General features: G+C 40.5%; 3 long non-coding RNA genes across 4 annotated transcripts; 2 read left to right on the top strand and 1 right to left on the bottom strand.

The window, feature by feature from the left end:
- Positions 1-1,831: 1,831 nt before the first annotated feature.
- Positions 1,832-14,317, top strand: LOC135974244 (uncharacterized). 2 transcript variants are annotated; one of them, XR_010591468.1, is made up of 4 exons: positions 1,832-1,948; positions 11,533-11,643; positions 11,772-11,856; positions 12,977-14,317. It is a non-coding gene; the product is annotated as an uncharacterized LOC135974244 (long non-coding RNA). The 2 variants fall into 2 exon arrangements; XR_010591469.1 differs by having other exon boundaries at positions 11,772-11,851.
- Positions 14,318-32,875: 18,558 nt separating this feature from the next.
- Positions 32,876-45,832, bottom strand: LOC135974245 (uncharacterized). The gene is made up of 3 exons (XR_010591470.1): positions 45,576-45,832; positions 35,552-35,770; positions 32,876-34,280 (listed from the first exon to the last, which is right to left on the bottom strand). It is a non-coding gene; the product is annotated as an uncharacterized LOC135974245 (long non-coding RNA).
- A 2,324-nt stretch (positions 45,833-48,156) lies between these two features.
- On the top strand, positions 48,157-52,314 carry LOC135974328 (uncharacterized). The gene is made up of 2 exons (XR_010591563.1): positions 48,157-48,362; positions 49,796-52,314. It is a non-coding gene; the product is annotated as an uncharacterized LOC135974328 (long non-coding RNA).
- Positions 52,315-72,089: the final 19,775 nt, after the last annotated feature.

Here is a 72,089-nt window from a genome sequence, read left to right on the forward strand (position 1 = left end):
TCCAGATCATTTATGAATATGTTGAACATCACAGGTCCCAGTACAGATGCTTGGGGGATAGCACTATTTGCCTCTCTCCATTGTGAGAGCTGATCATTTATTCCTACTGTTTGTTTCCTATCTTTTAACCAGTAACTGATCCATGAGAGAACCTTCACTCTTATCCCATGACTACTTAGTTAGCTTAAAAGCCTGTGGTGAAGGACCTTGTCAATGTCCTTCTGAAAGTCCAGGTACACTATATCAGCTGCATCACCCTTGTCCACATACCTGTTGACTCCTGCAAAGAATTCCAGTAGATTGCTGAGGCATGATTTTCCTTTACAAAAGCTGTGTTGTGTGTACCCCAACATACTTGTGTTCATCTACGTGTCTGACAATTTTGTTTTTTTACCATGGTTTCAACCAATTTTCCTGGTACTGGTTAGGCTTACTGGCCTGTAATTGCCTATTACCTCTGGAGTCTTTTTTTTAAAAAAATAGGTATATTACATTATCTACCCTCCAGTCATCTAGTACAGAGGGTGATTTAAGCAATAGGTTACATACCAGAGTTAGTAGTTCTGCAATTTCATGGGTTAGATCCTTCAACTATCCAGTCCTGGTGACTTATGATAGTTTAATTCATTAACTTCCCTGTCCATATACACATGATCTCATTTTTTATTTCCTCTAGACTTCCATCCACTTATAATTTCATTTACATACACCCTTTACACATCATGGCCCCATCATCTGGTGTATTAGGGCAGCTTTGCTGACACAAAGCTGTCCATAGCCAGGTTAACCAACCACAGAAGTTTCTCTCTGAGTAGGTCAAAGCTGAGGATCTGGGTCCACATGTGAATGTGGCCCAGTGAGTCTAGCTGAGCATAAGGGGGCTTAAAGGAGCATATAATTTAGTGTAACTCATACACTGAGGGGCCAGAGGAGACGATTGCAGCAAGAAAAGCAACTAGCAGCATGATGTGAGAGATATAAATTAAAACAGACCGTAACTTCTTTAAACCCGGTTTAAACCTGTTTAAAACACTGTTCTCAGTGGTAGCAGATGACAGAACAAGGAGCAATAGTCTCAAGCTGCAGTGGGGAAGGTCTAGGTTGGATATTAGGAAACACTATTTCACTAGGAGGGTGGTGCAGCACTGGAATGTGTTACCTAGGGAGGTGGTGGAATCTCCATCCTTAAAGGTTTTTAAGTCCCAGCTTGACAAAGCCCTGGGTGGGATGATTTAGTTGGGGTTGGTCCTGCTTTGAGCAAGGGGTTGGACTAAATGACCTCCTGAGGTCTCTTCCAACCATAATCTTCTATGAAGTGATTGAGATTCTGCCACAAATGTGGCAGAGGAAAATTGCATGGATTATAATGTTTTTGAGGGCTGTGCTCAGTGATACTAAAGTGACACAGCAGATACTGCAAATGATTACATTATTATGAAATCCACCTAGTCCTGGTTAGTGAGACATTGGTTTGCAGAATACAGATAAGGTACTCTGATATTAAAACACTGACTAGGGGATTCCCATTTCTCATTGAGCTAATTGGTGTACATTAAGCCACATGTTCTTTTCAAAAGTAAAGTTCTCTTTTCATCTAAAAACTTCTGGGCTCAGTCCTGTAGGCACCCCCAAATGTTACTGATTCCAGGAGGTTCTTGCTATTTCTCACTGCTTTACATACCTCTCAGGGTTGGGCCCTATGTTTGTAAAAGGTCATTGAGAAACTTACTGAGTACTGATTGCCCATTTGCCTATGTAACAATGAACATCTCAAATCAATTTAGAACTAAGAAAATAAATACCTTTCCTATATGCTGTCTCATCCCATGACACTCTATCAGTGCAGGCACACAGAGGAGGAGGAGGAGGAGGAGAAGAACAAAAAAATCTCCACAAATCAGACTTTATTAGCCCAGTGAGGAAATGCTGTGGTGAAAAGGTAAAGCTGGTGAGTAACTATATTGATTAATTGAAGTAAGAAAGGTCAGATAAATCTTTATCTTGCTTGAAAGACTTCAGTTGTACACAGTAGTGTTACAGAGGACTTAAAGCAGAATATGAGCATTCAGCACTTTACATGGCAAATATCTAGATTTAGATGCTGCTGCAAAAATAGCAAGCAACTTTCAGCATATAGTGAGAAACCGCTCCAATTGCAGATTAGCTCATATTAGCCTCAATTATCTACATCCAACGCAGATTTAGTGTACCCCAGTTTTTATTGTTGAAAAACTATTTAATCAGGATCAAAGAATCAAGAAATTGAGGCTATAGGACAAGTCATTTATAATAAAGGGACCATCCTACAGCATTTTTAAGTTTCTTGTGTGACTAAGATTTTTTGTGTGTGTCCCTCCCTTTGGGTCTTTGTCACAGAGTGATTCCAAGTTTTGGAAGGGGATGCAGGGATATAACACTTATTCATAACCCTGGGAGTCCTAGAGATATCAGGCCTTAAAACATTATGTATGGGAAAGCTGTTTTCCACCATTTTTATTTATTTATGAAATGTGTAAGAGATGCCTGTCTGAGCACTCTAGACCCTTCTGACAAATATTTACAAGTACAATATAAATAACAAGTAACAGCAACCTCACTTCCCCAGTCATCTCCCCTACCAATATTTGCTTCCTCAGGATCACTCCTTAACAGATGTGCCTCACAGCATGTCTGAAACATAAACAGATTCGGTCTAGTTCAGAACAGTTAAAGGAGAACATTCTAAAGAGATGGAGTCTTTCACAGAGACCACCTGGCTGACAGCTCCTCCTCTCCTTTGCTGAGTGGTACCTAGTTCAAAGGTCTCTGCTGATTTCAAATGTGGTAGTATGTCATGGGGAGACTGGTGGTCTTTCATGTAAGAACTAGGTGCTGAGCCATTTTTAAGTGGTCACAGTTAGATACTCAGGATGGTAGGTGCTCAGTACTGCGGCCCAATCTCCATCACCACTCAAGGAAGACTTTATTTGGCCAGCCCTGCTGAGAGATGGAGTGGGATTTGTACTTCCAGGAAGAATGGGGGGAGTGTCCAGCTGCAGGGGTAGTCAGATGAGCTGCATCTGGCTACAGGAGGCTGATGTCACCACCTGCTCATATGGTCTGTCCTGCAGCTGAATTCAACTGTGCTGTGCTCTCAGGTGCCACTCACACTCCACACAGCAGTAGCCAGGGCTTACAGCTGAGCCTTCTGAGTGCTGTCGGTAGTGTGTCAGTCTCATAATCTGAGGTCCTGTGCTCAATCCTCAGGGAAGGAAGCTTTTGCCTCCTGATGTGGTAGTTACCACTTCTAGCTCTTCCTCACCTCACCTGTGGTTTCTGGAGTCCAGGATTCCCCTGTTCCAGTTGGCATCTGAGGGAAATACACATACATGCAGGTCGACAAACCATTGTGTGAGCTTCTCCCGGATAGCCTAGGGGTGAGGATTTGGTGTTTTCACTGGTGTGGCCTGGGTTCAATTTTCAATCAGGGAAGCAGCTTACCTTTGCCAGCTGTCATCTATGAAGGTTGGGTTTGCCATGCTACAGCATTTTAAACCCACTTTCTTCTACCTCCCTTTCTCTTGTTTCTCTTCCGCGTTCCCCTGCCACATCGGCCCTTTCAAACTCCAACCTCCAGGGCCCGCTCTCGAGGGGTCTTTCACCTCTCTTCTGCCTCACCCATGCCCTACCATGCCACACGTTTCTTCATGAAGCTCTTCTGTACATTGTGCAAAGAGGGCATGTTTCTGCTCCTCCCTGCTTCTCGAGAGGTCAGGATTGTAGGCACTCAGCGATGGGGACAGAGATTCTTTGCCACAAAGAGAAAGTTTCTTTTGGCTGCCCCTCCTGAGGGATGGGGTAGGGTCTGTACTTCTAGCAAGAGCAGGAGGTGTGGCCACCTGCAGGGGTAGTCAGGTGAGCTTTGTCTGCCTACAGGAGACTGATGGCTCCTTTTGTCCTGCAGCTGAACTTAACTGTTCTGTTCTCTCAGCCACCAGGAACACTCCAGCTGGCAGTTGCTAAGCACTGTGGCTGAGCTTCTTAGTGCAGTTGGTAGTGTATCGGTCTCATGATCTGAAGGACCTGAATTTGATCCATAGAGAAAGCAGTCTGTGTCTTTTGCTATGGGCATTATCCTATATTGCTGTCCCTCACTCATGGTTGCTGGAATATAGTGTTTCCCCTACTCTACTTGGCATCCCAGGGGCATACACATATTAGCAGCTTGCCAAGCAACTGCCCAGGTATCTCCCTTATTGTCCAGTGGTCAGGATTTAGTGTTTTCACCCCCATGGCCTTTGCTCGATTCATGGTCATGCTATCTTCTTACCTTTGCTGGCCTTCATCTACGGGGGCTGGTTTTATCATGCCTTCTGTGTTTTAAAATTTAGATTGTGCTACTTTCTGCAGTTCAAGGCTCTCTCTTATTTCTCTTTGGCATTGCCCTCTCACATCTGTCCTTCCAAACGCCATCCTCCAGGGCCTGCTCTCAAAGTGGTAACAGCTTCCAGAAAGTCCCAGTACACTATTTCCACTGCATCACCCTTGTCCGCATTTTTGTTTACCACCGCAAAGAATTCTAATAGATTGGTGAAGCACAATTTCCACTTACAAAAGCTGTGTTGACTCTTCCCACTCTTCAAATCGTGTTCATCTATTTGTCTGATAATTCTCTTCTTTACGATAGTTTCAACCAAATTGCCTGATACTGAAGTTAGGCTTTCCAGCCTGTAATTGCCAGGATTGCCTCTAGAGCTTTTTTTAAAAACAAAAAACTGGCATCACATTAGCTAGCCTCCAGTCATAAGGAACAAAAGCTGATTTAAATGATAGGTTACATACTGCAGTTAAATATGAAATTGCAGAAATACTGAGTTTCTTCCGAACCTTTGGGTGAATACAATCTGGTCCTGGTGCTTTATTACTATTTAATTTTTCAATTTGTTCCAAAACCTCCTCTATTGACCCAAACATCCATTCCAAGACACAAAATGGGACAGTTCCTCAGCTTTGTCACCTAAAAAGAATGGCTCAGGGTGTGGGCATATCCCTCACATATTCTTCAGTGATGACCAATGCAAAGAATTAATTTAGCTTCTCTGAAATGGCCTTGTCTTCCTGGAGTGCTCCTTTAGTACCTCAATTGTCCAGTGGCCCCACTGATTGTTTGGCAGGCTTTCTGCTTCTGATGTACTAAAAACAATTTTTTTTGCCGTTAGTTTTGTAGTCTTTTACTAGCTGTTCTTCAAATTCTTTTTTTGGCTTGCCTAATTATACTTTTACACTTGACTTGGCAGAGTTTATACATCTGTTTAATTTTCTCAGTAGGATTTGACTTCCAATTTTTAAAGGATGCCTTTTTGACTCTAACCACCTCTTCTACTCTGTTGTTTAGCCATGGTAGTATTTTTTGGTCCTTTTACTACTCTTTTTAATTTGGGGGGTATACATTTAATCTGAGCCTCTATTTATGATGTTTTTTTAAAGTTTTCATGCAACTTGAAGGCATTTCACTCTTGTGACTATTCTTTTTAATTTTCTATTTAACTAGTTTCCTCATTTTTGTGTAGTTCTCCTTTGTGAAGTTAAATTCTACTGTGGTTGGGTTCTTTGGTATTCCCCCACCCCGCAAGGATGTTAAATTTAATTATATTATGGTTGTTATTACTGGGTGGTTCATCTATATTCATGTCTTTGACTAGATCCTGTGCTCCACTGAGGACTAAATCAAGAATTGCTTTCCCCCTTGTGGATTTCAGGACTAGCTGCTAGAAGAAGCAGTCATTAATGGTGTTTAGAAAGTTTCTCTCTGCATCTAGTACAGAGGTGACATGCACCCAGTCAATATGGTAATAATTCAAATCCCCCATCATTATTGAGTTTTCTATTTTTATAGCCTCTCTAATCTCCCTGAGCATTTCACAAACACCATCCTGGTCAGGTGTTTACTATATTCTTGTTATTCAAGCATACTTCTATCCATAGAGATTCTGTGGCACAGTCTGATTCATTTAAGATTTTTATTATATTTGACTATACTTTCTTTCATATATAGTGCTACTCCTCCACCAGCATAACAGACTCTATCATTCCTATATATTTTGTATCCTGGTATTACTGTGCCCCATTGACTATCATAGTTCCGCCAAGTTTCTGGTCAAAGTTTCGGTGTCAAAATGAACCCTAACCCTAAAAAATAAAATAAATATACAAAACATGCTCCCCTTTTGTGGCTTGGAATGGATGCTTGTGCAATTTTGTTTCTTTCATCAATAATGTCAGACCGAATGAGTGCTTTATCTGGCATAAGTAAACAGCTTGATTTATTTTTTTCAAAACATTAACAGATCTGAGTTAATCTGAAATTCATTCCTGCACATATCACTTACAGTATTTATCTGAGTTTTGGGTGTCTACTTGTTTGTTTGCAGAACTCTGGATAAATTATTACAGATATTCTTATTCAGAAAGTGAGTTAATCAATCCCATCCTTCATCTTTGGTTGTGCAAAAGGTATATATTTTTGTCATGGTTGAACTAGATCTAAGTCTCTTGCTCTGTCTTTTAAAAGACCTTCATGTATAGCTGCTTTAGCATCCCAGAAATCAAACTGACAATCTGTCTCAGGAAGCTGATGCAGACACCATTCTAAAGAGATACCGAGTGACATTTTCAAGTCTAAAGTGTGAGGCTACCCTCAATCTTCTTCATCTGGCACTGATTTCTGGACTTCACCATTTGAGAGGATAGGGCCTGGGGTAACAAAATCAAGGGCCTAAGAGATAATTGAGGCTGACAGGGTATTTGGGCATTCTAGAGACTTATATGTGACAGGAAGCCAAACAATGTATCCTGTGGGAGTCTGGACACTCAAAACATAGTTCTTATATTTTCCACATTGTAAGTCTCAGACAGATTTTGGCACTGACTTCCCATTTCCTTCCTGTCACTGGTGATAAATTTTGTGGCATTCAAATAAGGATTTCCTTTTTATCATGCATAATGGCTCATCGTTAGGAGACACTCGCTATGATAAACAATTGCTATGGTCTAAACTGAATCATTATTTAAAGAAGGTTGCTACAAAACAGTCAAGGATCTGTGCTAAAAATAGCTTCTTTTTGTCTGACGTGACTGATATCTTTAAACTATTATCCATAATCAATATATTTAATTGCTGCAACTGTTGTTAAAATAGTGTCCTCACTGTGCACTATTCATTATTTCCCCATGTTTTTGCCCCTCACAAGTCAAGAATGAATTACAGAGTAACGAAATCTGACCCTAAAATTAAGAACACATCTAGACATCACTGGTTAATTTTTAAAAATGTGCACCTAAGTTATATGCCCTAAAAGGATATTTATGCAAGCAATTGCAAGAAATTGAATGAACTGTTAGTTGCCTGTGTGATTGTGAAACTTTGTGTGTATATATTGCTGGGGAACTGGAAGTACTAAAATTCCATGAGATTGAGCCTTCTCAAGTTTATGTATTTCTGTCCAGACATGTCACAAGGTTCTGTTTTCATAAAATTTCCAGGCCCATTTTGCAGACTCAGGAGGTCTGGATCAGCTGAATGCATCCTGGATGCATATCTAATAGAATTCAAACACTAAGGTGCTCTTACACTGCCAGAATGGTATAAAAATCAATAGGAGACAGGGAACTAAATACCTTTTGAGGATTTGAGCTTTAGTGTACATGAGAATCAGGCCTTCAGTCCTTTCAGATTGGCCTGTACCCTCTCCTACCCTTTTCACAATGCTTCCTGAATCTTCTCCAGCATAGTGCTACGCTGCACTGGCCCCTGACTCTTCGTATCTTAAGATACCATTTCAGTAATGTAATTTTTTTGTGGTGATCTAACAGATTACATTAGAGATGGGTGTGAGATAACATTTGGAACTTGGTCTGAAATCCTCAAAGTTCAAGGGGGGGAGGGAAGGGGAAGTGTCAAAGGTCTCATGCTCATCCCCTTGTGGTGAAGATAGGTGCATTACTTACCTCAGACATCATTTCCTGGGCAACAGCAGTACTGTAGTCTGGTCTGAGCTATAGCCCTCTGGCTGTACCTCTTAACAAGTCCATCCCCTTCCAGTGAGGGTACAAAACAGTCCAAACAAAACCAAAACCAAAAATCATTTCAAGTCCCACAAGGGACCAGGACCTCTCCCTCATGCGAAAGAGGGGAAGCAATCTTTCAGGTTACCCAGAGAGTCTCAGCTCATACCCTCTGTGTGGCTAAAGGCCAAGAGAGTCCTGGGGATTTTGACAAAAGAAACAAACCAGCCCATCTTCTTTCCTCAGAGGGCCCAGGCTGGCAGTATGCTCAGGCTATTCCTCAGCAAGTAAACAAGTACCATAGTCTGGGAGCTCTAGCTCTATTTGCCTTACCTGAGCTGAGTCCCACACCCAGGGCTGACAAGACACACAGGTGTGGCAGATTGGGACTGACTGTGACCACAGGAATTCTTTAAACTTTTCTTGACTGGTCAGTGAAGGTGTTATCTACTTAACCACAATTAGGATTGATCAAATCTGGGATTTTGGTTTGGCCCATAACAGAGAGGGCTGTGTGTTTATGTTCAGACTATATATGGTTGCTTTTTGAATTTTAGTTTGGTTCCATCTCTATTTTTCATATCCCCTAAATTTGAAGTGCACAATTTTCTCAAATGAAGCATCTTTGTTGCCTCTCTTTGGGCTATGTAGTGGCTGTAAAGCCACATGCCTGTGGTAGAGAGTTACAGACGTGCACATTACTCCAAACATCAGCATTTTGCTTAAAGCACAGTGAGCAAGAGTGACCCTCCTACATGCTGCAGGATTAGGGTGACCAGATAGCAACTGTGAAAAAACAGGACAGGGAGTGGGGATGGGGGGCAGAAATAGGCGCCTATATAAGAAAAAAAGTCCTAAAAAACAGGACTGTCCCTATAAAAACGGGACATCTGGTCACCTTATGCAGGATGCACTCCCTTCAATGGTGGCCTTGCTTTGCTATGTGGAAGAAGGGCGAAATTATCCGTGTTGTCAGCACTTGCAATTTTATTGCAAGTCTCAAGATATTTGGTGGGTTTTTTAAATCTAGCTCCTGGAGTCATGTGACTATGAGAATATCAGCTTTTATTACCAAATACTTAATAATTTTATTTATTTATTTATCTCTTGCCCTCATGTTTGTGGAGAAAAGCTTGAGCCATTACCCCTTAAAAGCTAAAAAACCAGAAGTCAAATAAGAAGAACCTGACATTTTTAAAATTTACGATTTTTAAACCAATCATGATTGGATGCTTGGGTTTGGCAATATTGGGTCTGTCTCCATCCTCTGTCCTCCTGGACTCTTTGCATTTAGGAAGCACAAGTATTGATACTGTTCATGGTGCAAAGGCTGTTAAGTTGTCTTGCATCCCATCCCCTTCTTTCCACATCCACACCAGTCTAGTCACAATCTGTCTCTCTTGCTGACTCCCATTTTTAAACTCTGAACAAACAGCATAATCTCGATCAGGAAATCTAAAATTGGATGGGAACACTCATTGAAACTATCTAATAACATTAGAAAAGTTTTGATGAATCAGATTTCAGACAACACTGCACAATTTTCAGACGATCAGTGGATAACACAGAATTTTTAGTCTAATTATATTGAGTCATATCGTATGTATCCATAAACTGTGCTGTTATATCTTTCTGTATTTAAAAAACTGGAAATATGAAATGTAAACCTGGGGAGCCCCTTCATGAGAAACGATTAAACTCACTGTGATAAATGATTACCCTTAAATGTTCTAGGACTGTACATATTTTTCAAGAAAGTGTGAACATTTATATTACAGGCCATTTGTTTTTTCTATAATAGTGTGTCCTTGTGATGTGACAACGTGCACTTTTCCTTCACTTCTGGCTAGAAGACAGTTATGCTGAGTAGAGCGGCATGAAATGTTTGACACCAAATCACACAAAACATGTCTGGTTTTAGGGTTTGTTACAAACTCACCACTCACACCTTGGTCATCAAAATGTTTGTATATATTTTGAATAACCGAAGCTCATTTTTAAAGTCCTAATTTTGCATTGAAATCAGCCAAAATTAATGGCTTTGACAAGGATCTAGGGAAAAGTTGGTGATTTACACTGTTACCTCTGAAATTTGGTTATTTCATTAAAATCATTAATGCAAAACCTGAGGGTGCAAAACCAAAGAAAGTGTTCTCATGGGTTACTGCAAAGCAAAGCTGATAAATGTCACACAGTTCTAAGATATTGGCTATTGACACAAAGGAGATGCAATGCCATATAAGGTTTATCTGATGGTAAAACTTAGCTTTCATCTACATCTTGAAGACAAAGATTGCTTAAGAGCCTCCCTGCATGATGGTGTGGTGGTAGAAGAATCTTTTCTGATAATCTGGGGAGCCCCCAAAAGTAAGGATTGTACTCAGGAATGTGGTACTGAAAAGCTTGTATAGATGAATTCGGTACGAGGCAGATGCTCAAGTGTACTTCAGTCATATTAACTCAGCTTATCCATAATGCATATTAAGGGTCTTAAAATAGTAGACTAAACTTCAAGCAACCTGTGTAACACTCTTGGACAAAATTGTTTTTAAATGCTATTTTAATCTAGGCAGTAAAAACCTATAGTCTAATTCTTATGGCATTTTCAACTGATTTGTTGATACAATATCCTAAAGCTGTCAGAGTCCATATGGCTGTGGTATTGTACGTACCAGGAATTCCCAGCATTCTGTAGTCATGTTATGTTGCAAATGATTTATTCATTTAAATACAACAGTGATGGCAAACTATGCTGATATTATATCCTTCTAAGGCACTAAACCAAGCTAAAATACAGTGTGTGTTGCATTTATAGTTCATGAGATGTTAATAATACATACTATTTATGGAAAATATATTATGATCAGGCCACAAGAAAATTAGGTAACATTTTCCCCTACTGTGATTTATGGTTTAGTCCTATGACATATAAAGAAAACATAAGAATGCATGAAATATTCTGCAGCTGCCAGGTAGTTTTTATTTTCCAAAACATTCTTATTGCTTGTTGTGCTATGAACACTTGGCTCCTCTACAGTCGTTTTGCTGTTTAGTATTAAAATAATGTGATCCAATTTTTCTTCTTGCCACCATTTTCCAAAAGCCCTAATTATGCTTCACGGGATATTGTAAACAGAATTTGTTGTTTTTTCTCATTTGTCAAAGTGACAGCTGCTTAAAATTCATCAGCGTCCTTGCGTTGCTATAAGGCTTAAGAAATAGGATAGTAAGTAGTCACGCTTTACTTTCTATGCTATTGTGGAAGATACATTTACTGAACACTTGGTTTTGTTTCTAAATCAATTTAAGGTATCAGTTTGCTTTGAATTTTTACTTTTATCTGTAGATAAAAATGTGATAATTTTTCATATGTTCCCTTGTTGATAATGTCTTTGTTGCTTTGATTTTTATGTTGACATTTTCAGGAACAGTTTTAATTTCAGTCTAATTTATTTTGTGAAATGACCTTTCACTGTTTTATGTTTAAAGCACCACATTTTACCTCTCCCCGACTGCAGAATGAGGTTGTGGGGAATGAAATGGAACAGTGAGCCAATCAAAAGGCAGAATACTGAAAATGTCAAAGTACAGTGCAACATGGTAAATCAGTCAAGCTTAATTAATACATACTTTATTCCTATGATTAAATCATTGATTTAAAAAAAAGAACTACATTAACCCATTCTCTGACCAATAATATTAACTAGAGAGGTTTTTTTTTATTGCAGTGTCCTCATTTTATGGTTCTTGAATTCCATGGCTCAAAAATCATCGGATCTGGCCCTGTCATGCTTGGTGCAACACTGGGGTAAGGTGAGACAAAAGTGGCTTTTAATCATCCTTTCTGCTCTCCTGATCCTGGCACTATTGGGGACTGATCCAGTCCCTTGTGTAAGGATACGTCTATACTTACCCGCTGGTTCGGCGGCAAGCAATCGATCTTCTGGGATCGATTTATTGCTTCTTGTCTAGACGCGATAAATCGATCCCAGAAGTGCTTGCCGTCAACGCCGGTAATCCTGCTCCACGAGAGGAGTAGGCGGAGTTGACGGGGGAGCCTGCCTGCCGCGTGTGGACCTGCGGTCAGTACCTTTAAGTTTGAACTAAGATACTTTGACTTCAGCTACGTTATTCACGTAGCTGAAGTTGCATATCTTAGTTCGAACTGGGGGCTTAGTGTTGACCAGCCCTAAGTTAGAACAACCTTTAAACTGCTCTGATTTACAAACATCTGCCTGAGGAGGGGGAAATCTTCATGGTCTTGGTCCAGTAGCTTTATTGCTGTTTAGTGCTGGTGGAACAAGGTTGAAGATCTGGGCCCATAGTTTAGGGTTTGCCTGTACCATTTCTACATTACAATTCTGACATTTAATAGTACAGATATGACAATTAATGTTCACGAGTTACTGTACATAGAATCATAGAAGATTAGGGTTGGAAGAGACCTCAGGAGGTCATGACCAGCCTGGCTACTGGGGTAATCCTGACTCAGCACACACAGGATTTTCAGGTCATCCAGTCAGGGCTGGATTTAGGGGCAGGCGACCCAGGCGACTGCCTGCAGTACTGGTCTTAGGGGGCTCCTGTCTTGGGGCGGGGGGGCACTGGGTTTGGGGTGCTGTTTTTGTTGGTAGCGACAAAAAGGAAAATAGAATGTTTGAAGTAAAACGTTTCAGATATTCCATATGTGGATTCATTTTTCACTAAACCTCTTAGAATTTTCTGGACCTTTGTAGAATCTCATGGAACCTTTCAGACTTTGAGAACTACATTTTCCTTGAACCTCTTGGAATGTTGTCAGCCATGCCTTTGCAGGTATATAAAGGGGTGGCTGCCATTCCCTCCACCTGGTTGTGACAGATGCAGCAGCATCTTCTTTAGATTCAGTGTCTCTCTTTTGGAGCATTGCAAAGGATATATGTCCTGTTTTCAGCATCAACTGTCAGGCGGAAGATACTCACAGACAGTGTTACAAATCTGACCCTGAAGCTGCTAAGTGACACTCTCTGGAAGAGCTGCATTGACAGCTTAAGGCCAGTTAGGTACCAAGTGACTGAAGTTTATGACACCCTGATGGAATTGGCATTGTTGAATAAAACCGAGGCCGGAATCCAGCACGAGGTGTAAAGCCTGGCAAACCAGATCACCAACTTCAAATTTCTCAATTGTCTCAATTGTAGTTTGGCATGATATCCTGTTCCAAATAAACTTTGCAAGCAAGGCATTATAAACTCAGTCAATGAACACTGCGAACACTACTACTTTGATGAGAAGCTGCCTTGATTTTGTTGTGGCCTAGAGAGACAATGGATTTGAGGATGCCATCACTGCTGCCAGAGAAATGGCGGAAAACTTAGGAGTTGAGCCTGTCATATTAATTGGAAGAAGAGACATTTTGGTTACAAGGGCAGAGATGAGGTGGTGGGACGCTCGGAAGAAAAATTTAAGAGGAAGTTTTTTTGCTTGCTCGTTGACACTGCTCGAGTGTCCATCGAAAAAAGGTTTGGACTCATGAAGCACTATGAAAAGACCTGTTTTTTTTTTTTGTATGACCTTAGTAAGTTGTCAGCAGACAAGAAAACACCCTTCAACAATTGTACAGACCTTCACTGTATGCTGACACATGGGGAATGTTCGGACGTCAATGACAAAAACCTCTATGTTGAATTGGACAACATCCATCGCATTTTGCAACATGGGAAGCACTCTCCACACCAAGTTCTCCTATTCATAGATGATGCAGAGCTGAAGGACACTTTTCTTAATGTATGGATAGCTTTGAGGATTCTGCTCACGCTGCCAATTGCAGTTGCAAGTGGGGAGTGCAGCTTTTCGAAGCTCAGGCTCATTAAAACATATCTTTGATCGTCAATGACCGATGAGAGACTGACATTGCTTGAAAATGCCATTGGCCAGTCTTTGGATCTCTCTGATGCTGTGTTTCAGTTTGTGAGGGCAAAGGCAAGAAAAGTGACCTTTTGAACTAAAGGACTAGTTTAACATTCCAAGGCTGTCACCTACTGTAACACTATTTACTACTGGTCCACCCATGGTAGGTGCACAGTTCAATTTCCCGATGTTAGTACTTTTCAGTTATTCTTAAAATTAAAAAGTTTCTATAAACTTAGAGGAAACAATTTTTTATTTGCTTATATATGGCATGAATAGATACAAATTTACAGATCCTAGTGTGCAAGTTTATTGTCTTTTATGACGGTTAAATCATGCATGCAAATCATGCAAGTCATGAAATGGGCTACAAATGCAATAAAAATAAAGTATTCAAAAGTTTAACAAAATGGAGTGGGGTGGGAGGGGGGCAAAGACGCTCCTCCCCTGGGGCGCCATTTGGTTTAGGAGCGCCATTTGGTTTAGGACCGGCCCTGCATTCAGTTTAAACAAAGTTCCTGCAATATATCTTTCAAAAACTATGGTTGGAGACTATCTTCCCCTACTAATGGCAGGAGGCACTTTGTACAGTGCCCATGTTTCTTATAATTCGCTAATTTGAGATCAAAGGGCGAGTGTAAGAATAGGATTCTTGTTTGATGCCATTTGCTTCAGTGTGTGCATATGATGGGGGACAGAGAAAGGAAGAGGTCAATGCCTGAAGCTTTATTACTAGAAATCTTTCCTGCCCAGTTAAGTGCATTTGTGGATAGTTTTGGTCTGACTGCCAGCTTTCATTTCACTATTCTGGAAGGAAATTAAAGTTATTCCTTTTTTTCCTCCTATCTTGTTTACTCTGAAAACAAAATGGGCCATTCCTCCACATTTTTTTCCTTTTCCTCTACAGTCAGTGATACAAGACACAGATTTACTGGGGAAAAACACAGCTGCAAAGTCAGAAACCCCCTGCATTCTGGTTCTGTACAAAGACCATAAAGCTGTTGTAGTTAGTTACCTGAGTGTTCCAGACACTGGGGAATCCCTGGATGGTCTAAAGTTAACATAGCTGGCTCTGTACTACACCTTTCCAGCTCCTTTGGAGTAGGGAGTGTGCTGGAGGTATGGCTGCAGTCTAGCCAGAGTGCTGCTGTACTCTGATTCTCCAGACATTACTGCTAGTACAGATTACATAAACTCCATGGATTGCAGGGAGCACAGTTTGGTCAGACCCAAAGATGGGGCTCTGATCTGGTAGTGTTCGACATCCACTTTGCACAAATGTAAATGACAATACAAAGTACCAGGCAGTGGAGATTTAGGCCTTGTGGAAAGCTAATGGGAAATGACTAGAGCCGAGTAGTTAGAGACAGGCAGTGAAAAAGCTTTTCTAAGGGCAGAAGAATTTGCAGCATGGCAGAATAAATTCCTAATGGAAGAAAGCTATTTTCAGCACTGAAGTTAGATACTGTAGGGGAGGCAGCAGATGTTTGAACAGAACTGATGTGCCTGAATAAGAAAACTTTCCTTAGGGCAATGCATTTTTTTTTTAAACTTAAAACATTGCTATTCAAGGCTAAACTGAAGACATAAGATAATAAAAATGTATAACCAGCAAGCCTGAGATTGTCTAATAGGGCTACAGTGGCTTGAATGCCAGAAATATTTATTCACACTACCTAAACTATGCTAAACATTTTCCTTCAGGACATTATTTGACACAACTCTTGGCTAATTCCTTTCCTAAGAAGCAAATTAAATCAGCCTTGTTATTTAATCACTCCCAAAATATCTTGACCCTCAGGGTTCAGTATTGATTAAGGAAACTGATAGCTATTTTTAAACTAGAGATCTACTATCAACTACTCTTACAAGAGGATTATATTAGCTGTTAATGAGAATTAAAGTGTTACTATAGTATTATAACAGGGCTTTTAGTGCTTAAATATCATTGTGATAGTAGGCATTAAAGAAAAGCCTGAGACAGATGATAGCTATTTAACTGCTTTAACTAAGGCATGTTTTTACTAGGGCTGTCAAGTGATTAAAAAAAATTAATCGCTATTAATCGCACTGTTAATAATAGAATGCCATATATTTAAATATTTTTGGATGTTTTCCAATATATTGATTTCAATTACAACACAGAATACGAAGTGTACAGTGCTCAGCTTATATTTATTTTTTGATTACAAGTATTTGCACTGTAAAAAAACAAAAATAGTATTTTTCAATTCACCTAATACAAGTACTGTAGTGCAATCTCTTTATCATGAAAGTTGAACTTACAAATGTAGAATTATGTACAAGTCCACGTAGTCCTACTTTTTGTTCAGCCAATTGCTCAGACAAACAAGGAGATAATGCTGTCTGCTTCTTGTTTACAGTGTTACCTGAAAGTGAGAACAGATGTTCTCATGGCAGTGTTGTAGCCAGTGGTCACAAGATATTTACGTGCCAGATGTGCTAAACATTCATATGTCCCTTCATGCTTCCACCACCATTCCAGGGGACATGCGTCCGTGCTGCCGACAGGTTCTACTCGATAACAATCCAAAGCAGTGCAGACTGATCATGTTCGTTTTCATTATCTGAGTCAGATGCCACCAGCAGAAGGTTGATTTTCTTTTTTGCTGGTTAGGGTTCTGTAATTTCTGCATCCTAGTGTTGCTCTTTTAAGACTTCTGAAAGCGTGCTCCACACCTCATCCACTTCAGATTCTTAAACCTTGGGTCGAGTGCTGTAGCTAACTTTAGAAATCTCACATTGGTACCTTCTTTGTGTTTTGTCAAATCTGCAGTGAAAGTGTTCTTAAATTGAACAACATGTGCTGGGTCATCACCCGAAACTGCTATAACATGAAATATATGGTAGAATGCAGGTAAAACAGAGCAGGGGACATACAATTCTCCCCCAAGGAGTTCAGTCACATTATTTTTTAACGAGCGTCATCAACATGGAAGCATGTCTTCTGGAATGGTGGCCAAAGCATGAAGAAGCATACAAATGTTTAGCATATCTGGCACGTAAATACTTTGCAATGCCATGTACAAAAGTGCCATGCAAATTCCTGTTCTCACTTTCTGATGACATTGTAAATAAGAAGCAGGCAGCATTATCTCCTGTAAATGTAAACAAACTTGTTTGTCTTAGTGATTGGCTGAACAAGAAGTAGGCCTGAGTGGATTTGTAGGCTCTGAAGTTTTACATTGTTTTGTTTTTGAGTGCGGTTATGTAACAAAAACCCCCCTCTATGTTTGTAAGTTGTACTTTGATGACAAAGAGATTTCACTACAGTACTTGTATGAGGTGAATTGAAAAATACTATTTCTTTTATAATTTTTACAATGCAAATATTTATAATAAAAATATATACTTATTTCAATTACAGAGAATACAAAATATGAAAATATAGAAGAACATCCAAAATATTTTATTGTTTAACAGTGTGATTAAAACTGCGATTAATCACGATTAATTTTTGTAATCGCGATTAATTTTTTTGAGTTAATTGTGTGAGTTAACTGTGATTAATCAACAGCCCTAGTGTTTACATGACTTTATTTTCTAGACTCACTTAATGTTTTTAAGTAGTAAGTGTACAGTCTAACCTCAGAGAGCCCATTAAGTATATCACCCTCATAGAAAACCTATCGGGGTATAAAGTTACCACCTTTTGTTTGCAATGGTCAGTGTGAGGGGCTAGGAAACAGAAGATATTATGTCTGCGCATCTGGAAAAGCCCAGACTGAGACCCTGTCACAGTATAAAATAGGTTGTAGAAGCTCGGCAATGAAGGCAATCAATTGCCAATAGCCCATTTTTGCAAGAGCAAGAAGCAGTTTATTCAACTTCCCAAACCTGGATCTGTTCCCTTAGGCTTGGTCTACACTAAACCCCCAAATCGAACTAAGGTACGCAACTTCAGCTACATGAATAACGTAGCTGAAGTCGACGTACCTTAGTTCGAACTTACCGCCGTCCAGACCCGGCAGGCAGGCTCCCCCGTCGACTCTGCGTACTCCTCTCGGCGAGCAGGATTACCGGAGTCGACGGGGAGCACTTCTGAGTTCGATTTATCGCGTCCAGACTAGACGCGATAAATCGAACCCAGAAGTTCGACTGCCTGCCGCCGAACCAGCGCGGTAAGTATAGACAAGCCCTTAGATATGGCTGTTTTCCTCCTAATCTGAATATGGTAGTAATAAAATTAGAATTAAATGGAAGTGGCTACAACATTTAGTATATTTGAAAGTGAATCTCTTTCAAATTTCAGGCTAGCTTGTTATTAACATGCTGTTGCCAAGCTATCCAGCAAAATCATAGAACCATTGATTGTAGGGCTGGAAGGGACCTTGAGAGTTCATCTAGTTCAGTCTCCTGTGCTGAGGCAGGACCAAATATACCTGACAGGTCCTTATTATATCCTGTTCTTAAAAATCTACAATGATGGGGATTCCACAGCCTCTCTTGGAAGCTTGTTTCAGTTCTTAATTAATCTTAGAGTTAGGTTAGATATTAGGAAAAACTTTCTAAGTTTCCCTTGCCACAGATTAAGCCAATTACTAGACACCTCATCTACAGTGGACATTGAGAACAATCAATCACTGTCCTCTTTATAAGCACCCCTTAGCATATTTAAAGATTCTTATCAAGTCCCCCCTCAGTCTATTTATCAAGTCTAAATGTGCACAGTATTTTCCCCAAAACTTTCCTCCTAGGTTATGCTGTCTAAACTCTTTAGCATTTTTGTTGCTTTCCTCTGGACTCTCTGCAATTTGTTCACATCTTTCTTAAAGCATGGCACCCAGAACTGGACATTATGTCCTCCAGCTGATGCCTCACCGATGCTGAGTAGAGTGGGACAGTTACATCCTGTTTCTTACATACAACACTCTTGTTAATACATCCCAAAATGATATCACATTGTTGGCTCATATTCAATTTGTGATCCATTATAACCCCAGATCCTTCTTCTGTAGTTATACCACCTAGCCAGTTATTTTCCATTTTGTACTTGTGCATTTGATTTTTTTCCCCCTAAGTGTAGTACTTGCACCTCTCTTTACTGATTTCATCTTGTCGATTACAGACCAATTCTCCAATTGGTCAAGATTGTTTTGAATTCTAATCTTGTCCTCCAAAGTACTTGCAATCCCTCCTTGTTTGGTGTCATCCACCAATTTTAAAGGCACACTGCACTCCATTTTCCAAGTCATAAATGAAAATATTCACTAGTTCTAAACCCAGGACAGAACCTTGCAGGACCCCACTAGAACAGCAAAATATTGATAATTGCACTTCCCTTTTAAATTAAGACTGTAATTGCATGAAGAGTTATTTTGTAATTCTGTTTAAAGCTGATCAGCATTACACAGAAGTGCTAATTATTTGCTACGGTGTTCTATAAAGTGTTACATTTTATATGATTTTAACTTTATTTTAGCCTCTGCTGTTTATATAACATTTTGCTTACGATAAGTGACTAGTGTGAGTAATGGAGAGACCCACAGGAATAAGGGAACAATGTATTTTGAAACAAACAAGTGTGAAAGACCTTGAAATATCCAGTAAAGGCATCATTCATTACGTTTTCCATACTTAAAACTATGTCTTTTCAGGCTATCTGGCTTTTAAGGGAAACAAAGCAACAGAACCCAATAAACAAAATCTCCATGAGACAAGAACCAAAACATTTCTGTCCCTATGTAAGATCCTCCATCTTGAAACAACCTCACAGCACTGTCTGTTAGGCAGATAGGGATCTTTATAGGTGCACTACATAGAAAACAGAAGCATACTATACCTCACCACTGATAGTCAAATCAACACTATCAATACTCAGGTGATAACAGTTGGGTGAGGGCAGGGTTTTGCCATTTCTTAACCCCACATGAAAGAAACAGGAGAAGAACCTGTGAGGTTTTCCTTGCTGAGTTTTCCCCAGAACATTCTATTGAAGGGTGATATGATGGGTTTGGTCACAGAGATCCCCTTGGGACTGTCACCTGCTGTGCTGAAATTACCTCTGAGCCTGTTTTCCCTGATAGCTTGGGACTCCAGAACCCTGCCATGTTGAGCCAGACACGCTAGTCTGCTGCAATACAGACCCAGGTCTGAACCACGCCCCCAAAGCTGCAGGCTTTAACCAAAAACTGCTCAGCAGGTCATCTCTCTCCAGCACCCAGACACCCAGCTCCCACTGGGATCCAAACTCCAAATAAATCCATTTTACTATGTATAAAGCTTATACAGGGTAAACTCATAAATGGTCCACCATCTATAACACTGATAGAGAGAGATGCACAACTGTTTGCTCCCCCAAGTAGTAATCACTTACTCTGGGTTAATTAATAAACCAAAGTGATTTTATTAAGTATAAAAAGTAGGATTTAAATGGTTTTAAGTAATAATAGAACAAAGTAAGTTACCAAGCAAAATAAAACAAAATATGGAAGTCTAAGCCTAATACATTAAGAAACTGAAAACAGGTAAATCTCATGCTCTGAGATGTTCCAATAAGCTTCTTTCACAGACTAGACTCCTTCCTACTCTGGGCCCAATCCTTTCCCCTGGTACAGATCTTGTTACTTCCAGCTCAGGTGGTAACTTGGGGATTTCTCATGATTGGCATCCCCCTTTGTTCTGTTCCACCCTCTTTTATAGCTTTAGCACAAGGTGGGAATCTTTTGTCTCTATGGAGCCCCACCCCTCCTCCTAAATGAAAAAGCACCAGGTTTAAGATGAATTCCAGTACCAGGTAACATGGTCACATGTCCTGTGAGACCCCACGCCTCCATTCTTTCCACTTGACTCACAGGAGTACAGGAAGGCTTACAAGTAAACAGAGCCATTTACAACCAATTGTCCTGGTCAATGGGAACCATCAAGATTCTAAACCACCATTAATGGCACACATTTTTATAATTACAATAGAACTTTAGAGTAATACTTCATATTTCTATCTTCAGATACAAGAATGATACATTCATACAAATAGGATGAACACACTCAGTAGATTATAAGCTTTGTAATGATACCTTACAAGAGACCTTTTGCATAAAGCATATTCCAGTTACATTATATTTACACTCATAAGCATATTTCCATAAACATATGGAGTGCAACATCACAGGTGAATTTTGTCCCCTTTGGAACCAGTGGGGTTGTGGTTTCTGTCCAGAAGCCATAGATCAGGCAACGAGGGTCAACTAGCCTGAGAAGTGCCACTCAGAGATGATTGTGTCCGTTAAACCAGTCTCTGGAAGCAACAGCCAAAGACATCAGGCAGTGAATCAAGGAGACAGTCCATGCTCTCTGCCATGACATTCTTGTGTGTAAGGACATAGCAGGAAGGGACAGGGAGTAGCCATTGTCTCTGTTGCCACATGTACAGTTTCACCTGCAGAACAGAACCATTCGAGACAGGCAAAGAGGGAGAAACCAAATATGTGAACAGTGGCTAACATACTCTAAAGATCATTGCTATATGCAACTGAACCAAGGAGCAGATCAGGGTAGAGTGGGAAAGATGGCTAAGCCATAGAGAAAGAGTGTTGAGTATGTAGAGAAAGAACGTTGTGGCATGATATGGAGAAAGCAGAATAACAGGAAGATAAGCATGAGCATGGTGCATTCTAGTTGGTAGTCCTAGGATAGCAAACCCCATAACAAGCCCGACCGGCTACCAGATTCCCTCTCTAGAACTAGGTATCTTTGTGTGCCTCCCAGTTAGATTAAGATCTGTGTTGCAGATGGTGCCACTTGGTTTTAGTGTCCTTGGGGTGCCTGATAGATCCACCAATAGCATTGGCCTCATTGAGTATTCTGGACCACCATATTGGTATGTGAATAGCAGAAATTTGGCTAGTCCTCTCTCAACACAGTGTATCATTTGTTGGTCCAATACCTATGTTGTCCCTTTTTTGTCCTTTCTCACCCCTCTTGCCAAGCAATATCTAGATTCTTCTCCTTGCCTAAGGTGCTACCCAGTACCTCCAGAGTCTGATGTGTGAATGCGTTTTAGGATTCTGAATGCCCATCAGAAAGTGTCATACTTGTTCCAAATGATTCCGTGAGCACTGGAGTGCTCTCTCATGTACTTGGCTAGCATCATATCCTTCTAGTTTTGCTAGTTACCATTGTGACCTGTCCCCTATGTGACAGTAAATAGATTATTATGCAATCCAGTACTCCTGCTGTACCTAAGAAAGGCAATGCTTTAATGCTAGCTGCCTTGTGCTCAGACAGACTACTAGTGATTGACCAAATAGCAGGCATCTGTGGTCATAACTGCCTGTGAGCATTTATATAGTCATCATGTGTTGTGAAAGTTCTGCAGGGCCTTCTTTTGTGATCCTTAGCCAGACTGGGCTGAAGCTTTCTGCAACTTTGTGCTAGCCTCATGTAGCATTGATGAGCCAGTATTATCTTATATTTTCAGAACCATATCTGCCCCAACAGTGAGCTTTAAAAAAATCTGCCCATGCAAACAGAGTGCCTTATTTCCCTACTATGCAATCATAATCCTCTTTGAAAATGCTGTGTTCAATTAATATTTGTGAATATATCTTTTGCATTATTTGCCTCGCTCATTCTATTAATTTCTGCTTTCTAAGGTGTGAAAATAATGAATTGATAGATCTAAGAAAATGATAGACATAGACCCAGCAAAAAGAAACACTGCATCGGTCTTGTAAATACTTTCCATAAATAATGGGATCAGAATTGCCATACTGGATCATATTAGTATCATAGTACTGCTTAGTGGCTGGAAATAAAGATAAGCTAAGTGACAAATACTTGTTTACCAGCCCAGAGCATGGAGATTAGAAAGACTATTTAAGTGATTAAATTAATGTAAAGCAGTTTTGAAGCATTTCAACATACCTATGTTCAAGAAAACAAGTATAAGCCATGTAAAAAAGGCCCAGATTTTCTTCACCCTGTTAAATCTATTTTCATAATCAAGTTTTATCTATTTCAAAATGTCAACATCTGCTTCAGAAAGGACATTCATTGGAACCTTGTCGGGAGGTAAGCGAGTGTTGCTAATTCTGTTTTGTGATGGTGTTTTCTACAGCTGTGATCTTTAAAAGGATTGATTGTTGGTAAAAATTCTCCTACAGTTTACAAATGGAAATGTAGGAACATTTTCTCCATAAACAAAATTTGAGCATAAAATAGTTGTTGTGACACATATAGCTGTCATTTACACAGATCTTATGTGTTTAATATGCCCAAGCAACTTCAATGGATTGTCATGGAATGAAGCTTTTAAAAAATATCCTGTCATAAAAAAAACAACAACCCCAAATTTAGTTAAAGATACAGAAAGGAAAGAACATAAGAACTACTTAGTACTGCATCACTAGGCTTTTGTAATATACCCTTTTATCTAGTTTTGGAGCGGTGTTTTTCACTGAACATCGTAGAGACTGGGCCAAAATATCAAAGCATTGTCACATTTTGCACATGGCAAGTTGCTAGGCTCTGCCTTGGCTGGTCTCTTTTCCAGTGTCAGGGATGGTATGTCAGGAGGAAAAGGAAGCTTCTGTGGTAGCTTTGAGTCTTCAGCAAAATCTGGAATTTTCAAAAATTCCTGCGTTACATTTTCCTCTCTCTCATAAGCCACCATGTAGCATTCCAGGAGATGAGCCTCCTAGCATTTAGTTTTCCAACAGAGGTGTTGTCATCTGGATGCTGGCCATTGGGTAGTGGGATTCAGAATGGAGTCAGTAGTGAACCCAGATGGGAAAAGATGTTGGGACATTACATGCTCTGGAGCCTGGTTGGTCCCAAGATCAAGCGAGCTTTTGCCCTTCTGCTCCACGGGAGGTTTCTGTCCTCCCTGAGCTCGCCTTAGGACACCTGCATTACGGTTTGACAATAGAGGACATGTTGGGGGACCAGCTCATCTTCCCAGAGACCTGCTCTACTACAGATGTGCCTGTGTGTAATATGAGGAAGGACTAAGGAAATGGCCATGCATTTGTCTAGCACATACTTTCAATGTACTTGCTGGAAAGTATAACAGATTGGCTTTACTGGACCTACGTAGGACATATGTATTGATTATATGGGTTACATTGATTGAGTGATGTGTGTCTTTGTATTAGCAAGTTCACATATCCTTCATGTTTGTGATGGAAGATCTACTAAAAGAGGTGTAGCTTTACAAAAGATAAGTGCTTTTAACTAAATTCTCAACTTATTCAAATGCTACTATATCTGAAACCCAATCTTAAGCCAAATCCAAACTCTTTAATGTAGATCTGAGAAAAAAATTGGGTGAATAGTAAGTTTGCTGAAAAATGCCTGTTTGGGGTGCCAAAACTCTTTGTGAATTCATGTCAAATCCGGCAAACAGTTTAGGCCAAACAAAACAAAACACCCTGAAAAACAATAGTTGTAAAAATCTCAAAATGGCCACTGAACACCATTTCCCCTCCCCCCCCCCAAAATCAAAACAAAAACCACCTTGTTTTTCACTCAGCTCTACTCTAATGTACCAGCTCCATGCTTCCCTCTTGTGACATCCTCAATGGAGTGGGCATTCCCAGGAGAAGAGGACATGTTGGAACTGCCCTGTGGGATGGTGTTTCCCAGCTGCTCAAACAGCTTTTTGGGGCTTTGGGCAGCTTGACAGAATTTGGAATAGCCTTCAGACTGGTCTAATTTATGCAGGGCTCTTAGCTGGTCCCAAGACCAAGGGAACAGAAGTGTGGCTTGAAGTTATTCTTGTCCTACATTGTAGGATGAGCACAGAACAGAGAAACCAAGAAAAGCCTTATCCTGTGTATTTTTCTACACCTGTATGACCTTATCAAGATTCGTCTACACTTAAGAGTTAGGGTGATATAGCCATGTCAGTCAGGGTTGTGGAAAAAAACCACACTCTTATCAGACATAGCTATGATGACCTAAACTCCAGTATGGAAGAATGCTACATGGATGGAAGAATGCTTCTGCTGACATGGTGAATGTCGTTCGGGGAGGTGTTGTTCCTACACGGACAAGCCCTCTACTGTTGGTGTAGGCTGCATATACATTATGGGGTTATGCCAGCAAAGCTATGTCAACATAGCTATGCCGGTATAGACTCTATAGTGTAGACATACCCTCAGTGAATCCCACCTCCACAAGCTTGTTGTAGAAAAGGGTTTGAGTGGATTAAAGGCCATACAGAGTCCATCCAGATTTTATTTCAATTGACACCAGTACAAAAGATTCTGCTTTTACCAAGAGAAACATGACTAAGGACTGCTCTACACTGAAGTGTTACATTGGCATAGCTACATCTGAGGGGCGTAACAAATCCACATCCCTGAGAGATGTAGTTAAGTTGACCTAACCCCCAGTGTAGGTAGTCGTAGGTCAAAGGAAGACTTCTTCTGTCAATCTATCTACCCCATCTCAGGACGGTGGATTACCCATGCCAATGGGAAAACCCTTCGTTGGTATAGGTAGTGTCTACACTGAAGCACTAGCATCAGAGCTGCAGTGGCTGTCTGATTGCATCACTCACTGCTACACTAAGGCAGGGCTGTAACTTGAAGTCACGTCAAGGCTCATTCCTTTAGATCACAGCACCTTCAACTTCCAGCCTGAAATTTGTCTCCCCAGGAGGTTTACAGAGTAGCTAGACGAGAATCCAGGTTCAACGTACGAGTATAAAAACAAACAAACAAAAAAACCTTGTTTCCTAACTCTGGATGACCAGATTTTCCATCCCTAGTGATTTATTTTGATCGGGATGTCACTTTGAGTTGGCCACTTATGTCATGTATCAGGGGTATCTTGGTCCTCTTTTTAAACTTTGTTTATGACGTAATTTAGACCTCCGTAAACTGTATTAGCTTTGTTTTTTCCCCACTAAGGTATGTTAGCTTTTCTTGACTTTATTGTTTCTACTTGTTGAAAGTGTCTGGTTACATATTATTTTAAGAACATCCCATCATCTTGAGCCCCAGAACTGGAAAAATGTATCTTTGGTTCTAGTTTGGTAATAATTTTGTTCTAAAAATATAGGGCACGTCTACACTTAAAATGCTGCAACTGTGCTGCTGCGGTGGCACTGCTGTTGTGCTTGAGTGTAGACATTACCTATGCCGACAGAAGGGATTCTCCTGTTGGTATAGGAAATCCACCTCCCTGAGAACTGGTACCTAGGTCAATAGAAGAATTCTTCCATTGACTTAGTATTGCCTACACTGGGACTTAGGCCAGCTTAACTACACTGCTCAGGAGTGTGGATTTTTCACACCCACGACCAACATAGTTAAACCGACCTAATTTTCTAGGATAGATCAGATCATAGTGTGTCTCGGGTATGTCTACACTACAGCGGCACAGCTGCAATGACACAGTGTAGATGCTTCCTTCATTGATTGAAGGGGTTTTTCCATTGATATAGTTAATCCATCTCTCCAAGAGCAGGGGCGGCTCCAGGCACCAGCACACCAAGTGTGTGCCTGGGGCGGCAAGCCGCGGGGGGTGGCCTGCTGGTCACTGTGGGGGCAGCAGTCAGGCAGCCTTTGGCGGTGTGCCTGCGGGAGGTTCGCCGGTCCCGCGGCTTCGGCGGCGGGTACGCTGAAGCCGCAGGATCGGCGGACCTCCCGCAGGCGCGCCGCTGAAAGCCGCCTGACTGCCGTGCTTAGGGCAGCAAAATAGAGCTGCCCCTATCCAAGAGAGGGAAGCTAGATTGACGGATAATCCTTCCATTGACCGAGCTCCATCTACACTATGAGTTAGGTCAACTTAATTGAGAGCACAACATTTTTCACAGCCCTGAGTGATGTAGCTAGGTTGACCTAAGTTTTAGGTGTAGATCAGCCACAGCGGATCACAATTCATACAAGCATCTCCCTGAGACACTTGAAGGGTTCTTTTGCTTTTAAATTGGCTTTTCATTTAGGAGTTATCACCTCCCAGTCTTAAATGGATCTGAGTGTCTAATACATTATGTGTAAGGGGGTGTAGTGGGGTGGTGAGGAGAAGCAGTGGGAAGCCTCAGGCACTAGGGGAGACTGTGTAAGATACCCACCCGGTGAGATAACCTAAACTGATTCAGCAACAAGGAGGTATATATGCAGATAAGTAATTAAGGTGAGTAGTTTTATTTTGTATGGGAAACACTTGCATATTCAACCAGAGATTTGGACAATGAGAACTAGAGTTCGTAGAAAACCTGAACTTAATTTTTGTTGGGAACTTTTTTTTTTTTTTTTTTTTTGGTGAAAACACCCTCATTTTTCATCCAACAGCAGCATCATACATTTATATTATTTTCCTGAATGATTCAAAGATAGATTTATAACTATCATTTTGGGTCTATTAGTCCCTGACTATACTTTTCTTCATTTCCCTCATATTGTAATTTTTGTTCAATCCTAACATCTTTAAAAACCCACTACTTATTGTTTCTTTTTTCTGCACTTATAGTTATATCCTCAGGGAGCAGAGTTTCTTCCCTTGAATAGTAGGTCTTAGTTAATCATAATAGTAATACTTATAAGAGCAGTGTGTACAGTAATTGCTGTCTTCAAGGCACTAATGTAGTTGACAAATTAGATTTTATAAAGCTTTGTAGCTCACTTATGCATGTGTTATAATGTTACTGAAGTTGTATTTATGATTGCTTAACATCAACAACATTCTCTAGGACAGGGGTAGCTAATAGCCATACTGCAGGCCAAATCTGGACCGCCAGACGCTTTTGAGCAGGCTGCAAACTTTTATTTATCTTTTTTTTTTTTTCTGGAGTATGGACCTGGACTATACCTTGACCAAGAAATTTGGAACTTGACAAAAAAATAATTGATTACAGCTGCCCTAGAATGTTAGCTCCCTGTTACCGAAGCTTTTTTTAAAAAAATTGATTAATTAATTTCTACTGCACTAAGGATTAATCAGCAGAAATACAAGTTTCACAAACTTCCAGTAAAACAATCAAGAATCTTTAGAAAGTATACGTAAATATACTCTCAAAATGTATGTACTGCATTAGGGCCTGATCCAACATTCAGTAAAGACAATGGAAAGACTCCCATTAGCTTCAATAGGATTTAGATCAGGCCCATAATATATTTACACTAATTGCAGCAGAACTAGCTCAGACCTAGGGTACTTCTACTCCACTAATTATGGTGTAACTGGGTAGGCATACCTATGCCTGGTGTAATCTAGCTAGTATGGGTAACAATAGTAGTGAAGATAGGACAGGCTTCAGTGTGGCCTGGCCACCCCAGTACAAGCCCACAAGGAACCCCGGGTACGTGTTGAAGTTAGTCCGTGCTGAAATCCATCCCATTCATATCTTCACTGCTATTGTAACTTATGCTAGCTAGATTAAAGCTAGCATAGGTATGCCAAGGTGCTCTACAATTATGCATTAAGTTAGGTTATACCTTAAATTTAGTCTGCTCAGTAAGCCAAATTCTGTCCTCAGTTAAACCTGTAAATCCATTGAACTGAACAGTAACTATACAGAATTTGGCTTAGTCACGTCACTCATTATTTACACTTTGTCAGGATTTCCCCCTCCTTTCAACTAGAGATTTCCAAGGCTTCTAATATATCTACTGATTTCTGTAGGAGACTGACTGTAGTGTGCATCTTCATTGTGAAAACAGTATGAAATGGAAATATCCTGTAAAAGTTCAATAGCCACTACTGATCAAACCCATATGGCTTCACAACTCCATGCGAAAGCTGTGTTGTGCACAATTGAGACCTATTTTAGCTCAGATAAATTAGTTAAATGAGACAAATATAGCTTCATGATCTCATTTGGTGTTTCTTCCTCTTTACATTTTAGTTTAATTTTTGCATATGTAAAATGAAGCTTTGCAAGAGACATTGCAGAGTAATGAATGTCAGAGGAGAGTTTTATTATTTATACAGAGCTCTCATGTTTTCTAGAACAATTTCCAGGGTTGTTAGAGGATCTAAGACAAGAATACAAATTAGAGGGATGATATTGTTTAACAATGTCCAGTTAAGGGCCAAATTCTATCTGGCAATGCACATTCATGCATGCAAAAAAACCAAACCCAAAACCCATACAGAGCAGAGGAACTCATGCCATAAGTTTGACACCCCTTTTTTCCCCCTTCAAAAAGCTGTGCATTTTAGGTAGTTTGATGTCACAGAGAAATTCAGTGGGATATGGCCAAAGAGAAATGGGAGTAGTTTGCATATACATGTCTTCATATATACTTTCTGATTCTCGCAGTTGCCGCTTAGCAAAGTTCTTTACACTCAAATTATTCCTACTTTTAGTGAGAATAGAAAGTCAGACTGATGCAACCTTTGAGTGACCAGAAACAAAGGAAGGGCTCATGTAGCCTCTCCACAACCTCCCCTTTTACAGGGGCTGGCCATAACTGCAGTCATTGTGTTCACCTGAGCAGAGCATGTGCTATACTCCTTTAAAGGGCATAACAATGGGTGCACTCCCTCTGTGTGCTTGAGAACTCCAGAAGAAATGTGTCTCAGTGAGTTCTTGTTGAAGCAGTCCAGTGCTTCATCTAGTGTCTTAAGGATCTGATCCAGCTCCTATTGAAGTCAGCTGGAGTCTATTGCTTGCAATGCAGAAGGACTGGGCGAGAAAAGCACATCTGAACCCAGAAACAGGGAAAGAATACTGAGGCATATTTAATGATGATCTTGCAGTGACTATTACAATGTCCCTTTTTGGTGGTTGTGCCTTGGTACGATGGGGTAGTTAGAATTTGGTCCTATATAAATAAATGAGGGGAAGGAATATTTCAAATCCTAGTTATTGAAAATGTTCAAAAAAGTTTTTGCTACATCTTTGCACACAGCCCCAATTACTTGAATTTAATGCTATACTGGAGGCAGCATTAGAAAAATAGAGGGAGTACTTCTGCACTGACAGCTGGGATGATTAGATGACCTAATTTTTCTGAAGTATGAGATTTAGGTTATTTTATCTACTTCCACTAGAACAGTGTGTGTCCCAGAATTATACTATATCTTTACATATACCCACTCTCACTAAACTGTCCAATACCAGCAAGGCATTAAACCATACATTACTATTTTTCTGATTAAATCCTATGCAAGTCTTTGGAAATGTGGGTGTTCATGTGTCAATAATAACCAAGTGTTGTGGGTTGGGTGAGACACTATTGAAGCTGGTGAGTATAACTGCTGCCCTTCATTTAAGCTAGATGTGAGAAATAGTTAAGCTCTTTTCTAGTAGCCCCCTCCTAAAATGAAGGCATATGCATGCCCACCTAGGAATTAAAACTCAGTGGGTGAAGGGCTTCAGTGGGTGTTGTTTTTGGTAAGGGTGTGTGAGCGAGACAAGACACGGAGAGGAAGCACATAGAAAGACTGAGAAGGAAGCTACAGACACAACTTGGACAAGCACAGTGTGGTGCTTACTAAAAGTGGCCTTATCTGTAAGCGAAGAAGTTATCCCTCTGTTGTTTGGTTGCTCCCGTGTTCATGGAAATAGGACTCTGTAATTAAACAAGATTGCCCCAAAGGTTCCTGCGTCCATCATCAATTTCTCCTCCAAACTTAAAGCATCTTGCAGTTGTTTCAAGACATCTAGTAAGATATCTGGATATCAATAATCATTGCTAATATAGGAAAAATATAGGCCTGGTAATCCTCTCATTTACAACAGTTTAATGGAAGGCAATGGATTTACTCTTGATTTATACTGGCGCAAATGAGAAAAAAAGGCAGGCAGAATATCTGGCAAAAAATAAATAAAGGAGAGTTCTGTAACATAGTTCAGATTTTAGGAGATTCCTTTCTCTTATTTTTTGTCTACCACTGAAGCGATAGAAAGCAAGAATACCGAGAATCACGTAGACCTGATCAGATGCATTCATGCTACGGGCACAGATATTTTTGTACATGTGTTTCATGTATTTTTACTGTCCCTTAATGTGATAAAAGGCACCACTATATTAAAGTAATAGAATAGCTACATTTATAGCAAATAAAATCTTTCTTCTACAGGTTGACTATGAGTGCAGGCTGTGTGAATTCACTACTTTAGGTGACGGTAGGGCGAAACACTATGGATGAATAATACTGGGACTACTAATAGGTTTATGCAGATTTACCCTGAAATTAGGGTAACCAAGATTCAGATTTCAGGGTGTAAGACTATCATTGCAGCGGGTAGGAAGGAATTTCTCTCCATGGTACACATTGTAATGTTAGCTAGGCACATAACCTTTTTTCTCCCTTCCTTTTCCTCCCTCCATCCCCATCCTTCCAGTCACAGCTTCTGGGAGAATTACTGTAAGATATTAGATTTGATGGAGCAAGAGTCCAATCTGACGGTAATTTTTTTAATACGTTCAGCTTTGCCATGAAACCTAGACATTGTCAAGCTCTGTTCAAGGGATATTATAATACACTTGCACCTCAGGAAGAGGAAACAAAGCTCTACCTTTTATTCCCACATATTCCATATAATAATGTTTAATACAAATTGGACTTTTGCTTCAAAGTCACACTATGCTGCACAGTGACTCCAAAATAATAGCATTGTTTACTCAGTTGTCAATCAGGACTGCACTTCTTCTATCCAGAGCCAACACACATACATTAGAAAAGGCAAACAGAAGAGAAGCCATCTTGAGCCAAGTACAAGTTAATAATTCTAACACTTATACCACTAAAAAGTGAATCAATCAGTTGAGAAGCTCTGCTCCTAAGACCTGTTTGACAGAAATATTGCTTAATGTGAAGTATGCAGACAGTAATGGGATCACATTCTAGACATTCCCTAATGCAAACACGTAAAAGTAGCTCATTGTGACATTTCTCTCCCCTATCCCCTGAAGATTATGAGCAGTGTGAAATATTAACCTTCAGCTTACTTCCAGGAGCACTCAAGTAGCTTAGAGTGTGAGACTCTTTAATGATCATCAGGGGACATGGGAACATGCACAGATGATTTGAGTTCAGCAGAAGATGGCAAAGGCTAGGTGCACTAGCAAATTAGTTCAAAGGCATAACACTTCCCCCTGTGAAACCTCAGAGAGATGGCAATGCCTGTCATCTTCCACTCCCTGTCACACTGTAGGCCAGATGGAATATGTAATGGTATCTAGTGTCACAGATTTGATCAGTTTCCTTCATTATGCCATGCACTGACAATTTTGTTTTTAATGCTATGTGTCAAGATGTCATTCTTAAAACATGGAATACATAATAGAAACATCCATAAATTATGCATCATTTTGGGTCACATAATCAGCCACAATGCAAGTGATAAGTTGGGTACACTTTGGGTAATAGGGTAGGTAAATTTGTTTACTAATGGATTTATTTTGATGCTTCTTGTGTTGGGGGACAGTTACCTCTTGAGCACCTCCTGTAGGCTGGCAACCTCATGAGGCAGGTCTCCAGTGGTTCAGGCCTCCAGTCAAGTCATCTAATCAAAATGGATGAATTACTTCCAGGGGAACAAAGAATTCAACTGTCAGCCCTTATCAGGGTCTTTAGTCCCATCTCTGGGCCCTTTTTAATCCAGCTGTTAATGTGGGCTTCTGCAGGAGCCTTATCCCCGTCGCATGGTTTAGGGCACTTTGTCAGTGGCTAATTGGGGAACCTGAGCTCTCCCACTACTCCAGGTTCCAACCCAGAGACTCTATAAACAGCACCCATGCACTACTTCCTTTAATTCCTTTAATTAGTTGCTGAGCCTCTTCTCAGCTGGTCCCTTTACCTCCAGACATTACCTTAGGGCTAGCGTTTTCAGGTCCTCTCATCCCCAGGCTTAGCAAATGCAGCTTGTCAAGCACCCTTTGGCGAAAGACGAGCATCTTTCCTTGCCCCTCTATCCCCAGCCAGGAACTGACATGCTCAGGCCCTGCAGCAACTTTTAGCTGAGCCTGCTGGGCTCTCATTGACTGTCTCTACGACTCTCTAGGCAGGCCTGGAGGACCCATCTTTGGTACTCCTTCCTGGGTGGAGTGTAGTAGGACCACAGGGCCCCCAGCAAGGGGCCAAAGGGCCATGCACACCTAGGGTGACCAGATGTCCCGATTTTATAGGGACAGTCCTGATATTTGAGGCTTTTTCTTATATAGAAGCCTATTACCCTCCACCCCGGTCTCAATTTTTCACACTTGCTGCCTGGTCACCCTATGCACACCCCATCACACTTCTCCATTTGCCTTATGAGCTTCCTTGTAGAGTTCTATTAGCTAGAACCAATTCTAATACCTAATCTATAGGGAGAGCCACTTTTACAAAGTAAATCACTTACCTCCTTATATCTTCCTGAATTTTAGAGAGATAACAAAGGAATTTCATCTATTTCACAATTATTCGCTAAGGAGTGTGCTATAATCATTAAAGAATGGGAATACGTGTCAGCGCTTAGATTCTTTTCCCTGCTCTGCACTGGTTGGCTGTGTTGTCTTGAGCAAGTCACTAAAGTGCTGTCTGCCTCAATTTACCCACTGCCAAATGTTTATATATTTTCCTGAACAGCTCGTGTTGTATTATTCCTCTCAGCCTGAGGCAGCTCTTGAAAAGTGTCTGCACTGAACCAGGTTTTTGGACATGCTACTTCTATTCTACCTGACATAAGATTGCGGAAGGGAGCTCATAGTTAGAGTCCACAAAGTCTGGCCTGATTTGCAAAGGTGATGAGTACTCACAACTCTAACTGACCTTGGTGGGAACTAGTAGCGCTCAACAGATTTAGATACCGTCATTTAGCTCCTCTTTTGAAAAATTTGGCCAGTAATAATGGTCTTGGTCAGAATCAAAGGAAAATTCTCTCTGCTTCTGCCGATGGGTGAGGTCAGAAGGAAGATGAAAAAAAGCTGCAAGACCAACAAGTACAGCTTCTATCATCACTACATATGCTGCCATTTCTCATGTGGGACCTCAAGCTATTAAAGCTGCTTGAATTTTTTTGTATGAAACTTTTTTTGTGTTCAAAAAATTGTAATTTAAAATATGTCATTTTTGCAAAAGTTGACATTGTAGACAGCTTCCCTTTCCACAGGTGTTTGTCAATATTTTAATTGACATTTTGGCAAATACAAAAATATTGACAAATATCTAGTTATAAATAAACACACATGGTTTTCAGTAAACACATTTCTGTAAGGGTTTCAAAAGGATTTTGATACAAGTTGATAAAATTTCCATTAAAAAGTTAGTTAAAATATCACTAAACATGGAAATGGATCCATTTCAAACCCTTTAGTTTTAAGATGGAGCTTGATAAGTTTAGGAACGGGATTCTAAGACGTTGCCTGCGATAGCTGGGGATGGACCTTGGTGACCCAGGATGTCCCTTCCAGTCCTCTGTTCCTAAGGCTGATATCCCGGTTTCCCTGTGAAATGGAAACAACTTTGAAATTTTGAATTTTGTTGTGAAATTGTTTCCCCGTTTTTCAACCAGCTCGAATGCGGAAATGCTGCTCCTGATCTTGATTAGAGCATTGCCATTCTTTTCCTTACGCTGTACCCTTTGCTCATTTTGAAAGTTGAGAGACCTCAGCTCCCAGGGAAGTCATGTATCATTGATTACAATGACAGAAGGCTTAGGCCAACTCTTGAATGCCTTTCAGACAGGGCCGGCTCCAGGTACCAGCTCAGCAAGCAGGTGCGTGCTTGGGGCGGCCAATGGGCAGGGCCCCCCTGGGGGGGGGGCAAGTGGGGCAATTTGCCCCAGGCCCCCACAAGACTATAGTATTCTATAGTATTGCAACTTTTTTTTATGGAAGGAGCCCCCGAAATTGCTTTGCCCCAGGCCCCCTGAATCCTTTGGGCGGCGCTGCCAATGGGAAAGGGCAGCATGTCTGGGTCTTCGGCGGCAGGTTCCTCAGTCCCTCTCGGAGCAAAGGGACCCGCTGCCAAATTGCCGCCGAGGAATGAAGCAGCGCGGTTGAGCTGCTGCCTAAGTGCCGCCCATCGCAGCTTCTTTTTTTTCCCGCCGCTTGGGGTGGCAAAAAAACCTGAGCCGGCCCCGCTTTCAGAAGCCTCTCTTTGATTTTTACATGCCCTACTTCTGCGCAGTAACCCCCCCACTCTAATTCAACAAACCCTACAGCTTTTTTGCCTGCACCTTCCATTTTGGAGTGTGGACTGTTGCTGTGATCCTATCATGTGTTGATTGTGGGGAGGGAAAAAAATGGCTAATGATTTTCAAGTAGTCAAAAAGCGGAGGTTAGCTTCGTTAGCTTACGCCTATGGGACTGGGCCCCAGTGTGCAAACTTTTAGGCAGTTGCAGTAGAAAGACATATTTCAGCATGTATTTATTACAAACATTAAGTTACTTCTTGGCTGCTATCCAGACTGTGAACATTCTTTAGCGCTGGAGCTTAGGATGCAATTTAAAATGTGTTCGCTCTAATGCTGGGAATTTGGGACTCCCAATGCCAAAGGCCTAAAAAGAACATTGTTTGTGAACTCATTAGCCCTCTTGCTAAACTCCAGGAATAACTTCATTGAATTTCCCACCAGTATCTTTTTATTTAATAGAGTTAAGAAAAAAACCTGGAGCCGGCATCACATATCAGTCATGTACTTAATTATGGCTCTGTTGGATCATATTTCTACAGATAGCTATGAAACTGTTCTGACTGTTTCCTGGTACTGCACCTTTGAGTCTCTGAGGACACTGCCATCTGCAGAGACCAGCAGCTGTTTTCTGTTCAATTCAGTTCTGACTATTGAAGAGGAGAGCCACAGATACACAGTGCTCCCAGGCAGACTTGACTTTAGCGATTCCTTGTAAGGCAGGCGGCAGTGGACTATTCTTGGATCTTGAAGAATTGTGCCCCAGAAGTGAAGAGTTTCACACAGCTCCGTCCAGCAGCTCTGAAAAGATACAGTGGGCAGTTCAGTGCATCAAATAGATCAGAGGAGAAAAAGCAGCTTTGAAAAATGTGCAGAAAAAGACACCGGTACACAACTTCCGCCTTAAGGCAGTAGTAATTCAATAGTAACTTATTTACAGATGCCATACAAGTTGTATTAGCACCTGCTTAATGAGCTGGCATACAGGATATAGTACTGAACATACTGCTGCAATATCCTTTATGCAGGCTGCTCCTAAGAATAGAGGAACTGAAAGAAATAATTCATATAAAATTCTTAGCCTTTTACAGTGATTTAGGAGTCGATACAAGGCTCTCGCTGGAACAGATGCACCATCCTGTGCTGTGATCCATTACGGCTCACAGCTTCCCATTGCATTACATTAAATAGGAACTGCAGGAATTCTGCAGTTTGTGTCAAAGGCTAAGGAGACGGCCCTGAGAATACTGATGTGTACTGCTTCTAGCTGGACACAGTGCCCTGTTTATCCCCAGTCCTTTGATTTAATTTGGTTATATCATTTCTTTGATTTTACACAATTTTGTCCTTAATAAAAAGAGTTTCCAATTTAAAAAAAAGAGAAAAGTATTCCAATGTTAGACTAGCTAGTTCTTATATTCTTAAGGGTTATAGAGCATGGGATCAAAAGTTAAAGCTTTAAATTAGGGACTCAGTAGATCACAAATAAGTTATACTTGGAATGATGAAATGTCATAACTTAATCTTTGGGTCAAATCACCTCTTTTCTCCTCAGGCCATTCCACAGGTCTATGTTTATTTCCTCATATAAATCTAATATGACTTGACAGAATATATTGCATAGTTTAGACAAGCAACTCACATATCAGGGATGTATGCATATTGCAACATGTTGCAGAATGGAAACACCTCATTCCAGAGTCTCAATTCACTATAAGGCTGGGCACTAGGAAAAATTGTATGTACAATACAGGGAGACATATACCTCAAGGGCACAGTGTCAGTTAAATATGATCATCATTTTTTACATAGTGATCTCCTTTGTAAAGCACTTTGAGATCTTCTATTGAAAGTTGCTCTATAAAAGAGCTAGATAATATTAATATTATTATTGTTTAAGCTCTGAACACCACAAAAGCTTAAGTGTATTTAGGAAAAAGTCTGTTGAGGAATTCACCACACACACAACATTAGTGCATGAACAAGCTAGTTCAGTTTTTGCTTTTTCCAGATGTGATTCACCTAGTAATAAATCCTGTCTTTCCCTGGGTGGCAAGGAAACTGAATGTGGTGGAACCACTTTCTGCTTGGTGAGGGGCAAGAGATATGGAATGGATGGTGGAAGTCTGCAACCCTTCCTCATGACAAAGCATAGCATCATGGGTAGTGGGTGGGTCTGGTGGTGCTGGGAATACATGACGATTCCTAGTATGAGTGTGTGTGTGGGGGGGGGCAAGTGGAGGCTCCTGAACAGACAATGGAATGGCTCCACTGCTGTTCCGTAGCCTGAGGAAGGAGAGGTTTCCAGCCTCTGCAAATCTGCTTTGTGCACAGTCTGGTTACTCAGGCTGCATCCTGAGAATTGGATCCAGCCTGTAATGGTTATCACTCACAGTAGGCATCCTATTCTGGTGAGGATAAAGGAACAAGGCAGATCTGGTAACACAGATAGAATTTTGGCATTCGGATCATACGCTCAGTTTAAAAAAGAAAAACAATCCTCGTCTGGTGCACAGGTTTGCTGGCGTGTGCATGATCAGCCTGGAAAAGGATCAGGAGTGTTTTCTGTTTCCTATCATAAAAGATCAACTTCAGGTTTGATATCAGTTTTCAAAGCAGTGACTGAAGAGGTCTGGCCTCCCACTTTCATTTTGGTTTGAAATCCTGGTTAGAAGTCCCAAGCTGGGGTGCAGACAGTGCGAAATTAGATATCGGGCATAGCACCCTTTGCTGTATTGTGAATGCAGGAAAAAAGCACAGGCCTGGAAGCTCTGAATTCCTGAGGTTTAATGCTAGTTCAGCCACTCAATGAGTAGACTTGAGCTCACCACTTAACATGTATAGGCCAGGTTTTTTGCTATGGTTGTGGCTGCTCTGAATCGGTTTGGTCCCCCAGTGCAAGTTACTGCAGCCATGACTCTGTTCTAACTTATGCCTTGTGCTTATGTCTCGAAGAGGCCCCTCAGACATTAGGGATCATTGTGACAAAGGAATACTCCTGGTGTACTTATTTTCCTTGGGCTATTCCCCCTGAGCCAGCTGCAGGGACAGGAATTAGAGAAGCTATAACAGTTACCCAAGGATTTTCCTATGCAGGGGGAATTCTCCAGTGGATGGGTAGGTGTTAGGGTACCTTTGCACAAGCAGAATGACACAAAATTGCCCTTCCAAAGCCCAGGGTCTAGCGCTGTGTGTCCATGATTTTTTTGATCTTCTCTAGTTATATTTAATACTTGCATCACAGTGTCACTGCTAGGTTGATCATCAATATCTAAGTGCATAATTTGGAGATCATAACACTGACCTTATTGGAGTACACTGAGGATTCAGTAATTCATGTCTGCACAACACTTTGAACATAAAATGCGCTAGACAAATACTAAGTATCATTATTATTGTAGGAAATACCCTTTTTGGAGACATGGCAATTTCCCCTACCCATTTCTTGCATCTATTCTTTCATTCTGCATATTCTTTTGCTCCATTTTTTCTAATAATGAGGAAAATGTGCCAGATCCAGAACTGGTGAAAATTGGCACAGCACCTTTAAGGTCTATTTACAACAGTTGAAGATCTGGCCCTTTGACAGGTCTAATGCCGACTAAAGCCATATGAGTAAAAACTAAAACAAAACAACCCCCCCCCCCACTAATGCTTGGGGAAATGGGTCAGCATACTGCAACACATTTTCATCTTACAACATTTTTTTTTAACTGAACAGTTCTGTAGCTTACATGACAAATACTCTCTCAGAGAAGACATTTAGATCTCTGAGGTAGCATAAATACATGCAACTTGACAGTTCCTGTGATACAGTAACTTAGTACCTTTTTTTTACTGAACAGCAGAATAAACAGTCACTAGTGACCTACTCAGATTGCCTGCCCATAGTTTAGAATGGCTCAAGGTTGCAGAGATGTACGTGGCTCCTTTACCTCTAGCTTTCTGAGTGGCTGCAAAACAACATAAAGGTTTGGGTTCATGTACAAACTCTGCCTAGGAGCCTCTTTACAATCCACTTCTCCCTGGAGTCAAACTCCACGTAAAAAGATGTCTTCCGGTGGTTTGCACCAGAGTGGGAGTTGACTGCCTCCATTCACAGAGAGCTACTGCAGCAGCTACAATTTAGCTTGGGTTGGAACCTTCCCTTTTGGCTGTGTTGAGTTTTAGTCAACTCTCTCATGTGGCCATTGGCCATATAGATGCCTACACAAGGCTACCAGGGACCTCTGGAGGGTAGGGGAGGAGAGGACTTGTCTGCCAGGTAAGACTCAGGATGCATGAGCATCCATTGAAGTTTTACAAGAGTGAACCTACAATGCCCATCAACCAGAGCTTTTCAGTTTTTAGATTTTAAGCTGTGCAAAGAAGTGTTGGGCAGGAAGCAATAGGATAATGAGCACACAGGAGTACAATTTGGCCCCTCCCCACAATGTATTTATTTTGGATCAAAAGTCTAGAAACTAATATCCACCCCCACCTGTAAGAACAACGGGCCATATTGTTCAGTCCTGACTGATAAAACTATCTGTTATTTCTATGGAAGTTTTGCTTGAGTAAAGACAGAAGAGCTTGGCTCAGAATTTCCAACCAATACAAATGAGTACCTTTTACGAGAGCGCAGATCAAATCTATCCCAGGTGTAACTTTATGGACTACAGTAGAATTACATAAGAGATTTAATGGGCTTCAGTGATCATTTAAGTACCTGAGGCCTTGTCTAAATGAGAGCTTTAGTTGTGATTGACATCAATAGTTCTCTCTATCTTGACCCTAACTCACCTTCTGGGCAAACACAAAGTTCCCTCATCATGTATAGGTTGAAATACTAGTCATTGCAGGTATATGAGGATTTTGGTACCCAATTTAGGGTTCCATGTAAAAAAAAAAATGAACCTAGTTTAGAACAATCATAACACATACTCCAGTGTTATGATGAGTGACATTCCCCACTCACTCAATACATTGGAATCCGCTTGCAGGGTTTTTAGGTATAGTTAAGTGGGAAAAAAACAAAACAGGGTTACAGGGAAATTGCACTAATAAAACCAGTAATTTTATTTTTAAAAAGTGTCCCCAGCTTTTACACATGTGCTTGGGCAAATTACTGTATTTAACAACAAAACAATTTAAAAACAAGAGTCAAACAAAGTCCAGCCTCTAAAAGTTTAACCAAGAAAATCAGTTTAAAGTGTTTGAAAAAATGAAGAGCAAAAGGCAGAATTTAATAAATATGGGACCAACAGTAGTTAGGCAAAAAATACATCTTTGGGCTAAAAGGATTTGAAGTTTAATCTTTTCTTTTTTAGAGTGTAATGAGATGGAAAGACTGCCTTTAAGTGGGAGCAAGCACTGCTCCCTCGAATCCACCACATCCAAGCCTGGATTTTCTACCCACTTATGAGGTAGCGATGGGCTTCTTAGACAGTGGGCTGTTTCTGAGAATAAGAGGATGCTGAGTTGGTCTGAAACAGTGCCACAAAGGAACTTTAAAAGGACTTTATAAGAGAAATAGTTCTACAAAAAGAGATTCCACTGTAAGAAGATACCACTGCATCTGGAAATGGCCAAATTGCTAATTGATAATGATGATTTATTCCAGATGAAGATTTACCCCTCAGTCCAATAAAAGTCAGTATCCATATTGAATTTTCCGTTGCCCAGGATTGTGTTTCATGATCTGTACACGTACTGGCATAGGCAGCAGAATGTAGCTTGGGACATTTAGTCCCATCCAATTTTAATTTGCAGTGTGGCAACATCATTGTTATTTAATGTTTATATTGGAGTAGCACCTAAAGTCCACAACCAGGCTGGGCCCCATTGTGCTGGACTCTCTATAAACTTATAATAAATGGTAGTCCCTGGCCCATGTTGCTTACAGTCTGAGAGACAAGGCATAATAGGTGAATAAAACACAGAAGCTGGTGAGTTTGGGAGGGATGGAATAGGATGTGCAAATATTTAGTGGGTCAAAAGTAGAGATCGCAGCTGTCTATTTGCCGAACCATTATCAGGTGCATGCGGTGTTGTAGCTGTGCTGGTCCTAGGATATTAGACAGACACAATGGGTGAGGAAGTATTCTTTATTGGACCAACTTCTGTTGGTCAGAGACACGAATTTACAGATTTATGTAAGTCTGAAAGCTAGTCTCTAATCAACAGAAGTTGGTCCAATAAAAGATGCTATCTCACACACCTTGTCTCTCCATTATCAGTAATTTTTTATATGCATTATGGAAGAGATGAGTTTTGAGGAGTGTGTAATTATCACATTTCTCCTTTTGCATTATTATAGTGTGAAACCTTAACATGTTCTACTAAGTGCCTTTTGGGTGGCATTTTAACTCCAACAATTGAAAGTTAAACCCATTGCATATGGTTTATAAATTGCAGGCAGAAAGCAAATGATGGGTATGTGGCATCGCACTCTTTAATGAGGCCTCCCAAGGCATAATCATTTCTAGCTTTCTTGGACAACATATGAGGAATACATATTGTCATTGTGATTAACAGTTTCAATAGAACTAGGATTTGCCAGCATGAATCTGCAGTTTCCCAAAGCGATCTTAAGGTGGCAGGGTTGTAATCTGCTAGAGTGAGAGTCTTAGGGTTGACTTTTGCAATCCATAAGCAACAAATGTGTTTAATAAAAAAAGATATTTTTTCTTGAAAAGCAGGCTGAGCCTTATAGGAGAAAAATACAAAAGCAAATTAGGCCAAACTAATTAAAAATGTGCTGGCGCTGAAATATTCAGGTCATTAAGAATTTGTGACTACTCTTGAATTATTCAGGGTTAGCAAATAACTGGATCGTGAGTGATCCTCCAGAAGTTGGGCTCAGATATCAGTTTGTGTGTGGTCCCAACATTTAGAAGAGTATATGCATTTCAAAATGTTAGTCACTATTTCACCAGTGCTTAAATACCGTGACATGATCAAGGCTAAATTTCATTGAGAACATAACTTAATTGAAGTTTTAGAACATTACTTGCTAAAACAAGTAGTTTTGCTAATGCAAAGAACACATTTTAAATAGGGCAAATGGTTAACAGCTAAGAATTGTTTACAGGACCATGACTACTGGTAGGGACTGATGAAATTATAAACCAGAGACCCCACGGTGCCATTAGAGTCTTGTTCATCAATGATGATTTGAATGTAGGACAGTAATACATGGATTTAACTTTAGGGTTTGATACCTCCTCTTTCCTTCCATTGTATTTTGTTCTCTGCCCTTCCACATCCTTTCCCTCTACTTTTTACTGCTTCCCTTTATTTCTGCAAGCCACACCACCAATTGGATATCAAAACCTCACCAGAGTAGCCCAGTCCAAAATGCCACTCGAATGGTTTTAACTCCTACTTAAAAAAAAAAAAAAAATCAAGTGGGAACAATAACCCCTGTGAGGTAGATAAGATATGTATTTTTAGATGAAGGAACTGAATCAAGGGAAGATGAAGTGCCATGGCCAAAACTGTAGAATTAGGTAATGTAAAAAATCATCATATAACTCATTTATTGGCTCCTTTCCCAGTCTGTTGCTCAGTCCACTAAATAAGATTATAATGTACATGTACCTGAACTAAATTTCAGTGCCAAGAACAGCGGGGGGGGGGGGGGGGGGGAGGGGGAAGATAAAAAACATCCATTTAAAAGTTGTAAGAGTCCAAAATTAGTTATAAATTCTACAACTGCAACTAAAATGGAATTATTTCCTGTTCTTCATCCTTCCAAAAGTGTAACTCTTAAAATAGATTACAAATATCTGTAACAGTCTGCTACCTTAAGGAAACTGTAGGCTAGCTCTTCACTGGTATAATTTGGGGTAGCTGTGCTGACTTACACCAGTGGAAAATCTGGCCCAGTAAGCGGTTGAGGATGCATGCACCCACTAGCATTAAATACTCTGTGATAGAGGCACTATCATATTTTTTGCTTTATCAAATCGTGTGATTGTTTTGCTTAAATTCAGTGACTGCAGAGATAGGAAACTCTTTACACCATTATGTGATGAACTATGGTAGAGTTATTAATTTGTAAGGAAATTTAAAATCAGAATCCATTGCAAACCCCTTCACATGGTTCAAAAATGAGAAGCAGAGGAGAATGAACAAAATGATAAACCAGTTAAAATATAGATTTTCTTTAAACAAAAAGGTACCCAGGCATCCTCCCATGCCAGATCCAAATGGAACAAAGGGGCTGCAGCAGGCCCCAGGATAGACCCATTATTCTATAGATAGAGCACCAATAAAATGAAGATACATCTGGCATGAGAAGTCTACACAGAAGTCTATCTTGTGGAGGATAAAGGGGAAGACAGGGAAATTTTGACCAATTGCTCATCCCTGTAGTTACAAAACATGTCAGTGGATCTTCTAATTTACACACAAAGCAAAGAAGAGCTGGTTTTTAAAGGGTAAATAAACCTTAAAAGCGTGAAGGGCTGAGTCAAACCTGCTGAGGTTTGAATTTGTGGTCTGAGATCCCCTAGGTAATTAAAACCTGAACTTGGAGCACTAAGCCATCTCCTGCTGTCCTGAGCTTGCAGGTTCAGAGGAGGAAGTATGAATGTGTGGACTATTGAACAGTTTGACTTTTTCCAGTGTATAACTATTACAAAACCACATTAAATAATTGTGTGCGGAATCTTATCTGCTGTGATTATTTACAGTGTTCAGTAACCCATATAGTTTCTAATTTTCAGCAATAGCGTGGCTGGTGATTTCAGCCACTCATGGTTTTGGCCTCTCTCAAAGGACTTTTGCAAGGTACCTCTGTTTACATGCCAATATATTGCTTGGTTACTGCATTTATATGGACAACATTCCTAAGAGCAGCAAAATTGGTCTGCATTTACTGCTGACATACTTATAAGAATCTAGAGCCATAGAAAAGTTGCAGGACATATTAAAATGAGGGAAATAAGGTACAGGCCCTATTTAAAGTGTTTTTCATGGGTGCAGGTGTCACTGTACAATTGCATTGCCAATAAGCTGCAAATCTTATGAACACCCATGCCAGTGTTGCCTGTTTTCATCACATGAACTCCTGCATCTATATAGCATAAAAGAGAATACCTATGAGTCATGTGGCCACATTTCAAGGCTCAACACCCTACTCAAACTGAAATATACAGATTATTGGACAAAGATAGTATGGAGATTTGTGTTGTCATTTATCTCAGGAAGTAGTTAAGATTATTTGTCAGTGGTAAGTACATGGTACACAAGTGATGAAGTGCCAATCCTCTCCAGACAGGTACTCATATCTATCCAGATTCTTTGGGTCAACCTATGCTTAGAGAGGCAAAATTGGAAGACATATCAACATTCTAAATGTCACCTCTTACATTTCTTGGATTGCATCTGACTTGAAGTTCTCCTATGAATGTAGGTATCTTTCCCTGTTTTTAATTTCATTAGTGATGCCCTCTTGAGATGCTATCCAAATATCACAGATGAGGTACAAACATCCAAATTACTTGAGCACAATTGATTTTATATTTCAGGGGGGAGGGATAGCTCAGTGGTTTGAGCATTGGCCTGCTAAACCCAGGGTTGTAAGTTCAATCCTTGAGGGGGCTGACTTGGGGATCTGGGGCAAAATCAGTACTTGGGCCTGCTAGTGAAGGCAGGGGGCTGGAGTCAATGACCTTTCAAGGTCCCCTCCAGTTCTAGGAAATGGGATATTTCCACTTATTTATTTAGTTCTGATCTTTGGCATTTTTCATGATTATGTAGCTCCACTGGCTTGAAGCAATCAGGCATAGAACTATCAGGACATTGACAGATGAGCTTCATCAGTCCCCTGCTGTGACCACCAACTTTCTGTATTTTAATCAGAAAAATATAGCTTGCTGATTGCCATTTAAATTACAAGGATATGTTTGTCTTGTGGTCCTCCATGACATTTTGATATGATCTAAGATCACAACTTCTTAAAAGGAGCTTTATTACTATTCTATATTTTCAAAAGGTCTCATATGCTCTTAAAACTGTAATTAAATGTTCTTTTCTATACCTGCTCACATTATGACTAGTTTGCTTGTGTTGTAATGAACCTATCAACCCATACATACAGAATCTGAGACCAAAAGCACAAGTCCTTGCTACTTCAGCTAAAGAAATAACTCCCTCTAATGTCTGGACCAAAGCTCAGTCTGGCTCATTAACTGAGTACTCTAGTTCAGATGCTAAAGACTGAGGATTTTAGATCCAGAAGTCCTAGGTCTCAGGCCCACTGACATTGGGGGGGGGGGGTGTTGTCATCATACTACATACAGAATGTCAAAACTCCCATAAGGTACAGATATTAATATTTTAAAGTTGCCCTGCAGAATTTACACAATTCTACACATCTTACATTTGAATGAACTATTTGCTAAAGGTACCCCTTTCATGGCTTTGCTGGAGAGTGCACAGTCAATATTTAGGAAAAATGTTGCTAAAACCTGTAACTGGGTTTGCCTATGCTGCCCCCATTGTGGCTCTTCAGGGCACAACTCACTCAGCCACAGGTCTACACTGGAAGGGCACAGTCTTTCATGAGTCTGATATAGCAGTGTTTCAGCCCTCTGGCCAAGGCACACTTCAGTCTTACCCTTGCAGGAGTGTTAAAGTCCAAAATAAGTCTGGAAAAGCCACAACTCAAAACAGCATTTTCCATCAAATCTTTGACAGGATTCCAACCTTCTATTCAGGCCCCATCTTCAGATAAATCATACTCCAGCCAGTCTCCCGGAGTTTGGTTGGCTCTTCTACCAGGAGGCTCAGCCAACTGGCAAAGTACCACAGTCTCTGGCCTGCAGCCAACCATCTTCTCTCACATCAGGAAAAAGCAGAGCTGTGCTTTCCTTGCTAATCAGCCCCAAGCTGGGCTAGGGCTCCTCCTTTTAATGCCTCTCTCCATGCCTGATACCTGCTGCAGGTGTAGTAGGGTGGGGTCAATTGGGTCCATAGGTTTTTATTAACCCTCTCTTCCTCAGTGTGGAGGCTGTCTACCTCATCAGAGTATCCTGTAGTATGATAGTATCTTTATCCTTAGAAAAGGAAGCAACACTGGCATCACAGATAGTGTGGTAACTTAATAAATGTTGACTTTTAATGGTAACCACTATTACTATGGGCAACCAATGACAAGAGAATATGGGTATGCAGAAGGAATGCATTATATTCAAGATGCCACAGGGAAAATAAATGGGAATAAGACCATATGACATATTCAAAGCATTAGTTTTTGCTACTTTTGCAATAGAGACCAACTGACCTCAGAGTATAGGATGGTTTGTGTTGTATTTTCCTGCCTTTTCAAAAATGTCTTCAGGGCTCTATTTGGTGATAACTTTTGTAGCTTGACCCTGAAAGGGTGCTTATATAAGGCTTAGCAACATTACTTGTGATAAATGCTAGGAATGTGTGAGAGAAGGATAAAGCCAAGCTACAGAGGAAGGACTTCTCCTTGACTGACTCATACCCTGTCCTGTATTCTTCATGTCCTGCTTTCTCTTCAAAATGTGGATAACTTGCTACACCCTGAACAAATGTTCTTTCTGCATTATTTCATGGTTCTTTTTAGGAGGCTTCTGGGGGCAGTTGTTTCCTTATGCACAACCTCTGTCCCATTACTGAAGGCCCAGATCTCCAGCTAGTTTAAATTGCTGTAGATCCATCACCTTCAGTGGAATTATGCCAATTTATTCAGTTGAGGATTTGGCATAACGTTTTTATACATAAATGGCAGTTGTGTTGCTGCTGCTGTTCTTTAGAAGTTGAGTAAGTAAAAACTCTCATGATTTTCAGTGGGGTGTGTGGATGGAGTTGATCTGGTTCTTCTTTCTCCCACTCACATCTAGCACTAGCTGTACAATGTTTATTTTAGGCATTTCTTCTTGAGTTCATGTTCCCCTCCCACTGCGTCCCTTATTCCCACTGCACCATGTAGGCTCACAATGACATCAGATGAAAATAGCAGCAAAAGTTGCACCTTATGCCAGAAATTCAGATTTTTAGCAACCATGGAAATGTGTGGAGTTGATGCAACAGAATATAAAATTCACTGTGCTGAACATGATTGATTTTATTTTTATGGGTGTGTGAAGTAAGGACCAGGCTGGATTGTTGACAAAGTCAGAGAAGAGGAAGAAGAGAGAGCATGGTTTGACACAAAACAGTGTGTTCTTTATCACTGCTCTGCATTCAAAAAGGGTCTAAGGTTTAGGAAAGATAAGAAGAGGCATGGGATGACCAAATAACCCTGGTAAGTTGAGATAAGACAAATACAGGCTGGGTTTGGGTTCTTTTTTTTATTTTGTAAAGTATTAGTCACAGTGCTATGGTGTGGAATTCACACTCAACAGGAATAGGGAGTATTTTACACTTCCCAAGTTTCCCCTACTCCCTTCTAACTGTCAGACTGAAATAATAATTTCCTTTCCCTTGATCAGTAATTCCTGTTCTGCTTCTCAGAATATGAGAAGAAATAAAACAAACTCTCAACTAGGCATTTAAAACTCCAAACAACCTGTCAAACATGTAGTAAACTAACCTCACCCCTACAAATATGCTTGTAGGAGCAGTACTCAACATTGCAACACTGCCGATCAAAACAAGGACAAACTTCAGAGGTTTTAGAGCTCCAAAAAGTGCAGAATCTAATCTGAGCTAGCTACACCCATAGAGGTGCCCAGTAGGCCCCATGGACCTACATAATAGGCCTCTTGACAGAACCACACTCCTGACAAACCACCATGCTCATTACCAGGGGTTTCCTTCTGGCTGAGGTCAAATGGCCTGCAAACCTCCTACCTTTCATAATTTTGAGGGCAGATGGCAGGTTCACTATCTGCTCCAGAGACTTCCCCTCTCTTCATATGTTTCCTGGGGTGTCCTACATTTCTCTCCTTTTTGGCAAGCAGGAGGAGGCCACACAGGAGAGTAGCTCCTTCATGTAGGGATGCATAGCTCCCGAATCGCTAGCCCACAGGCGCGGCAAACTGCTCCCATGGCTACGAGGCAGGAGTGACCTTCAATCCAGCGTTTGTGTTTGGGAAACTTATTTGGCTGATTTGATTGTACCCTCGCAGCTGGTGTTCACGCGCTCAAGAGATGGGTTCGTTATCTTATGTGCATGTATACTGCCTGGCTTTTCTATGCGCAGGAATGTAACCACTAAGAAGAGTTGTAAACAAAGTAAGGAGAGAAATAAAAACCCCAGGAAAGTTTTCCTGGGAGGCTTTTTGCAAGAGGCTTGTAAAGCTCTCTGGCTACCAACAAACCTGGCGTTCTGTTTCCTGCGTCGTCACCACAGCTGGTGACCCCGACGTGATACCCTTCTACTCACCGGCTGGATACGCCGAGCGCGCCCGCGGCTGTTTGCCGCCCCTTATTCGTGAGTATGGGGGGGAAACTTTCCAGTGCCCAGAAGGAGCACGCAAGAGAGTTACAAAAGATTATAAGGCAGCGATCATGTGTCGTTGTCTCGGTCGCTCATATTGAGGGCCTTCTAAGGGAAGTAGATCGCCAGTGCCCCTGGTATCCTGACTGCGGGTCATTACAGCTTTTTGATTGGATACGGATTGGGATCACCTTGTATAGTGAACCCCGTGCCCCAGTTCAGCACCTGCTGCTCTGGCAGCGTTGTAAGGAGGCGCTGGAGGAGTTCGGCCCTGACGGCCTTAAGCCGGTTTCCCCTTTGCCCCCAGGTGATGGGCCACCCCCCTCCTGCCCGCAGCTGACCCCCCCTGCGCCGCTGCCCGTGGCGGCGCCCCCATGCCTACCGGTCGGGCAGGGGGGCGCTGTCGCCGCGGCGGTGCAGCCGGTGCGCAAGGCCGGTCTCTTGACCGACAAGGAATCCAAGTGTGGGTTCGAGGCGTTCCCCGTCTCTAAGCGAAATAATGGAAACGGGGGGCGAGTAGTGGACTGGGAGGCTCTCCCCTACTCGGTTCTGCACGAGCTCCGGGGGATCTTGAAAGGTGTGTCAAACGGTTATCACTTGCTCCCCCAAGATTGGAAAGACATATGTCGCATGGTGCTGTCTCCCGCGCAATACGTTGTGTGGGATAGCGAGTACCAGCGAGAGGCGCTTGCGGCAGCAGCACAAGGTGGGGAGGCCTATCTTGCTGAGCAGTTATATGGCACAGGGCAGTTTTCGGGCATCCCCGAGCAGGCGGTGGGCACGCCCCAGGTAGCTTTTCCCATCATTGGCCAGTGTGCCTGTCGCGCGTTTCGCAGGGTCCCCGCTGCGAGCGAGTTCTCTAAGTCCTTCGACCCTGGTGGAGTTGCTGCAGGCGTGTACTGATGTAGGCACTCAAACCCATCAGATGGCCCTGCTGGCAGCTGCCCTGTACAAGGGGCAGAAGCCTCAGGGGAACTGCTTTAACTGCCACCATCCATATTGAGGATTAGGCGTACGGCCCTCCCCCTCCGTTGGCTCACTGACGAGCCCGTATGGGTTGCGCAGTGGCCGCTTTTCCCCAGGATATGTGCAGTGTATATTGTAGCAGAGGTAAAGGAAATGCAAACCTACCAATATAGGTTGTGTTGTCTTGTTCAGATCACTGTGTGTTTGAAAGCAAGAGTTAGAAGTAAAAGGCAATCAAAAGACTGGGATAGTTAATTGTGTCCCTTTTAAGTAAAAATCTTTAAGCTAAGGATAGCTTTGGACTTGGAAGCAAGCCAGAAAGCATTTGTATTAATGCAAGTTTCTAACTAATAAGGTAGAAGCCACTGAAATCTGGGCTGCCTATGAACAAATACAAGGAAACATTTTAAGCAATGACTGACTGCCCAAAAGGGGTAGACCTCTGTTCTTTTGTTTTTCAGATCATCAGAGAAAACGGATGCCAGCTGAACAGCATTCAATGTACCATGCATTTACTGGCACAATAGGGATATTTTTGTGTTTTATGGCAAAAATTGTTGTTAAGAGTTGCATACCAACAGTCTTTGGAAGCAAAGACATGGAAGGTTAACCCACTCCCCATATTGCCCATGGGATCCTTCTGGCTACCTCAGATTTCTAGCCAGAGGGCTGGGGAGGGAGGAAAGCAATTAGACACCTGAGGTTGTACCGAGTGCACTCCTCAAAAGTGGGTGTGCTTGTCCCGGTTTGTTGCTCCAAAGCTCTGTAATAAAGTTATTTTACTGCAAGAGTGAAGGTTTCCTTTGTAGGTTAAAAGAAGCCGAGAAAGGGAGAAGAGGAAAAAGCACAGAATGAGTTAATTGAGAGGAAAATACAGCTTGCAGGCTCATCCAAGGCCACAGCCAAAACTTGGCTGACCCCCAAGACAAGGGGGGGCTTAAATGTGCCCGAGCAACTATGAGATTTGCAAAACACTGCCAGGCATTAATGAAATGTGTTAGGTTTCTTTTCTCACAGGTAGAGAAGTGCTACCCAAAGACCCTAGCACCCCTGCCATTCATTAAAACCAGGAGACTGAGTCTATGTAAAGTCCATCAACGAAAGACTGCTTTGGCTCCATGCTGGAAAGGCCCTTTCCAAGTCCTGTTAACCACCAACACCGCTGTGAAGTGCCAAGGTCTGATTGCCTGGACCCATGCTTTTCACTGCAAAAAGACCCCTCCACCTCGGGAGGACTCTTTGACTAATGATAAGCTTATTTCTCCTTCTAGTTCTGCTGTGCCGTCTGGACAGCAGGAAAAAAGAAAAAAAGACAAGGTGAAGTGCTAGTAACCTCTCCCTTGTCCACTGACAGACCTACTGTTGCTTTGAATTTTTCTAAAAGACACAAAACCATTACAGGGTGATGTGCTAGTAACCTCTCCCCTGTATGATGCTAAACCACACTGTTTCAGGAAAAGAGAAGAAGGAACACTTGCTTCCTTGAAACCACAAAGTCCAGGAATTCCTGACTACAAGAGACATTAAGAACTGACCCTGGTGAAGAAACAAAAAATTATAACCTGGAAAAAAAGAAACTTGTGGGACCCATGCTTGGGAACGTGGTACTGATTGGATTTTGGGGTTTATTCTACAGGCTGCGCCCTGTGTTTTGAATAAGTCCTTCAGTATGTATTGCCTTCCCTAATTGGATTTTAAATGATAAGTACCAAAGGCACCTTGTTGCCATTGCCCCTGCCATCTCCTCTATTACACTATTACCCCTGTAATACATCCAAATACAGACAATGACCCAGAAGTTGCTGACAGAGATGGTACTGAATATCACTGAGGCTGGGAAGGCATTGCAGTGGGATCTAGCATGTTCAGGCTTGGCCCACTGCCCTTACAGACACATCAGGAGTACCATCTGATCTGTGGCCATAGAGACATACTTGGAGACTTTCTAGGTAAAAGTACAGACGTTCTCAATGCTCCTTCCAAGCATATGGACCGGTTGAGGGGGTGTGGCCTCCCACATACCGAATCCTGCCGGGTCCATGGGGAGGATGCATGTGGGATTGAGTAATTCACCAAAACATCTGGGAAATTAAACTACCTGGTATGCCCAGTTAATTTTAGTCAGTGCTCCTGGGATTACACCTGACAGGACACTTACTTTTTCAAATTAATGACAGCTATGTGTATGTTAATGACACCATATTACAAGACATTTGGGTCCACCTGGCACAAGTATTGAATCAATCTGATTTCTGCCTGGCCGTTGCCCCGAAAATGCAAGGTCTGTTAAGTACCTGCCTTGTTCCTGTCTGTAAACCACCCAGCAACATCTGGGATGTGAGACAGTGAAAGAAATGTGTTGTTTTAAGCTTACTGAAAATAGTAATTGCATGCAATAGTAAATTGATATGCTGAAATGTTATGCTTAAGCTATCCACCAAGACGTTTTTTCTCCTTGGTAGGATTATATTTAGTTATAACCACTCTTAGAGTAGATGAAGACCCTTTTATAGTATGGGGTCTTAGTTTTGATGTTTGATGTTTTACTTTGCTGCTTTGTTTAATGTATACCCAATCTAGTGGCATTGTGTATGCTACCCTGTGAGAGTGTTTTGTTTAAACACCGCATCTATAAAATAAAACAGGGGGGGATGTAGGGATGCATAGCTCCCGAATCGCTAGCCCACAGGCGCGGCAAACTGCTCCCATGGCTACGAGGCAGGAGTGACCTTCAATCCAGCGTTTGTGTTTGGGAAACTTATTTGGCTGATTTGATTGTACCCTCGCAGCTGGTGTTCACGCGCTCAAGAGATGGGTTCGTTATCTTATGTGCATGTATACTGCCTGGCTTTTCTATGCGCAGGAATGTAACCACTAAGAAGAGTTGTAAACAAAGTAAGGAGAGAAATAAAAACCCCAGGAAAGTTTTCCTGGGAGGCTTTTTGCAAGAGGCTTGTAAAGCTCTCTGGCTACCAACAAACCTGGCGTTCTGTTTCCTGCGTCGTCACCACACCTTCACCCCCTCCTAGGAATAAATAAATCAACTAATCATTGAGAGGATAGCTCAGGTATTGGCTACACAATAGTCCGCATCCAAAAATGACCAAATATTTCAGCAGAGGTTTGATTATTAGAGATTCAAGTCTCCCCCACCTGTCTGTCATCTGCTGCTGACCAGAACAGACATAAGCTAGGAGCACTATTCAGTACCCTTAATTATCCTGGTCTGTCCCAGCAAGCAGACGACCTTTGAACTACAGTTGGCTGGGCACTCCTCTTTCTCCTGACCTCCAGTCAAGCAGAGAGGAAAACAGCACCTCCCTACCAGCTGCCTTTACCCTTATCATGGAGTGAATGGGAGAAAGACAGGGCATCCCTGCTTGGGGAGCCAGCCCACTATTAGGAGGAGTGATAGAAAAAATAATTAAGACCCTGGTCAGGATAAAGAGAGGGGACAGGTGATGAAAGCCTGACCTCCTGGGCAGTGTGGGGAAGATGTGGGAAAGAGAACACCATGTACTGGTTTAAGCTGCTAGTTGTGTTAACCAAAGGTTGACAAACTGGAGCAGCTTGATGAACTTACAGAGAAGATGGTGGTGATAGGTGAGGTGGGCTGAGGTGGAGTTGTCAGCCTGACTTCCTCTTGTTCTCATACCCCTTTAACATTGAAAAGTGCCAAAATGATTTCATTGCCATGAAATGAGAATGAGTCACCGCAGGCCCATTAGAAGAGGGCCTTCAGCATGTAAAAAGCTTTACTCTCTATGAATATAATATACCGGTAGCAGTCATCCTCCATCAGAAAAATGTGGCCTAATCTACTCTGCATGCTTCATTGTATCAGTTAGATGGTAGTTTGCAAGTATTTGTTTGTGTTTGGTTGATAATCAGGTGAAGTTTGGGAAGAATGTAACACCTAACATCTGTGTTTGCTCAACTGCTGAAGTATTTGGTATTTGTTCAGACAAGTGGCAATTCCTACAAGTTATGTTATAGATGTTCCATCTTTCTGCTTAAATATAAACCAGATGTTGCGGGGAACTGCTCCATTGAAATCAATGGGAGTTTTGTCATCAATGGGACCAAAAGTTGGCCCTGTGACTACAAAAAAATTGACTGCATGATCTAAGAAGAATCTGAAGAAGAGCTCTCTGCAAGCTCAAAAGCTTATCTCTCTTCAACAAAAGTTGGTCCAATAAAAGATATTACCTCACCCACCTTGGCGCTCTTGTATTTTGGGCTCAACGCAGCTACAACAACACTGAAAATATGCATGATCTAATGCAGTAAGGCACAGTTTTTTAACTGGGTGCATGCACATGTGTGTGACAAATGCATGTAAAGGTTGCATGCTCATTTTGAGAGGGGTTATACATGTAAGTAGGATGTTGCAAAATTGCAAGAACAAAACTCACCGACTTCTATGCTCAGGCCCTTTACCTGTATCTCTGTAAAAGGATCTTTCTTCCATTTCTGTGTACCAAGTTATATAACTAAATTATGTCACCTCTCCCTTTGCAGATGTATTGACTGAGCTTCCCCTTCAAAGCATAAGTTGTCTTAGGTTTTACTGCTGCTTCTTTAAGTTCTGTTTCCTACTGTACTTCATAAGGCAAGCTTTCTGAGCCCATACAATCTAGCACCCAATTTCTTATCCAAACAAGGGCCCCAAAGCTTCTTTAAAATATGTGTAAAGTCAGTTACATTTAGTGGAATTTATACAAATATATTCAGAATTTTGTAACGAATTGAATTAATTAGAAAGAATTTACAAAGTTTAGACAACCAGAAAACCAATCCAAATTCAAAACTAATTTGTTACAATCTCTATTTGCAAATCTTAATATTTGTAGACTTTTCTGGTCTTTACCATTGAAACTACAGTGATTAAAAATAATCAAACAATCCAATGCATTTTGAAAAAATGTTTGGCTTTAGCTGAACAATGGGTCAGATCTCTTGAAGTCAATGGGAGTTGCATGTGCTCAGCTTCTCAGTACATGATCACTATGAAGCAAGTTAGCAATATTTCCTCCCATCTGCTGCTAGGGCTGATTCCTGCTCCTGTTTAAGTCAATGACAAAACTCCCATTGACTTCAAATGGGACCAGATCAAGTTCCATATATTGTAATATAATTTTTTGAATATCTCTTAATATGTTGTCATTTATAATGTTAAAAGAAAAATAAAATAGGCAGTGACAGCATTATAAATATCTTCCTGAGGCTAATTGTGATGTATCAGGGAGATCAAGTGGCAGTTTGCATATGTTTTAGAAAATCTGAGTTTAAAGACATGTAAGCACCTAATAAAATGTATTAAACCTGTTTTTAAACAACACCATCTGTCAAACATCTCTTAAATACTAGTGCTATGTCTCCATTATCATGGGAGATGGATACATCTGGAGTACCAAAAGGGGTTTCACTTTTTGTGGCTACTTTAAATGTTACATTTTAGAATTACTTTAATGATTACAAATCCTAATAATCCACCTTGTGCTTCTCATAAACAAGTTGAACATCCTGCCTTTATATTGGAACAGGTGAGGAATTACAATCATTATGCTTCAACCTGCCCAAATGAAATTACTCATCTGAACATTGGCTACATCTCTATGAACATGATATCTTTGTCCTGCAATAATTACCCTGAAAGTAATGCCTCTCCACCATTAGCCTTATGGCCCATTAATATAACACTGCATGATGCAGCATTATAATCTCTCCAATTAGTCACAGTATGGCCAGAACCTGAGTTGGGGTAAATTAACATAGCTCCATTAACTTCACTGGAACTACACAATTTAAACTATCTGAAGATTCCCCCCCCCATGTGATTTTTTTCATCCTTTGAGGTTAAAGGGCCATATTTTGAAAAGTATGTATGCACCTGAAGATGCAAATAGGCACTTACTGGGATCTTCTAAAGTGTGTAGGTACCTAACTCCCGTTGAAATAAATCCTTAGTTTTATCCTGCTGTGCTCCTTGCTGACAGTGATCCTTTCTAATTGCTTTGTCCTTCTCTTTGTGATCTGTTTTGTTTCCTCCATTTTTTCTCAGTAATTTCAATGGCTGCCATTTGAATTTATCCAAGTTCTTCTCAAGATAGAAAACCAGCTTACACTTCACATTCGTCGAGCCCCTTGGACTTCACACAGAAACAGGGATCTTGTACATATTTTGCACTAAGAACCAGGAGTACTTGTGGCACCTTAGAGACTAACAAATTTATTTGGGCATAAGCTTTCGTGGGCAAAACCCACTTCATCAGATGCATGGAGTGGAAAATACAGTAGGAAGATATATATACAGAGAACATGAAAAGATGGGGGTTGCCATACCAACTCTAATGAGACAAATCAATTAAGATGGGCTATTATCAGCAGGAGAAAAAAAACTTTTGTAGTGATAATCAGGACGGCCCATTTCAAACAGGTGACAAAAAGATGTGAGTAACGGGAGGGGGGAAAATTAGCATGGGGAAATAGTTTTTAGTTTGTGTAATGACCCATCCACTCCAAGTCTTTATTCAAGTCTAATTAATGGTGTCCAGTTTGCAAATTAATTCCAGTTCTGCAGTTTCTCATTGGAGTCTGTTTTTTAGGTCTCTAATTGAGTGTCCAGGGAGGTTGAAGTGTTCTCCGACTGGTTTTTGAATATTATAATTCTTGATGTCTGATTTGTGGCCATTTATTCTTTTGCGTAGAGACTGTCCGGTTTGGCCAATGTACATGGCAGAGGGGCATTGCTGGCCCATGATGGCATATATCACATTGGTATGTGTTCTCCCACACCACACATTGCACTGGAGAGCCCAATTTGATTCTTATTATTTCAGGTGATGTCCTCTCCTTTTTATTGCACTTGTCAGGGTCTGGTAGGCATTCTAAAATTAATATGTTTGTTGTTCAATAGTTGTCTGAGCCAATGCCCACTGAAGTCAATGGACAGGCTCATATTGAATTTAATAGGCATTGACTCAGCACCTAAGTGTGCTGGCTAATACCTATACCTAATTAACCTGCCTTCTCATTTGCAATCACTAAAAATTTTTAGCTGTTCTACCAGCTTCCACTCAGATATTCTAAACAAAGCCTGTAGCAAAAATTTAAAATCAGATGTAGAAACATTGAACTCATTGCTCCAGCGTTTGTTTTCAGCCCCTTATAGTACACAGTCTATATAAGCTTCAAACCCTGCAGCAATAATTTACTCAGGAACTCACCCATTTGTTTTCTTCCCATTCATTGCTACCTGTGTAGTTGTTTGACTTATTGTTGTTAAACTCTAATCTATGCTATTCATTGATCTGCAAGCATCCATCTCTTCCAGATTAATTACACTGAGGATTTATAGTAACTGGTTTCTCAGGGGTCCAAACTATGATGTATATTATACACTAGAACTGATCAACATTTGCTGTTGAAATAATAGTTTTTTGACAAAATGGAAAGTTTGGTGAAAAAATTGTTTTCATCAACTTTTTCTTTTCTTTTTTGAGAAAACCTGAACATTTTTGATGAAAGGGAACAACCAAAAATCATATTCAATCAACATTTTTTTGTGGGGTAAAAATTTCTTGACCATATTTTATTTATATGTATACACACATACACACAAAAGCTTTCTCCAGTTTCTTCATTGTCAGACAGTCTGTTTTTGTTATTCTTTCTATAGGTTGGCTGCATCTATGAAATGGTTTCCATATGTTCTGTGGATAAAAACCAATGCACTGTTGATCAATATGCTTGAAACTAGACAAACTGTAAGAATAATTGGACTGAAAGTTAAAACATTATTGCTTTTATTTTGCAGTTTTGTGGTTGTAAGATAACTTTATAAATATGTTAGCTTTTGTTTTCTGATACACCATCCATTGCCTATGGGCTTCCTTAATGGCTAATGTGTTCACTGGATGTAGAAGAATTTTACTATTTTCAACAGCCAAGTCCCACAAGGCATTTTAAATTGTTGGTGGTGGGTAAACAATGATGGCTGATGCACAGAGAATATATAAGGATATTTGTAAATTGATTATATTCAGTCTAAGCACATAGTGAAAGTTTGAGTGCTTACCTGAACAATCTGCAAAATCTCACAAGAGCAGACACATCAAACATTACCTGGAAAACCTAATTTCAAGTAATAGGCAAAATAAAGTGTAGATGAAAAATATAGAAAATGGAGAACAATCTGGTGATAAAGCAAAACATTTCTGTGCCTCAGATAGAACAATTCATCCAATACGGCCTCTAATGTTGCCAAGACCACAAAGACCAATGGCGATCCACTAAATCATGCGGGTTACAAAAGTTATATTTTTTGCTTAGCTTAGGTGAGGCTACTGTAATGGGATGAATTAACCCACTCTTGGGAGTGGAGATCTTGTGTGGATTCAGTCATGTAAAATGTGAAAACTGCTTAAAAGCTGCAAGTCTGATAGATGGAAAGCAAAGGGGAACTCTGAGAATGGCCTGCTGTGGTGTTTATGTGTTGAAAAAGTTTCAGACACAAGTTATTGGGCTCGGTGCAGTACACTGGATTAAAACAGCCTGTGCTATGGTCAGCTAATGGTTCCTTCTGACCTTAAAAGTTCATGAGTCCTTTAAAAGTGTCATTAACAACCTGTCCTTAAATATCACCTGCAAATATATTTATTTATAAAATATTATGCATATATGCAGTTTTTAATGGCATCATACAAATCATATCCTCAAATACTATTTATGGAGTTAATTAATAAATATTTCTAGAGGGAGAATGAAGTTAATAGGTCTAATGAAGGGAGAAAAAGGATGTTCTTGGGTGAAATTTAAAATGAGATGGGAGAGTTGATGAAGTGGAGAGATACAGGTAGGGTCATGTGCTGAATGCCATGGGGAGGGGAATTTAGCAGATAACTGATTTTAAACTTTCTTTGTTTTGTTTTCAGCTCCCTTGAATTCACCAATTAGCCCTTCAGGTTGAACCTGAGCATACAATTCACTGATGCTGCTACAAGCATCACACAATCCATTGGCTTAGCAGTTGTATGAATTATTTTTTAAATCTTTGGCCTGGTTTTGTACAAAGTTTTAAAAACAATAATTATATTATACCCTTTGCAGTGGCTCCTCAGAGACTGCAGTTTAATTTAATTATGAAATATGACAATTCCCATGAACTTAACTTCAATTAAAGTCTTTTGTCACATGCTTTACAGCCTTGTTTTTGGAAGCGTTCTCAAATTTTATGTGCTTCAATTGACTTACATGGTTGCTCCTTTGAAACTCAGGCCTCGGGTGCCTCACTTGGGGCACTCAAAATTGAAGGTACCCCAAATTAGTGAACAATTCAGAAAATGTTAGCTTTAGCGCTTTCCCTGCTGAGTCTGCTGTGTTGCTGTTATGTCTCATTTCCTCTTTGTGTAAAGCAAGAGCAACACCTTGGAAGTCAGTGGACTTATACCTGTATGAAACTGGTGTAAGGGCCTGTTACCAGTGGTGGACTAGCCACTGGGCCCATGGAGCCTAGGCCCAGGGGCCCTGGGCAACTGGGGGGCCCCCGGCTTCTGCTGCCCGCTGGGTGGGGCGAGGGAAGCCCCCTCCCAGTACCCCCAGTCTCTGGCAGAAGCCACAGGACTGGGGATACTCCCGCAGTGGGTTGGCCGAAGTCCCCCCAGAAGAAACCCCCAACCCCATCCCCCCCGCCGAAGCCACAGGACAGGGGAAGCCCTTCGACTCTGTTCCCAGCAGAGGAAGCCTCCAGTGTCCTGACCCCCTCCTTGCAAAAGCCGCAGGGAGGCAGGGGAAGCCCCTGTGCCCAACCCCGCTCTCCTGCAGAAGCACCAGGTGGGCGGGGCGGGGAAGCCCCAGCACCCAGACCCCCGCTGCGGCCCTGGTACTGTAGGAACTCTCACTCTCTCAGATACAGCCCCAGAGCCATGGCATGGAGACAGAGCTTCTCTGGTTTTGGGGCTGTGGGTCGGGGGGCAGAAAGGAGCAAACGGGTTGTGGGACCTGGGTGGAACAGGGGCGGGGAAGGGGAAGAAAGGGGTGGAGCTGTGGGCGCGGGACCGCAGGTGGAAGAGATAGGGAGCAGCCCCCCACTTGCTCTGACTCAGGGCCCCGGGAAACCTTAATCCGCCTCTGCTGTTACAAAGCCCATTGAATCAATAGGAACCTTTCAATTGACTTCAGTGGTTTTGAATCTGACCCAAAGTGAAAGGAGAGTCAGCCCAATGGTCTATCATCATTCCATTTGAATCAACAGAATGTACTAGATCGCACCTGACATATCCAGCAGTATATCAAATTTGTTCTGCATGGATGTACAGTATCAGGAACATGAAGCAGCAGTACATGAACACTACCTAGCTGGTATTTATTTTTTAGATATAGATTATACAAAAGTTGCTGAATCTCAATGCTTTTGTAAAAGTATATATACAGATACGTCTTCTGCTGTTCAAGCTTGCTCTGTTTTCATTGTTTCTGTAGCTGTCTTGCAGTGAAGATATACACATAAACAATGTTCAGTTTTTCTAAATAAATCAAAGCACACAATTTTCTTGTGCAGTCTAATAAAATTAAATATGTCAGGAACCCAGCAACACACGGATATAAAGAGATGTTCAAGAAATATTTGATAATTGAAGCAAATAACAACTTGTACATAAAAGCCAACATCTTTAGCTTACAAAGATCTGTTCTGGGATCTGAAATGCTTAAGGTATTTGCAAACAAGCATGTTGTTAAAAGCATTTACTCAACTCATTACTGCACTACCCAAATATTTCTGTTTTGTTATTTCAGAGGGAAAAAGCCCTATCTTCTATTGAATACATTATCCAAAGCTACAATGGTTCATTTTTATTTTAAAGGGGAATCTTCTTTTAAAAAAAGAAATAGCACTCATGGTTGCTAGCATCTCTCCACATATCCAAAGAAGTGTTCAAGGTGAACAAACTCTTCCCACTATTGGTGGACGTAGAACACTATATTAGACATTCTATGGGCCCATTCTCCTAGGACATGCTCAGAAGAGCCTTTACTCTTCTCCAGAGCCTTTTATCAGAGATCAAACAATGCTTTACAAACAATAACGAACACCAAACACCCTTGTGAAATAGGAATTATCCCCATTTTACAGCTTGGGGAAACTGAGGCACGGGGGGTTTGTATGATTTGCCTCAGTCTAACAGTAAGTCAGTGACAGAGCCAGTTTTAGAACCCAGATACTGTGACTCTCTATCCAGGGAATGCAACTCCTCTAATGTAGAGCCGCTGTTTCAAAGTGCAAAGCCAGTTCCTGCTGCAAATCATAGGGATCAAGAGATTTTGGAGAAGTATTTAACTTCCATGAAGAACTACGCGGTAGGAAATAGCTTTCCTTATCTAATATCAAAGCTAGATTGACTCCTTGGCTGGACAGTGAAGCAATTTAAAGGCCGAACCCCAGCATGCCTTGCAGGCACACTGGACCTGATTCTGCATTGCGTTACATTTAGTATAGTCATTTACACCTGTGCAAAGTGAGTGTAAGTGGGCATACCATGCTACCCCATGTCCCACAGGCCCCTCTTAGGGAACTGGGCTATTCCACTACGAAAAGAGGGGACAGAAACTGGGCTGAAAAGATGCATTGGGACCATGGCTCAAGTACCTTCCTTGATGTGGCTCTGGGGTTGCTATACAGCCTGGGGTAGAAAATTCTGCCACCTTCCACATCTGTCCAGTTCAATTTTGCTCGGCTAGGTCTGGAGCTGAGGATTTTGCCTTAATGCATAAGATGGGTACCTTGGTCTAAGACTCCCATTTCATTAATCTGTCAAGAGAAGGCTAAATGGCTTTTACACAATTTCAGTAGTTTATACGGAGTAGCCTGGCATAAATAGAGTAAAAGGGTATTGCATTATTGAAGAGCTGATTTATTTTAACCATAAAAATACTTTCTTCATGAAATAACCATGGAAGTCTCTTATCATGATTTTTTAGATTCCCTCATCATCATTAAGGGCTTTAAATGTAATCAGATTCTATGTTGTTATTTCAATTCATGTTACATCTATTTCCCTCTTATTTATTTATATAAATATATGCATATATATGCGTGCACACATACACAAATATATCAGCACATTAGCAATAAATAAAGCTTCTGAGAAATTAACTCCAAGGTCAAGAACAGGTTTGCTATATGCTAGAATTACAACACAATGATTTAAGGTATCCATAAAAAACAAATATGATTAAAACCAATTACCATTTAGCTCTGTTTTGTGTTTTTACTGATGTTGTCCTCTAATTTGATTAAATGTTTTAATCGAAAAACTTGAGTAAGATTGATTTTCACAATTTGTTTTTGTCTTGTAGTTTATGATAATTTTCAATCTTCTTTTTTGTGGGATATAGCTAATTGAGTAAAAAGGCCTTAAATATTGAATATCAGTATTTTTAAACTCTGATCAAATCTATGTTGTTTTATCATTATCAATAATCCATTATACCTAGCTCTGAAAATCCAAACAGGTAGAAACAGATGCCATACCTACCATTTTGAGAACATACAAACACCTGTCCAAATGGTAAATAAACCCCCCTGTACTTTGAATTTCTAAATGAGAAAGGACCCTATTCCCTGTCAGTTCTCATCTTCACATCTCACACAAATTGAACTTTATTCTTCTCTCACATTGGCTCTGCAACCATGTAACTTCATTGACTTACTCCTGATTTATATCAGTGAAAGTGAGAGGAGAATCAAGTCCATTGCTAATGTTAGCACCCTGCTCATCCAGTTTGGACAATGATGCAACAAAGTGTCTCTTCTCCAATTTGGCTCAAACTCCACCATTATTCAGAGAAATGTCATCCCTCTTCCTAGTCTAGTCTAGTCTATATTGATTCTGACTAAGCACAGAAGAAATGTAATGCAGCCTGAGATGTTCATAACATTCCAGATAGCTGAATATAGCATTAGCAATGTTTGATTGCAAAATGGATCACAGGATTTTCTGGTTTAAATTATGGGCTCTACAATGCTCCTGCTCTATACCCAGTATTTCCAATAATACCACATGTGGACTGAATATATATCCCTCTGAGTGTATAACTCAACCTCCCTGAGCAATGAAGAGCCTGGCAATGGCATACAGACTGGTTTGGGCAAAGATGAAAAAATAGCATGAACTTCACCCAAATTTGGAATGGATCCCAAGCCTCATTCAGATTTTAAAATCTGTTAGCTGACTATGGCCTTCAAATCTTGTCTCACTCACCAACAGAAGTTGGTCCAATAAAAGATATTACCTCACCCATTTTGTCTCTTCAAATCTCAACAAGTTCAGAGGTTTCAGTTGGAATTTGGGAGTGTGGGATACATAAAGCATTCAGGGAGACCCGGGATGTGCAATTGGAATACAGCAGCTGACCATTGGTAGGAGGAAGACATAGATCTCTGAGGAGGAATCCTGGCCCCACCGAAGTTGATGTCAAAACTTTCACTGACTGCAGTGGGTCCAGGATCCCCTGGACTCCACTATCTTTTCAGGTCCCTCCATCTACCCACTTGGCCCACCTGCTGATCTTGTGGGCCAAAAGAAGAATGCCTGGACTCTATATCTCCACTGGAGCTGCAGAATTTTCACGCTGAATTGTTCCTCTCCACCTGCATTCATGCAGCAGGGAAACATATGGGCCTCTGTTATCTACCTCGTTTTGAATAAGAGTGACATTAAAATTCAAAAATCCCAAACAATACCCCTTTGATGTGTCCAGCATTGCATGTCAGCTGCTGCTATACCAAGATTGCTACCAGCATAAATCTCAGTCAGATGTAATTTTCTCACTGGTAACACCTTCAAGCACCAGCCCCTCATTAACTGTACTAAAAAGCTTTAGCATTTCCTTTTCACATTGCAAACCGCCAGGCAAATATCTTTTGCTAATAGCACAAATCAATTCATTTTAATGTCGCCTTAATTGATTTTAGCTCATTAGGAGAGCTTTTGCCCTAATTTGGTAAGGAACTGTGAAAGTATTTGTCCCAACAGCAGGTTTGTTATTTGTCGAGATATTAGGGGAGTGTTAATTAGACACAGTTCTTCTGTCATGTTGATAGTTTTTAAGAGTATTCACTGTACAGAATGAATAGAATGTGAGACTATGCCTGGTTCTTGGTGTGGTTTGTCAAATTAAGTTAATTGCTGTGGAGGAAGGGGAGTGTTGCATATATGGATGTGAGCGGCAGATAGCAGCAACCCCCCTTTTCCTTTGGTCATACAAATTTATTAAATCTGAGGGATAGTTTCTTCGTTTCTCCAGGCATAATCAGGAGAGGAGGGAAAGAGGACAGTGTACATTTTATTTTGGATTAGTTAGATGTGTATCTGGCCACATAAATTATTAAATCTGCCACAACATATAAGGAATCTAAAATTCCACCACTAAGTGAAGCCTCCTGTGAAACCAAAATAAAATTTTTCAGGGCATATGCTCACCTTGCATGAATCAGGAAGGAATTTTTCTCCTACTTTATTTCCCAATGGGCAAGGAGGATTGCAGTAGTTTTCAATTTCCTCTGAAGTACCGACAGAGCCAGGATACCATATCTGATGGAGAAATGGTTTGATCTGGTGTGGCAAATTCTATGTTAGATCCTAAGAGATTGTCAAAGGAAGGTTTTAATTTTCCATTGAAAGTGTTTCATTGACTCTTGTTGACAGTTCCACAGAGTGGCACTTCCCCCTCTCTTCTGAGACCCTTCCAATAAATAGGGCTGTACACAGCAAGAAAAGGAGGGGAAGTCAGTCCATGAGCTGGTTTTGTTAGCTCGTTTATGTTTTTATTTTGAGCTATGTGCTTAAGGCTGAGGAGTGGAGCATAGTCAAGGGGCTGTGGGACAGAATGCTTAACTCCAATTAACTCAGGAATCTGCACAAGGTCACAGCCTCTACTCCAGGCTCGGGAGAGGAGTCATGATCAAGGCCCTCCGCATCTCCCTAATGTGGGGTTTGACCATGTCTGTCCCACCATATTATTAATACCTTATTCCACATTCCAGTGCAGTGAGTCACTGCAGAGCTCTGTTCTCTGGTAAGTGGGGATTTCAGCTTTGTAGGTGTTCTCCGCTGCTTGGAACAATTTGAAATATTTCACCCTTGCTGTACCTGAGGTCTTGTGCACTTGCTTAAGGAGTTGTAAGTTTTCAATGTATATCTGTGGGCAGAATCCAGATCTGTTAGCATAAATTTTAAGTAACAGTTTGGTCAGTCCCATCGGCAGGTGGAAAAGTTTGTCTTTATTCTCCATCTTCAGAACCAAAGCTATACTCTGTATGCACGTGTCTGTGTAAATTTCATAAAGCCATGTGAAGGAGGGGATGAGCAGTTTAGTTACACTCACACACACACCACACACATAAACAGCTTGAGAAGTCCTCCTGAACACAAATGAAATTTTTGCAACTGGTGTGGGATTGTAGTTTTCAAGATATGACACAAATTAATGGTGAGGCCTGGAATACAGATTGCTCACAGATGGTAATGGAGGCAGGAAGAGTATTGGGACACAAAGTAGTCAAGATGAGGACACGAAGAAAAAGAATGCTGCAGTCTCAAAAACCTAAATAAAAGTTGATTTAATTTGAGACTAGTAGAGAGGGCAGACCAGAATCTTGTCTCACTTCAACCAATTTTACACTGGCCTAACTCTGTGAAGTTAGTCCTGATTTACACCATTGTTAACTGAGAGCACAATTATTTCTTTAGACTTCCTCTATAAAGGTTACAGTAGATGTTTCTCATGGTAATTATTTTCTTTTAAAATATGTAGCTAAGATAAGACTGTCTATAACAATAATGTGTTATATGGGTTTCCTAAGAAAATATATTTATGGAACAAATTATTCATACAGGTTTTTATTAAATATTTATTTTAAATGGGTCCTGAATCCAATTCTTCCTTTGTAAGTTGTCATTTTCTTCAATTCATAATGAACACATTCTGTACTTAGACACAAAGCCAAAGAAAAACATGATGACATCCATCATTCCATCACTCACTGTAAAGTACCGTGTACTAAAACTCTTGATTGATTCATGCTGGACTATAAATACAACTTTTAGTAACATGTTGGCGCCAACTCAGAATGACAGCTTTGTGCACTGACCTGAAACATCTCTTTTAACAAGCTTATTTGTTCTTCTTTCCAAATAGTTTTATAACCACAAATGGAGAAGGACCCAAGCCACAAAATTCACATCTGAGTTCAGATCCAAATCCAAACTTATGCATAGTTCAGGTGTGTTCATATTTAGTTTTCTGGTTCTACCTATTACAAACGTAGACCCCCAATCACAAAATTTGGATCCATATTTTCCTACTATTATGGTAGTCCATAGAATCAGGTGTTCTGGTGTGGGCCCAGCTCTTGCACATTGTGGCAGTGCTTTAACTACGATATACAGGCAACAAAGTGGAAAGGAATGTGCACAATTTTTTTTTGTTTAAATAGACTTTATTTCATCTGGCTTTTCAATTTAGGAACATCTCTTAGAAGAGCTACTGAAAGGAATGTCCTGCACACACAATATGCAATAAGCTGATTACATATCAGCCATACAAATACTCAGTGAAATTTTTCATTTAACAGATAAGACAATATATCTGATAAAGAAAATATAAGATGCGCACTCAGGAGACATATTACACAAGGTGACAGTTCTACATGTACAAATGTATTATTTTTAGTTTCAGATAAGACAAATGGTATTATAGATTCAAAGGCCAGAAGAGAATATGATAATCTAGTCTGACCTCCTGTATTACACAGCCCAGAGAACTTCCACAAAATAATTCCTAGAGTGTATCTTTTAGAAAAAACATCCAATCTTGATTTAAAAATTGTCAGTGATGGAGAATCCACCACAACCCTTGGTAAATTGTTCAAATGGTTAATTAACCTTACCTCACTGTTAAAAAATGTATGCCTTATTTCCAGTCTGAATTTGTCTAGCTTCAACTTCCAGCTAATGGATCATATTACTCTTTTGTCTGCTAGATTGAATAGCTCATTATTAAAAATGGGTTCCCCAAGTAGATACTTGTAGACTTATAGACTATAGTCACCTTTAACATTCTCTTTGTTTAGCTCAATAGATTGAGCTCTTTGACTCTATCACTATAAGGCATGTTTTATAATCCATTGTTATGCCTGGTCTCTGAATCCTCTCCAATTTACCAACCTCCCATTTGAATTGTGGGCCCCAAAACTGGACACAGTAGTCTAACAGTGGTCATACCAATGCCAAATGTAAAGGTAAAATAACCTCTTTACTCATACTTGAGATTCCCTTGTTTATGCATCCCAGGATCACATAAGTTTATTTGGCCACAGCCTCTCATATTGAATGATTATCCACCACGACCCTCAAATCTTTTTCAGAGTCATTTCTTCCCACTGCATCCTGTAAGTATAGCCTGCATTCTTTGTTCCTTGATATATACATTTACATTTAGCCATATTTACGTGTGTATTGTTTCCTTTTGTCCAATTTACAAAGTGATCCAGATCACCCTGAATCAGTGACCTGTCCTCTTCATTATTTATCATTCCTCAATTTTTGTATCATTTTCAAACTTTATCAGTGATGGTTTGAGGTTTTCTTCCAGGTTATTGACAAAAATGTTAAACAGTGTAGGGCCAAGAACAAATCCCTTCAGGACCCCACTCGGAGCACACCAGCTCAACAATGATTCTGTGTTTACAATTACATTTTGAGACCTATCATTTAACCAGTTTTTAATCCATTAATGCATGTCAGGTTAAGTTTATGATATTCTAGTTTTTAAATCAAAATGTCCTACAGTAGTAAGTCAAAAGCTTTACAGAAGTCTAAGTATATTACATCAACACTATTACCTTTGTCATCCAAACTTGTACTCTTATTTTAGAAAAAGATATCAAATTAGGTTGACAGAATCTATTTATCATAAACCTGTGTTGATTTGTATGAATTACATTACCCTCCTTTAATTCTTTATTAATTGGATCCTGTACCTGCCACTTCATTATCTTGCTCAGGATCTATGTCAGGCTGACCGGCCTATAACTACCTGGATCATCCCATTTTCCCTTTTAAAAATGGGCCCAACATTAGCGTTCTTCCAGTCTGCTGGAATTTCCCTAGTGCTCCAAGACTTATTGAAATTCAGCATTAACACTACAGCAAGTTCCTCAGCCAGCTCTTTAATGCAAGCTATCTGGACCTGCTGATTTTAAAATGTCCAACTTTAGTAGCTTCTGTTTAACATTCTCCAGAGCTACTAGTGGAATGGAAAGAGTGTCATCACCATATGATGATACTATGTCATCTGTTTTTCCTCAGATACAGAACAAAATATTTATTGAACACTTCTGCCTTTTCTGCATTATTATTAAGAATTCTACCATCTCCATCTAGTAATGGACCAATAGCATTATCAGGATTATTTTTGTTTCTAATATATTTTAAAACACTCCTTCTTATTGTCCTTAACTCTGGTGGCCATAGGTTTCTTGTTATGTTTCTTAGTTTTCCTTATCAATTTTCTACAATTCCTAACTTCTGATTTATATTCATTACTATCAGCTTCCCCTTTCTTCCATTTGTTATATATGTACTTTTTAATGGATATCTTCACTTCTCCTCTAAGTCAGGTCATTTTTTTAACCAGTACAGACTTCTTCCTGGATTGTGCTCTTGGAACTTTTGGGGGCATCTAGTAAAGTGTTCTGAAATGATTTCCAATTAGCATTCACATTTTTCTGATTAAATTCTTCTGCTCATCTGATTTAGCTCATAATTGTTTTTAGCTTTGTGAAATTGGCCCCATTAAATACTAAGTTTATATATTACTGGTCTGGACTTTATTCTGCTTGCACATTATAAATGTGATTCATGATCACTTGTACCTAAGCTACCATTAATTAACTTTTTTTTTCTGAATTGTGCAATAATAAAATAATAATAATAAATAATAATGATAAACACTACTATCTTTAAACGTAAATACTTAATGAAATTATCAGACCTTTCCAGCATCTATTTCCTATTGCTTTCCTGCCTCTGGTAACTTGACCCAAAACCTTATCCTAGCATCCCAAGAGTGTTTGGTAAAATGTTAGTTCATAGAAATCAGTGATGGAAAGATCCATTGGTTCATTTGCTCACTTGCAGCAGTGCTGGATTATTCCCCATGGTATATACTCTGTGTTCTGTTTAATCTAATTTTAAATCTCAACAAATGGGTCTTCCACCCTTTGTGCAATATATCACACCCTTGCTATTAGTAGTAGAGAGTACATACTTTTGCACCCACCTTACTGTGTTCTCTTTCTTTGATCTCCTTTACTATTCAGGGCATACTGTATTTGACAGAGAAAATGATAGCTATATTTTGTGAGTATCGTTATTAGCTTGATTAACTGAAGTAACTGCTGGAAGGAGATTTATGCTAATTTTGTCAATCACTCTACATGAAAGCTAGTATTAGAGAAAAAAATAAGTTTTTCCTAGAATCTCCATGTCTAGGCTTTCCGCTGAGCTGAGTAAACTGATGGAGCTTTATAAATAATAGGGGCAATTATTTCTATTACTCACTTAGGCAATGGGAAGAAGGTTAAGAAGCCTACATAGACAAGTAGTGAATTCCCTTGCAAAAAGAGAGGCTACCCATAATTTATAGTGGTTGTGAGGAACAGAATTGTTTTAGTGGGGTGTGTCTGATAGATTCAAAATCGTTCTTTTAAAATCCACTCCCCTAATCTAAAAGTGAAAAAACAAAACTTTAAATAGCATAGGTCCTGGCTATCTTATGCGTTGAGATGGAGCAGAATTTTCTAAGTCTTGCTTTACACCAGATTATTAAAATGGCGGCTTCTTAGCTGAATGTCCACTTAATTATCCTCTAATTCTATTTCAGATACCTTTATAATAAAATCAATTTGAAAAATATGTTTGCTTTCAGAAATAACTAATAACATTCCCATCTTAAACAGTATGAGACAAGCTAAAAGTCACCCTTAAAAGCAAAAGACTATAAGCTTGTCTTGCACATGTAGAGTCAGAATCAGCACCCACTAAAACACAATCATAATTAGGAGAGACAAGCTGGGGTAAAGATGTGAGCACTGTGGAAGGAGTTTTCCTAGTATGTGTGATTACCTGTTGACCAAACTGCATTGCTACTGATCCAAAAATATTGCTACTAGTTTGGATCATGTTAATCTCCTTAAAAAGCTGATTACAATTATTTTAATAATCCCAGAACAGATTTAATTATAAAAGCAAATATTTTAGACCCTTTTTTGGCTTAATTTCATGAGTTTAACACTTCATGCTGATAATATGTTAGACTTTTTCTACTGGCAGATTATATAGAGAAGAGTCAAATTGATGATGCCTGATTCTGATGATCTCACAACAGTTTTACATAAGCATAACTCCTTTGCCATCCAGTGGAGTGACTCCTGATTCTCACTGGTGCAAGTGAGATCATCGTGCATCATTTAACTTTGGTATGTGAAGTACTAGAGTAACTAAGGGCAGGTCTACACTATGGGGTTCAGTCAGACTAAGTTACGCAACACCAGCTATGTGAATAATGTAGCTGGAGTCGACATAGCTTAGATTGACTTTTTGTGGTCAACTTACCTTACGCTTCTCGTTCCAGTGGAGTACCAGAGTCGATGGGACAGTGATCGGCAGTTGATTTATCGGGTCTTCACCGATTAAATTGACCCCGATGGATCGATCACTGCACGTTGATCCCCCAGTAAGTGGAAACAAGACCTTAGTTTAACACATTCTGTTGAAGTGTCAAGTCCATATGTCAAAAAGGATGTTTCATTTAATAAAATGTATCTAAAAATACCATCTGCAGTAAAACAACTTGACTTCAGTTTCTTTCTTCACTTATTTTAATATAGCTATCTGCCTGCCCTACCCATAGAAAACACAAGCGGACAGGAGATTTTTAGAGCCACACATATTTAGGAATGGAGAAGAACAGTATATGATAGAAACACCATCAAACAGAAGGGAGAGGCACCCATTGACAGGGTCAAACTGAGTCTGCTACCCAAAGGCTGCTAGTTATGATTGTACAGATGGGGCATGTCTGCACCAGCACTTACTGCATGGCAAGCTGGGGTGTAAATCTACCCCGCTCCAGCGTGCTGTGCACTAACCTACTGATACACACTAAAAGTTCTCTAGTGTGCTTTGACCTTTTGAAAGTGAGTGTAGCAGGCTCGCTCTCCAGCGCAAACCTCCTGGTTCTTATCTGTGATCATCTCAACAGTTTGTATGAAACAAAACACATTTTTCAACATTTCTCATGTGCAATTCCAACCTGTTTTTGTTGTTGTTGTTGTTTGCAGCTTCTTCCTCAAGTGGACATAATGGGAGCACACCAATGGGCTCGATTCTTCAGGCACACATCGCTCCAGTAGTGTGTGTAAAGACCACATACATTAGAAAAGCCCTTTTGAAAGAGCAAATGCTCCCTCAGAGATAGAGCTTCACATGTTTATTATCCTGTCAAGGGTTTTAAGATACTGATGTGTGCCCAATTTTCCTCAAATGAAAGCATATGCATGGTTTTTTAGAATGTAAATTTCTTCTAATTCTACAGTGGTAATCTAAAGGAAAGAAGAGCCTGCAGCTGTCCTTGTCCCACTTTTCCACTCCTGAATATTTGTTCCAGGCAAGGCCAGAGAATATTTCTATCCACTTATTGATCGGTGTAAATCTTATTAAGAGGTTCAGCAGGTTCAGGCATGCCTTAAAAATATGTTTGTATATTTCCCTTGGTGGCTTTTGCCTCTTTCTTCCAGTTTCTCGATTAAGTTTTAATTTAAAAATAAACACTGTTTAAAAACCTACCTTGTATTTTTTTACAGTGATGCTTGAATTAAAGTGAAGCGAAAGCCTGGGTTAAATATGGTCACCCAAGATAATGCCATCTGTGAAATAGGGGGGATGAATTCTTTAACCCTAAAAGTGAATTTAACTTGTAGTCTGTCAACCCTGGAGGCTGAAATCCTCTTTTATCAGCAGAACAGGCATCACATGGGCAGTGCATCACATTTCTTTATATTGCACCACCAGTATGCAACAGGTTGCTGTTAGGGGTAAGAGGATCATTCAGCCTTTAGGCTTGTTCATTTTTTCATCCTCTGGCTGAGTCTATCAATAAACATGGCAATTCGTGACAATTGTGATGCTTGTTCTTGCATTACGGAGACTTAGGACCAGATCTTCAGCCTTGCTCTGGCCCTGTAGTGCTACTCCAGTGGAAAGCTGGCACAACCAGTCAGCTTGGGATTCTCCCAGCAGCGTGTGTGTAAAGACCATATACATTAGAAAAGCCCTTTTGAAAGAGCAACCCCTAAGCAGCACAGAACCACTATGGCTGGTTTCTACATCAGCTTCAGATCCTCCAGCAAAAGGGATAGTTTGGCAGATGGCCAGATGAAAGGGGGTGTGATTGGAGTGCTGCTGGGCTCTGATGATCCTTGATTTGTGTATCAACTCTCCTGGTGCCATAGCAGTCCCAAAGCTGCTGTAAGGTACATCAGGGCTGAGGTAGAACCAGACCTAGGGTCAGGGAGCTCTGAATGGCTCCTTGCAGCAGCGTTCCAGTTTATCTGTGCCCAGGGTTTAAATCATCTTGAGATCTTTTCAACATCAGGTCATTGCACACAGGATATCAAAGAGCCATCAAGTA

This window comes from Chrysemys picta, chromosome 11 (genome assembly GCF_011386835.1).
Source record: "Chrysemys picta bellii isolate R12L10 chromosome 11, ASM1138683v2, whole genome shotgun sequence".
Lineage (NCBI taxonomy): Eukaryota > Metazoa > Chordata > Testudines > Emydidae > Chrysemys > Chrysemys picta.